This window comes from Scyliorhinus torazame, chromosome 9, assembly GCF_047496885.1.
Source record: "Scyliorhinus torazame isolate Kashiwa2021f chromosome 9, sScyTor2.1, whole genome shotgun sequence".
In the NCBI taxonomy this organism is placed as follows: Eukaryota; Metazoa; Chordata; class Chondrichthyes; order Carcharhiniformes; family Scyliorhinidae; genus Scyliorhinus; species Scyliorhinus torazame.
In genome coordinates this window covers 163,262,456-163,334,544 of record NC_092715.1, presented here as the reverse complement: position 1 = coordinate 163,334,544, position 72,089 = coordinate 163,262,456, and the positions used below count along the sequence as shown (strand labels likewise).

The 72,089-nt window shown below is 48.5% G+C and overlaps 1 long non-coding RNA gene across 1 annotated transcript; it reads left to right on the top strand.

The window, feature by feature from the left end:
• Positions 1-23,966: 23,966 nt before the first annotated feature.
• On the top strand, positions 23,967-64,049 carry LOC140430037 (uncharacterized). Its single transcript, XR_011949291.1, has 3 exons — positions 23,967-24,093; positions 27,437-27,735; positions 63,976-64,049. It is a non-coding gene; the product is annotated as an uncharacterized lncRNA (long non-coding RNA).
• Positions 64,050-72,089: the final 8,040 nt, after the last annotated feature.

Genomic DNA, 72,089 nt, shown 5'->3' with positions numbered 1-72,089 from the left:
CATTGGATCCTCACCTTTTTTACACAGGCCAACCTTGCTGTTGGTGACTGCTCTCTCCTCGGGCAACCCCGGGATTTCCAGGGCCTGTTCTTCATTGGTTTTGGGGACTCGAATCTCCAGGATTCCGCCTCCCATCTCGGCCTTTACTCTTTATTATGGGCTATCTTCCCCGACGGGGCCAAAGCGAGGGCTATTTGAATCACGTGCTTGATGGGTCAGGGGGGATCTATAGTATGCGGAATGTGTGGGCACCGTGCCAGGACAAGAAGCGGTGTGCTGGTGGATGCCAGTGGGTTCTGACGAACAAGCATGAAGTTCTCATGTGGGGAGTGTGAGATGTCAGTCAGTGGATTGTGGGGTGGGGGTGGGGGGGGGGAGTTACGAATTTGAGGGGTGGCAGGGGAACTGATGTCAGGAAGGAGGTGGTAACTTACTCCTGCAGCTCGGTGGAGGCCATTTGTCTTCTTCTTACATTGGACGTCAGTCCTCCTGGTCATGCTGCTCGCACTGACAGCCGCTGAGTCTGATCCTGCTATTGGTTCCACGATCCCCTCGGGGGTACAGGGTGCCCTGGCTCTATCCACAGCATCGAGAAGCCTTGTGAGATCAGCATTCTCAAAGCAAGGAGCAGGTCTGTGCGCTGCCATGTTTGTGAGTTGACTGAAAGAGCTGTGATAAAATGCTAAAATCCTCGTTTATCCATGGCGCTGGAGTGGGCTGGGTGAGGTCCTGATTTAAGTGGCGCAGTTGCTATTGAGCGGGCTCTCGCTTTGCCGGTAATGTGTGCATTGGAAGATGGCTGCCAACGGCGATGTCCAGGCTGAAAGTCTCGGCTCTGAGGTGCAGGTCGTCGGGGCTGACTTCCAAGAATGGCGGGTTTCTTTTATGAAGGTGTCGGAGACACACGAGGAGGTTCTAGTACTTGAGAGAGTACTTTATCTGGTGGAGGCCTGTCCAATTCTGTGGAGATCCTGTTACATGGCTTGTCGTCATCCTGGCGGATTCAGGAGAAGGAGAGGGGGACCAAGAGGGGCACACCACTGAGCCTGCTCCCCGGTAAGAGGTGGTGGAAGAGTTCCCAAATGGGTTTGATGGTTGGCTGCCACATTTCGGTCATCTCGATTTGGAGACTGGGCGGTTTATATTCGATGGAGCACAATGTATCTTGTCTTCAAGTCCGGGGGTCAGTATGGCCTGCTTATCACTGGTCCTGTATTGTCCCTTTCCTGATGCTCGTGGTGAGGGTTTGGAGGTGGCCGTATCGGTCCGGTCTTGTCTGTTATTAGAGCTGACTGAAGTGGAATGGGTGTGTGGATGAGGATGAGGGGTGAGGGTGGCCTTGGGCGTCTGTTGTATGGTGGTGGGTTCTGCAAATTGGTCTGGGTGTCCCCTCCCTGGGGGTTTCTTGTTTCTTCTCTCGTCTGGGTGAGTATGGTGCTGGTTCAGGTTCTGCTCTGGCCTGGTGGAATGGGGGCTCTTGGGGATTAGGGGAGGAGGACCGGCTCTTCCTCCCAGGACACCCAATTGATGGGTGCCTTGATGTTTCTTCTTCCTCTAGATTTGGGTTCCCTCCTGGATAGGGTTGGAGTGTTAACCTTTCTCTGCTTGTGTGAGTGGGAGTGGTGCCTGGCCCTAGATGGCGTTCGATAGATGCAGGCTCGGCGAGCTATAGATTTGGGGTTTGGGTTGTATGAGAAGTCCTGGGGACATAAGCCAATGCTGGGCTAGGCACTGTGGTTGGTATCTTGTTGTCCCCGGGGGACGGATTGCCCTCCTCTGTGGGTACCTTTGGGAATGGGGTTGTCTGGTGGGGCTAGGTTTGAAACCCTGGGGTGAAGTTTAATCCTGGCCATGGTGAGGCTGGCTCAGTTTCGATTTTCAAACTGTTTTGGAGTGGGTCTGCTTTGAACGTCCATTTTACAGTGGTGTTGGCTTTTCTCCTAGGCGGCCCTGGTTGGTCCAGGGTTGCCTGGTGCTCAGCAGTGGTGGGTCAGCCCTCCTTCCCAGTGGGTCCTTTCGATGGGTGTCTTGCTGGCCCCATTTCTCTCGGGGGTGAGGCCCACCGTTTGACTTGGCTCGGAGTGATTATCCTTGCTCAAGTTTTGGGTTTCGCTGTTATCCTGTCGCTTCCCTTGGAGACATGTTCTCTGCTTGTCGGTTTAGTGATCTATTCCCCTTTGGGTTATGGTCCCTCCATGAATCCTGAGATGAAACAGGACCTGTACTGAGTCCTGAAGTCTTACTATCAGGAGGGTCAGATCTGGGCTTTTCCCTCTTCCTCCTCTTCTGTGGATGACGCTGGATCTGAGAATAACTTGGACTTGTTGCTGTTGGTCTTCTCTTCATTATTTTTGGCTATATGATCGATATTGGTTCTGTTCTGGGCCTGGACAAGGGTTAGATTGCATTTTCATGGCTTTTTCATGGATGCAGTTGGGTCTGATGGCCAAGAGAAAGATGGCTTGTCTGTTTGATGATGCATGTGGTGGTGCTGAAGCTGAGGCCTTGGTTTATTGGTATTAACAGCATGTTAAGTTAATTCACTTTGGAGGGCATCCTGAAAAAGTTGAATCCCGTCCTCGCCTCTTGTCTATCAACCTGCACTTCCCACCTCAGTTCATCGGACAGTGGGCGGCATGAAGCATAGTGGTTAGCACTGCTGCCTCACAACGGCAGGGACCCGGGTTTGATTCCGGCTTTGGGTGACGGCCTGTGTGGAGTTTGCATGTTCTCCCCATGTCTGCGTGGGTTTTTCTCTGGGTGCTCCGGTTTTCTCCCACAGTTCAAACAGTGCGGATTAGGTGGATTGGCCATGATAAATTGTTCCTTTGTTCCAAAGATATGTGGATTAGGTGGGCTTGCAGAGTTACTGACGTGGGGTGGGGGAGTGGGCCTGGGTAGGGTGCTCTTTCAGAGGGTCGGTGCTACCTTCTGCACTGTGGATTCTATAGATTCTGTGGTCAAAAACCCTGTTGATTTCCTTTTCCTAACCTGGAGTTACTGAGTCCAATTACTTGAGTTTGTGTCTGTAACAACATCTATACAATTATTGGCTTACATGCACTCAACAGTTAAACATCGAACATTCTCTTGTATATTTTTGACTAAGGTGGCATTTGTTGAATATTTTACATGTCATTTCATAGCTATCCGAAGAGAATGTTGTCGATGTATAACCCATCAGTACGGTAGCATTAGAAATAATTAATAGAACATGACTTACTGAAATACCATTATGATGTTTCAATTAACAAAGGCATTTATTTACTGAAAAAAAAACAATTCAGTCAGAACATTCACTAAGTACCAAACATGTCATGAACGACTTACATTACAACCGCCCCAGTCTTTATACAGCAAGTAATTCTGTTGTGTTTCCAGTGGGTCGTCTAAAAAACATGAACCCTGGCACAAGTTCAACATAACATTGATTTAGAATTCCCTTAATTTCTGAGAAAAGTCAGGCAACATTGCACAGATTCCACGGCAAGTTACAGTCAAAACGATTCTTGAAAGATTGCAGATCATTCTAAATGTGTATGCACAAGTACACTTTCCCCTGCACTGGTATAAGACACACACAACTCATACGTGTAGATTTTTTCTCTCTCGATTCCCCAGAACAGATTTAATCGATTCAAAAGAATGTGAAAAAGGGTGTTCATCTAAAAAGTTAGCCTCTGTTTCCATTTTCTCTGAACATTTGGGAGATTATCGGCCTGAAGTGTTAACTGATTCTGTCTCCATTGATGCTTCTTGACATTCCTTGGTATTTCCAGCCTTTTCCAATTTCATATTTAATGTGGTATGTTTATGAAACTGGCTTGAAATGCATTTAATTTTTTCTCGTGAAATTCCGTGCTAAAGATAACTTTGAAAATAAAATTCCCTGTGCTGATGCTGAATTCTTATATCAATAAAGAAATGTTGAATACGTTGATGTGCCAATTTCGAAAACCAGTTTGATGATGTTGAACCTGTTTTACGGGCGTAAAATGGGCGTCAATGCACCAACACAGTGGGTAAGTGCCGCATTTTACACTGGAAGTTTGGTGCCTGTCAGTTAGGTATGTAAGAAGCATCAATGGCCCTGGGTTGTTGCAGGCTTTAGGCTCAGTTGGTTTTCTGACTGCTTATCTCAGTCTCTAGAATGTTGCTTCTGCTGTTTAAAAAGAATGTAGTCCTGGGTTGTAGCTTCACCAGGTTGGTGCTGCATTTTCAGGTCTGTGTGGTGCTGCCCCTGGCCTGCATGTCTACAATCCTTATTGGAACATGATGTGGAGATGCCGGCGTTGGACTGGGGTGAGCACAGTAAGAAGTCTTACAACACCAGGTTAAAGTCCAACAGCTTTGTTTCAAACACTAGCTTTCGGAGCGCTGCTCCTTCCTCAGGTACCTCTTCATTCACCTGAGGAAGGAGCAGTGCTCCGGAAGCTAGTGTTTGAAACAAACCTGTTGGACTTTAACCTGGTGCTGTAAGACTTCTTACTGTGCTCATTGGAACAAGTTGATCATCCAGTTTGATGGGGATGTTGCACCATGAAATTACAGATTGTAGAGGAATACAAGTCTGTCGCTGCTGATGGCCTAAAGTGTCTTGTGGATGTTCAGTTTTGAACTGCCAGTTCTGACCTTATCATGGAAGGTAAATTTGGAAGGTAAAACACAATGTGAAGATGAGATTTGGTCTCCTCAAGGACTGTACAGTGATATCTCATACCATGGATAGATGTATTTGTGACGGGAAGATTGGCGAGGATGCAGTCAGGTTGGTTATTTTCTTGTGTTGGTTTTTTGGCCATCTGCGTCAAGCCCAATCTGGCAGAAATGTCCTTCAGCACTCAACCAGATGGGTTAGCAGTGGTGCTACCAAGTTATTCTTGGTGATGGACACTGGAGTCCTTCACCCAGAGTACATTCTATGCCCATGCTTCCCTCAGTGCTTCTTCCAAGTGGTGTTAGACATGGAGGAGGACTGATTCATCAGCTGAGGGAGGGTGGTAGGTGGTAACCAGTTAGAGGTTTCCCTCCCATGTTTGACATGGTGCTTCAAGGCTTCATCTGAGGCAGATTCAATGTTGAGACTCCCAAGGCCACACACACAGGACTGTATATTATTGTGTCCAGTGATGGTGAGGAACAATTGCTGAAAGACCTAATTCTGTATATCACCAGAGCAGCTGTTGCTGGCCTAGCCAAACCTATAGGACAGCTATAAGGCAGCATGGTAGCACAAGTGGCTAGCACTGTGGCTTCACAGCACCAGGGTCGCAGGTTCGATTCCCCGCTGGGTCACTGTCTGTACGGAGTCTGCACGTTCTCCCCGTGTCTGCGTGGGTTTCCTCTCTGTGCTCCAGTTTCCACCCACAGTCCAAAGACGTGCAGGTTAGGTGGATTGGCCATGCTCAATTACCCTTAGTGTCCAAAAAAGGTTAGGAGGGATTATTGGGTTACGGGGATAGGGTGGAAGTGAAGGCTTAAGTGGGTCGGTGCAGACTCGATGGGCTGAATGGCCTTCTTCTGCACTGTATGTTCTATGTTCCCAATTTTGGCACCAGTCTTCAGATGTTAGAGAGGAGGACTTAACAGAGTCAGCTTGGCTTGGTCAAAGCATTCCATCCTGTTTTATTCTTTGTATGCAATTTATAGTGGTTTCATACAAATGAACAGTTTGCTTGATCGTTACAGAGGGCAGTTACGCGCCAACCACATTGTTGTAAGATTAGAGTCACAATGTATTGATCACACTGTTTGAAGATGACAGGTTTCCTTCTCTAAAGTACAATAGAAAATCTGTTGAATTTTTGCAACAAGCTGACAATTCCATAGTTACTTTTTTATTCCAGGTTATATATGCTGGAATTTCCCAGTTCCCCTCCCACACTTAATAATAATCTTTATTGTCACAAGTAGGCTTACATTAGCACTTCAATTTACTGTGAAAAGCTCCTGTTCGGGTACACAGGGGGAGAATACAGAATGTCCAAATTACCTAATGCACGTCTTTCGGGTTTTGTGGGAGGATACCGGAGCACCTGGAGGAAACCCACGCAGACACAGGGAGAACATGCAGACTCCTCGCAGACAGTGACCCAAGCAAGGAATCAAACCTGGCACCCTAGCGTTGTGAAGCCATAGTGCTAACCACTATGCTACCATGCTGCCCACTTCCAGGGTGTGTGTGTGTTGGGGGGGGTTAGAGGCAGGCTTGGGCATATCTCCAATATATTTGGCCAGATCTCTGGATTACTAACCCACTTATGTAACCACTATGATGCTGTCCCCTCGAACTCCTTCACCATATCACCCTCCTTCCAATGGATTCCCCTCTTGATTCCACATCTCAGATCGCCAATTTGATTCCCCCCTCTTGGGCACCTTCCTCTCTCAATAACCTCACTTACCCAATCACTCACACCTCCCCCACCTCCTAATCACTATCCTCTTCAGATCCTCTCTCTTTCCCTCTCTCTCTCTTTCGCTCCTGGTCACCCTCTTTAAATCAGTTCCACATCTGCTCACCTCCTCTTTATTTTTCACTTGGGCATTTGTCAAAGTTTCTCTCTCAATTATTTGTATTCAGTCCTATTTTTAACAGGCCTGGCTTGATGCCTCCCAGCAACAGTTTAAGTAGCTGGCCTACCACTGACACATGGCTCCATATTCACATGTTCTTTGTCAGTGAACCTCAGTAAGCATCTCTAGTTGCTGATCTAATGTAAATAGGACTGGGGTGGGCCTCAACCCCACGTGCTCCATTGCAGGGATTGTTCCTGCACCATTAACATAGGCAGGCTGGTGCAAACCAATTTCTTGGCCTATGTTTTTCTGCCTAAGGCAAAAATAGCATCCAGTGCACATCTTTAAGTCAGTCGCGGTTACATATACAATGAGGGGGATTGGCAATGCTAAATTGCCCTCAGTGTCCAAAAATGGTTAGGTGGGGTTACAGGGATAGGATGGAGGTGTGGGGATTGAGGTGTTGGGTGCTCTGAGGTACAGACGAACCAACACGGTTGCGATTGGTACAACCCAGTTTTATTCCATCTAACTATTCATACATCAGACTTGGTACTCAGCACGTTGTGACTGTGTGAGTGTCTTGCTATGAGGTCCTGGTCCTGTGCTGTCTCCAGGTGGACTGCCCAGGAAGTGTCGTGTTTCTTGTCTTATACTGTGTCTGCTCTTGTCTGTGATTGTCTGTCGTGTTATGTGTGCTAATTGGTCCGTTGGTCTGTCTATCATTATGTATGTGTTATGATGTATGTTTGAATATCATGACATCCTCCCTTTTTTACAAGATTATGTGCCTACGTGGTTATAAATATAAATGTGTCCTGAGTGCAGCTAAAGGTGTGTGTGTGTGCGTAATATTTACATCATGTACATGGGGCTTAACTATATATAAGGGGCGATGTCAGGTGTGACATGCTAACGAGGTTGTACCATAACAAAAGAAGAACAACGTGGAAATTTGGAACGATCAAACGAGGCCTGTAACGATAAAACAGTGACATGTTATAAAACAGTGGTTGCAAAAGTTTGACGTGCGAACAGTGTCATAAGTCCAGTCTAGTAGGTGGGCGACGAATTTGGGTTGACTGTTAGGGTGGCACTCCATTCTTCGCCCGGATTGATGGTGTTGACCCGGTTCGCATCAATGACCGCAACCCGGAAGGCGTCTTGGTCACCTGTGTTGTCGGTTTGGATGTCGTGATGTGGAGGCTGAATAGTCCGCATGTTCCTGCGAGGTTGTCGGATATGTGGAAGATCAACAGGTTGAGCCGCTCGACAGTAGGCAGTGTAGTGGCCCATCTTGCCACAGCGTAGGAATTGTCGGGTTTTTGCAGGACATTGCCCTTTTAAATGTGCAGCTCCACAGTTGCCGCACGTCATGACATAATGGCGTTCGTTACGCCACTGCGCATGCGCAGTTCGGTCTTGCGTCGGGCGCGCCTGCGCAGCACATCCCTCAGTATTGCCATAGGTTTTGGCGCGCACAAACGCGGGAGGCCTAAAAAAGCGCGCGAAACGGCCGCCCTCGTCCGGGCCGCGGGCCGGGAGAAACTCGATTGCCTGGACGCGTTCGGCCTCGTGGGCGGCCTGGCTTGCCGAATCGACCGTGTGGGACCCCCTCCGTGCCGATTCGGTCGCCTGAAATTGGGCATAGCGGCTGGTCGCATTCTCATGCAGGACACAGGCTTCAACTGCAGATGCTAAGGTCAGGCCCTTAATTTTTAGAAGCTGCTGGCGTAGGCCACTGGAGGCAACGCCAAAAACGATCTGGTCCCGGATCATGGACTCTGAGGTGGTGTCGTAACCGCAGGACTGCGCGAGTATGCGGAGGTACATCAAGAAGGACTGAAAGAGCTCATCCTTACCTTGCAGGCGCTGCTGAAAGACATGCCTCTCAAAGCTTTCGTTGACCTCAACGTTGAAGTGCTTGTCGAGCTTGAGGAGGACCGTGTCATACTTAGCTTTGTTCTCGCCTTCCGCGAACTCCAAGGAGTTGTATACATCGATGGCATGCTGACCTGCGTTAGTGAGGAGCATGGCAATCTTTGTTTCGTCCGAGGCGCCCTGTTTTTCATTGGCTTGCATAAAGAGTTCGATGTGCTGCTTGAAGACCTTCCAATTTGTGCCCAGGTTCCCAGCGACTTGCAACGGCTGCAGTTTGTTGCGGGTGTCCATGGCTCAGGATGGCAGATTTGCCGGTAGGTATCGATTCACTCCTGGTATCATGAGGTGTTGGGTGCTCTGAGGTACAGACGAACCAACACGGTTGCGATTGGTACAACGCAGTTTTATTCCATCTAACTATTTATACATCAGACTTGGTACTCAGCACGTTGTGATGTGTGAGTGTCTTGCTATGAGGTCCTGGCCCTGTGCTGTCTCCAGATGGACTGCCCAGGAAGTGTCGTGTTTCTTGTCTTATACTGTGTCTGCTCTTGTCTGTGATTGGCTGTCGTGTTATGTGTGCTAATTGGTCCGTTGGTCTGTCTATCATTATGTATGTGTTATGATGTATGTTTGAATATCATGACAGGGATAGGGTGAAGGTAGGGCTTAGGTAGGGTGCTCTTTCCAAGGGCTGCTGCAGACTCGATGGGCCGAATGGCCTCCTTCAGCACTGTAGATTCTATGAGATTCTTTGAGACTCACTTCATATTCAGAGAAATAGCACATTTTCACAGAGGATGTGAAATATTGCTCCAACGTGTCCATCTTCCTCGCACTTCCTCTCATTTTCAAACCTTTCTGGATCCACACTTGGGGAAAGGAAAAATACATCAAAACATCTCACTTAATATGGACATAAAAGGGAAATTCACCTTCGTGACAGCAAAGCTCGAACTTCACACGGGCTGAAACCTTACCATCCATCCAGTTTAAAATTTGTCCAAAGTTTTGACTGTCCTTTTGGTTTCCTATATTTTTTAAATTTCCAGTTCGGAGCAGGAATGCACTGCTTTAATTATTCACAAGTATGTAAAAGGTGCAAGTTACAATTGGAGCTGTTTCTGTTGGAACCAACCACTTCTTAAGAAAGTAAACATTTTTTCAAGTTTCAAATTGCAAAGCATTTTTCACTTGGGTATTTGCCAAAGTTTCTCCCTCAATTATTTGTATCCAGTCCTATTTTTAACAGGCCTGGCTTGATGCCTCCCAGCAACAGTTTAAGTAGAAGGCTAGTTCTCGATCCACCACAAATCCAATTCTTGGCAAATTCAGAATGGCCGAGGGTGGCAACCTCAATATGATGGCAGGTAGCCGGCACTGATTGACCTCGCAGAAGTGACAATCAACCCACCATTTGTACAACCAAACAAGTACTTCTGCCAATCAAAGAATTGAATGTCTTGGAGGAAGGGGACAACCACGCTGATGACTAACTCCAGCACTTACAGATCCAATGCTCCTTCCGTATCCAATTGACTCCTGGCATCTTATCTGTATAAGCATTGCATAAAGAAATCCATTCAGAAGGAATTAGAGAACTACAAAAATTCTCACTAGGTGAGAACTGGGAGTAGAAGTGTAAGAGAGTGCCGTATCTCCATGCAGAGGGGAGAATAACCATTCTAAACTGAAGAATATGGAGCAAAATTCTCCATCCCGCCCCGCCACATTTCTGCCCCGACCCGCCGGCGGGATGCTCCGTTACACCGGCCGGTCAATGGGGTTTCCCATTGTGGGGCAGCCCCACGCCGTCGGGAAACCCCCGGGCGCCGGCAAAACGGAGACTCCCGCCGGTGGAGAATGACGCCCCTGAGGACTCAAACTCAGGGACTGAGTCAGTAAATGATTTTGGATAAACTAATCTCACATCAATGTGGTAGAGATAGAATCATAGAAACCCTACAGCGTAGAAGTAGGCCATTTGGGCCATCGAGTCTGTACCTGCCCCTTTGAACGACCACATTACCTAGGCCCAATCCCCCGTCCTAGTTGTGCAACCCCAAACTAAGGGGCATTTCAGCATGGCCAATCCACCTAACCTGCATATCTTTGGACTATGGGAGGAAACCAAAACATGGGGAGAGCGTGCAAACTCCACACAGCCAGTTACCCGAGGTCAGAATCGAACCTGGGCCCCTGGCACTGTGAGGTAGCAGTGCTAACCACTGTGCCGCCCTAGTTTCCATGCATATGGTTCAGATAATGGCTGAACGGGAGGAGTTCAACATCCACACTGGCACACCTTGCAAGATGTTTTTCACAGTCTTCAGAATATCTGGGAGCCTCTGACAACAATAGGGGGTCAGACATAGCTTCAAAAGATGTTTGTGTCTTTTAAATTGGTGTCTCTCAATAAATCAATAGCTATTTTGAATGCCAGGCTGAAAGCCACACTTGCACAGGCTTCCAAGTCTCCATTGAGTATTATAGATTGTGATGTCACCAAATAGTAGCCTGTGCACAACAGAAGGGGTGGGATACTCCGTCCTGCCAGCCCTGTTCTCAGCTGTCGGGAAACGCATGGGGGTGGGGGTGCTGACAGCAAAGTGAAGGATTCCACCATCGGAAAATCCCGCTGGTGGACTGTAAAGAGTGAATACAGATGTTCATTTGGAAAATAGGGGGAGTGAATGTGATTCATTTCTAACCTTTGTATTAAAGTCTACAGACGATGGTGCATGCCAGATTAGCAACTAAAATAAGGTAATGGTAAAATATGGCTCAATAAGAAACACAGAAACAGAAAATTGAAGCAGGAGTAGGCCATTCGGCCCTTTGAACCATTCAATATGATCATGGCTGATCCTCCAACTCGTAACCTATTTCTGCTTTCCCCCTCACCCTTTGATCCCTTCAGCCCCAAGAATGAACTCCTTCTTGAAAACATACAGGGTGCGATTTAATAGCTGCGTCATGCTTGAGCGAGAGCGCAACGTGGCCGTTAGATCGCGGAAGAGGCTATAATCGGGAAGCGCACTTCGGTTTGGGACTTAACTGGCTTGTCCCCAATGGCGAGAACTGAATACGCCGTGGACATGGTGAAAACCTATAATCACCAATTAAAGCCAATCTCCTGACCATTAATGGATGCAACCCCCTATCTAACAGTCTCCCGTGATCTAACCACCTCCCCGCAAACGGACACGTGAGCACCGATTAGTACACCTTTTTAAAAACATGAAACTGGCAGAATGGCTACTGTAGGGTTCCGAAGAGGTGAGTAGCCATCTTTGATCCTGGCAGTGAGCCCAGGGGCACCGCGGTTGCTGCCCCAGTGCTTGGGGAGGAGGTGGAGCTCCCCGTGGGGGACTGCCTTGGTGGGGGATGGCCTCAATGGGCGGGAGGGGGGTGCTGCACTTGGGCTCGGGGGTGGGTGTCTCAGCGCCTGCGAGTCCGCTATGCCACCCCCTGGTTCATATGTTTGACATTAATGCCCAGCACATTAAGGGTTAATGTAATACTCAAACTGACCACTAGATGGAGCTGGAGAGCAGACCTATAAAAAGGAATGCCTCTTCGGCTTCTGGGAGAGTGTGTGAGGAGAGAGTAGAGAGCTATAGAGAATAGGAGCAGAGCAGGGAACAATTTAAGATAGAGTGCCTGAGACAGGTGTTAGTATAGTGCAGATTGTAGTTTAGTTATAATATTGTTTGTTTTAAGAATAGCGAGCGAACTGTATAATAAGTAATGTAATAAATTTAGCTGTGTTTATTAGACTTAGCTTTTTGCGGTCTTTGTGTACACTATGAAATCCATCCTGAGTAATAGTAGCACAAAGGACACCACAGTGTGTATCCATAACAGGGGAAACTCCAGCTACTGCCGATCTGTCCCACCGACCACCCAAAACTCCTCTGGCCTCTGGCCGCGCAGCTGAACATTTTTCTAACAGGGAATTGGCATTTGTTGTAAAGCGAGCACTTCACAGTTCCCGAGTGGATTCCCGTGGTAGGTGTGCCATGTGGCTGGTAGGAGTTATTGCCAAGCATCCCAATCAGATCATGAGGCCTGGACACGTTGCCTGAACACAGGAGCCCCTCAACACCACAGACGCAGCAGCCAACATCCCAGGGGCTGGGCATCAGCACTGGGACATCCCCGCATCCAGAGGGTGGCTGAGTGCAACGGTGAGGGAACCAGCGTCCGGTCCAGGTAAATTTACCAACGGGTGTCTGGGGTACAGGGTCTGGGGTCCGCTGCCCTGGGGCCCCTGCTGCGGCCATGGGTGCGAGGGCAGGGCTGGTTGGTTGTCCCCCCTGAGGGATGGCAGGAGGTGTGAGGTGTGGAGGGGGGGAGCCATGAGGGGCTGGAGTGTCCCAGGCAGGAGCCAATGCTGGTTGTCAGTCTCTCGCCCTCTCCAATTCCTGACAGATATTCCACGGCATGGAAGATTTCTTAGAGCCCATGGAAGCTGCTCTCACTTTGCTGCTGGCAGGTCAGGCAGCCAGATGCCAGAGAAGGCAGTGGCAGCAGTGGCGACAGAGGCTCGAGGCGGCAGCCCATGTGCAGGGGCCCGCCTCAAACACTGATGATCAGGTCGCCCATCAGGCCAGCGAGGGATCCAGAAGGGGAGGCCCATGGTGGCCCAAGGTGTAACGGCTTCGCTGGTCTTTCAAGCAGATGACGGACAGCATGTGCCGCAGGAGGCTCCGCCTCAACAAAGGGATGGTGCGGCACCTGTGCCATGTCGTTGCGGACTTGGCACCCCGTGAAGGAAGAGGATACCGCTCCTGGTGGCAGTCAAGGTCACCGCAGCCCTGAGCTTTTACGCCTCAGGATCATTCCAGGGCTAGAGCGGGGACCTGTGTGGCATTTCATAAGCTACAGCCCACAGGTGCGTCCGTGAGGTCACAGATGCCTTGTTTGCCTCGGCAGCTATCTTATATAAACTTTGATGTTGATCAAGCCCAACAAGATGCTTGGGCAGCAGGATTCTTCATCGCTGAGGTGCCCCAAGTTCAGGGGGTATGCATGTCCCCTGGCATGTATGTCGACTTTCGTGCACCAGCGCGTCAGGAAGATCCCGTCATCAACAGGAAGGGGTTTCATTCACTGAACAGTCAACTTGTGTATGCCCACCATCCCGGGATCATGCACGTGTGTACACGCTTCCCAGGGAGTGTGCATGCCAGCTACATCCCGGGGCAGTCGGAGGTCTCTGGCCTCTTTGAGGGCCATCCCAGGATGGCCGGATGGCTCTTGGGGGATGAGGGGTACCCGCTTAGATCCTGGCTAATGACGCCAATATGGAGAGCGGTGACAGACGCAGAGTGTCGATACAACGAGGCCCCTGTGGCCACCCGGGCTGTCAATGAGCGGTGCATCGGATTGCTCAGAACATAGTTCTCATGCCTCGACCGCTCTGGTGGTGCCCTACCAGAGGGCGAGAGACTGGTGAGAGACTGGTACAGCAGTGGGGCAACGTGCTGGAAGTGGAGGAACATGCGGCCACCTCTGAAGAGGATGACGAGGAAGGGCTGGAGGACAGGTCTGCGGAGAACCCGCAGGACCAGCCAGAGGATGGAGCATAGGTGGCAGCGCCCAGTCTCCGGCATGCCCGGAGGGCGAGGAAGAATTCATCCTCCCTCGGTTCTTATATGACGTGGCTTGATCCATCATCTCACCCCTTCCCCCACTTCCCACCCACCGTTCTACTACATCCATTCCCCCATCTGGCCCATGTCACCTCCCCACCCATTCCCCCCTCTCCTCCGGAGCCCACCATTCCCACCCCATAGGGAGGCTCCCGGTTGGAACCAAGGACACCGTCCTCCTGGTCGGTGCCTGTCGGGCCATGGGGGGGGGGTCACCTCGGGAGGGAGGGGTGGCTGGATTGAGCTCCGGATGCCCCTGCGTCATCTGGCTTTGCCAGCCGTTGTGGCTTCCCCATATCTGCAGCATGTCAGTGTCCTCAGCGATGCTCCTCAGTGACTGGGGCATGCTCTGGTGTGTACCGCCAATGCCCACCTGAAACTGGGGCACATTCCCCAGCGACCGAGACATGCCTTGGAGTGCCACGGCAATGCCCATCTGAGACTGGGGCATGCTCCGCAGCGCTTCAGAATAGTGCACCTGGGACTAGATGCGTCCCCCAGTGACTCGAACATGCTGCCAGGCCCTCAGCTATGGCCGTCACTGACTGAGCGACGCCTTGGACATCTCCACTCATGCTGCCAATGTTGTGCACTAGCCTCCCCGCTGCGGTCACCACCCTAGCGATGTTGGCCTTGGTGCCACGCATCGCCAGCACCATCTCCTGCGCCCGTAGCTTTTGGGACTCCCCCAATCGGCTATGGACCTGTTGGAGTGTCGCTGACATCCCCCTCTGAATCTCACGTCCACACCGTATCGACTGCATCAGTTCCGGGTAAACCTGATCCTGGGATTCTGGAATGTCAAAAGGTCTCCAGTACAGCATGTCCTTCAACAACTTACACATAGCACAGTCCTTTCACCCATGGCACAAACATGTCAGTGGCCATGACATCCTTCAAGAGGCTAAAACGCTATTGCACACATGGATGTACCCTTGCCAGGATGGCAGCAGTTTAACAAAGATGCTCTAACACGAAAAACATGTCAATTGTTAGTGTTTGACCGTCTCAAGAGGGAGCTACTTCCAGATAGCACCATCTCTCCATATGCCAGCTCTCAAACGTGAAGAATGCAGAGGCTGCATCTTGATCTTGATCCCTGAGTTGCCCCAACATCAGGATGCAGTGATCTGGTAATTGACAGCTCCTCGTTTTTCAATAATTAATGAGCTGAAATGCAGAAAATTGGGCAGATTAATTGGCCCTGCCATTCAACGGCAATCATGCCAGCTTTCCTGCCTGCCACTGCACTTAGTCTCCAGAATGGAAAATTCAGTCCCCTGTCCCTAATTTCCATCTCTATAACTCCCAATAACTCCCCCAATTGAGGGACTGTCAGATGCGGAGAGACTAAATCGGTTCTGATTATATTCATTGGAGTTTAGAAGAGTGAAAGGGGATTTCATAGAAACCTGTAAAATTCAACAGGATTAGACAGGGTAGATTCAGAAAGAATGTTCCCAATGGTGAGGGAGTCCAGAAGTAGGGGTCATGGTTTGAGGATAAGGGGTAAACCTTTTGGGACTGAGGTGAGGAGAAATTTCTTCACCCAGAGAGCAGCGAATCTGTGGAATTCGCTACCACAGAAAGTAGTTGAGGCCAAAACATTGTGTAATTTCAAGAAGGAACTAGGTATAGCTCTTGGGGCTAAAGGGATCAAGGGATATGGGGGAAGGCGGGATCAGGGTATGGAACTTGATGACCAGCCGCGATTATAATGAATGGTGGAGCAGGCTCGAAGGACCGAATGGCCTCCTCCTGCTTCTATTTTCTATGTTTCTATGTAATAACCCTGAGGAAATTCAAGGCTAAAATGTTTGAATTGAATGGGCTGAATTTTCCTGGCTGCTTCCTGATTCTGTCGTCGACTGCAATTGCAGGTTGAGAACAGGATGTTGGGTTGGATCTCCCCAGAGGTGGCCAATTGCGAAGCAGTCTTCCTGAGCCCCATCTAATTAATGACAAGGGAGGATCGCAAAAGCGGGAGGCCCAACAGGAGGGCCCACATTGATACCCTGCCAGAAACTCCACTGGGAAAGTGGAGGGTTGTTGATGAAGGTAGGAGAACATGAAGGATGCTTCAAGATCGAGGCACTCTATGCAACATTGTGAAAAATTAAAAATTGTGCATGGCCACAACAGTCATGCCCTCATTTTGGAAGTGTACACAGCAGATTCATGCTGGCCTGATTGAGAGAAAGCACGATTGCCTCTGTTATGTTCTTTGTTGTAGCCACAAAGAGAAAGGTGGCACACATCGAGTTTATATAACATCGTGCAAGGGGTTTAGTTACAAGATACTGCTCAAACTCCACAAAAGCCTGCAAAATGCTCTGATGACATTATTGTGTAACACATGACATTACACCAGCCAATGGTGTTACACTGATACATAAACCCCTCCCTCTTTACAACTTTAGTGCCCTCAGCATTTTTACTTAATCAAACATTTTAACACAGATCTAACACATTATGCCATAACTAGGTTATGTTACGGACAAATAGGAACATAGGAACAGGAGTAGGCTATTCAGCCCCTTGAGCCTGTCCTGCCATTTAATGAGATCCTGGCTGATCTATGGCCTAACTCCATATACCTGCTTTAGGCCCATATCCCTTAATATCTTTGCTCAACAAAAGTTTATCTGAGATTTAAAATTAACAACTGTTCTAGCTTCAGCTGTTTGTGGGAGTGAGCTCCAAACCTCCACCAATGTTTCAGTGAAGAAGTTCTTCCTAACATCTCTCCTGAACGGTGTAGCCCTAATTTTTAGACTATGCCCCCTAGTTTTAGAATCTCCAACCAGTGGAAATAGTTTATCTTTATCTAACCTGTCTTTCTCTGTTACTATCTTGAATACTTCAGTCAGATCACCCATTAACCTTCTAAATTCTAGCGAAAACAGGCCTAACATGTACATTAGGAAGAAAGTCTCTTGGCTAGACAGTCTCTCTGTCTCGTTTTGGCAGAACACGATGTTCAGGAACTTGGCTCTTTGAGGTACTAGAAGTGCCTTCCTGTACACGAGTCGGTGTTAAAGCTGGCAAAATCAACTCAGGAACTATCTCTGGTTGTGCGGATGATTCATTTGCAATAGATTCCGTAAATTCAGCAGGTCTATTCCTCAAGTCAGGCATGTCACTGTCCATACTCCCTGTGGTGAAAACATCCGGCACAGATCCTGTACTCTCACTACGTGCAAACAATAATTGGTCAGTGTGCCGATGCCAAATTCATTCATTGTCTGATTGTACAGTGTATGGAATCGAACCCGTGACGACTTCCGATGATGGTGACGTGCTGAGCGGACACACATCGGGTGGCTCTTCTCCAAACCAGGACTAAAAAAAGGCACTTTTAGTCGAATTTTGCCCAAATTTCGAAGGAAAAAAATCCCTCAACAGCAAAAAGGAGGACAACTAAGAAAAGATGCCAGCAAATGGGAGCTCCAGGGTCCAAAGGGGCAGCTGTGGGAAAAGCCACGAGCAGCAGGCGGACGGGATAGTGGACCCACGTGGCGAAGGGGCCTGTGCCACCCGGGAGAGAGAACAGCCATCGACCCGAGCACAGCCTCCCCCCCCCACCACCTGGAGATGAATGGAAGAGCTTCCTGATGAAGGAGCTGACCGCCATGAAGGAGGCAACCAGGATAGAAATCCAGGTGGCGGTCAGGGTGGTGGTGGCAGAGGCGATGGCCACCATGCAGAAGACAATCGATGGGCTGGGGAAGAAAGTAGCGACTCCGGAGAGGATGATCCACGACCTGGAAAAGGCCTCGACGGATCAGAGCGATAGAATCATCGCCCTGGAAGCAGAAATAAAAAGGTTGGTGGTGGTCCAGGGGAATTTAAGGGGGAAAGTCGAGGACCAAGAGAACAGGTGCTGACGACAAAATATCCGGATCGTGGACCTGCCGGAAGGTATCGAGGGCAAAGATCCGACGGACCACGCCGCCCAAATGCTGGGCAACATAGTTGGGAGAGACATCTTCCTCAAACCCCCCAGAGCTCGACAGAGCACACAGGTCGTTCTGACAGAAACCTAAGGCCGGGGAGCAGGCGAGGGCCGATTATCGCAAAGCTCCACCGATATCAGGACCATGAGAGGATCATGCGGTGGACACGCTCGACAAAAGCAAGTATCTGGGAAGGACATATAATCTGAATTTATCAGGACACTGGGGCAGGTCTAGCAAAACGCAGGGTTGGGTTTAACCAGGCGAAATTGGCCCTGTACAAGAACGGGGTTTGTTTCGTTATGCTGTTCCCAGCTAGGCTCTGGGTCATGTACCAAAAAAAGGAGCATTACTATAACTCCCCGGAGGAAGAAAATTAATTCTTCAGAACCAATGGCCTGGACAGGAGACAGGCACGGCAACAATGACAGTTGTACAGGGGAAGACTGTGAAAGAGCAAAAGACTCATTGGACAGTGAGCGTGTTTGTGTGGGACTGTGCTGCGTCGTTCCGATTATAAAGGGAAGACTGGGTCTTATAAAGAAGCGAGAACAGGGGAAGGCAGGTGAGTGTTTAAACAGGGAAAACGGGCTCGTGTATTCTCGCCCTCTTGACATGAATGCTAACATTGCATTTGCCTTCCTAACTGCTGACTGAACCTGCATGCTAACCTGAAGAGAATCTTGAACAAGGACTCCCAAGTCCTTTTACGCTTCTGATTTCCTAAGCATTTCCCCATTTAAAAAATAGTCTATGAATCCATTCCTCATTCCAAAGTGCATAACCTCACACTTTTCCACATTGTATTCCTTCTGCCACTTCTTTGCCCACTCTCCTAGCCTGTCCAAGTACTTCCTACCTCCCTATATGTTCCCCATATCAGTAACTTCATTGTAGTGTTAATGTAAACCTAAGTGTGATACTAATAAATATTATTATTATTATCCCTTTAACCTGTTTTTTATCAGAAATATTTCTGTCTCCCTCTGGAAACCATTTAATGATTCGGACTCCACCTCACTTTGAGGCAGCGGGTTCCACAAATTCACCACCCTTTGCGAGAAATAGTGCCTCCCCATCTCAGTTTTCAATCTACTGCCTCTATCAGATTTAAGTGGTAATAATTGGTTTCTCATCACCCCACAGCGGAATCCTGATTTCGCCAATGGGAGCGGACCGGTTAGACGGCAAACCAATCGGTTCCTGGGACATTTGGCCTCTGCAACAATCTAACGGCCCCGTCGCACTCTCACTCAAGCATGACATGCTGTGAAATTGCGCTCGATATTCGATGACATAATCATTTGCTGACAAAATTAATGCCTAACATTGTAATCGACTAGCAGCGAGCAAAGGGATCCCCTTATGCAGCCCAAAAATTGTTGTTGAGAGCGATGGATGGTTGGTCAATAGAGTATATTGACGGCCACATAAATAATGGTGGAAGCTTTGAATACCAAAAATAATGCTGAGAACTTCTTTCTCAAGTTGAGCCTAGTTAGTTCAGCGCTAGTCAACATCTTGGAAGCAAATGCTATTGTTCGCTCTTCATGAATCACAGAAAGTCAGTATGCAGGTACAGCATGTGGTAACAAAGGCAAATGTAATTTTAGCATTTATTAAAGAAGGACTTGAGTATAAAAGTAGAGAAGTGTTGTTGCAATTGTATAGGGTGTTGGTGAGACCACATCTGGAGTATTCTGTCCAGTTTTGGTCTCCTTACTTGAGGAAGGATATGGTGACATTGGAGGCAGTACAGAGGAGGTTCACCAGATTGTTTCCGGGGATGAAGAGGTTGACATATGAGGAGAGATTAAACAGTTTGGGCTTATACTCGCTGGCGTTTAGAAGAATGAGAGGGGATCTGATCGAGGTATATAAAATGCTAAAAGGGATTGATAAAGTAAAATAGACCAAATGTTCCCCCTTGTGGGGCAATCTAGAATGAGAGGTCACAGATATAGGTTGAGAGACGGTAGATGTAAAACTAAGATGAGGAGGAACTACTTCTCACTGAGGGTGGAGTTTTTGTGGACATAGTGGTATTATCACTGGACTACTAAACCAAAGACTGCGAGTCATGCTCTGGGGACCCGGGTTCAAATCCCACCATGGCAGATGGTAAAATTTGAATTAAATAAATATCTGGAATTAACAGTCTAAAGGTTGAGGGCAGCACGGTAGCATAGTGGTTAGCACAATTGCTTCACAGCTCCAGGGTCCCAGGTTCGATTCCAGCTTGGGTCACTTGTGCGGAGTCTGCACAGCCTCCCCGTGTGAGCGTGGGTTTCCTCTGGGTGCTCCGGTTTCCTCCCACAGTCCAAAGATGTGCAGGTTCGGTGGATTGGCCATGATAAATTGCCCTTAGTGTCCAAAAATTGCCCTTAGTGTTGGGTGGGGTTGCTGGGTTACGGGGATGGGGTGGAGGTGTTGACCTTGGGTAGGGTGCTCTTTCCAAGAGCCGGTGTGGACTCGATGGGCCGAATGGCCTCCTTCTGCACTGTAAATTCTATAATAATCTATCAATGATAATCGCTGCCCCATAGTGCGGTGGAGCCTGAATCATTAAATGGTTTCAAGAGGGGGTAGATATATTTCTGATATTAAAAAATGGGTTAAAGGGATATGGGGAACAGGCAGGGAGGTGGATTTGAGACCAGGAAGAGATCAGCCATGATCTGATTGAATGGCAGAGCAAGCTCGAAGGGTTGCATTGCACTTCTCCTAAATCCTATGTTCCTATGTTGTTCCTTTGTTCACCTGACGCCATTAAAAGTAAGACAACTGCTCCAACCCCATAGGGTGATGCGTCACAAGCAAGCTGCAGCATCAGTTTTGGGTTATAATGGACGTATAACTCAGATTCCCGTAATTCTCTTTGACATATTGCTAAGTATCCTCACAATCTTTTGTCCAGAGCCAAGCTTGTTTGGTACAAAGCACCGTGTCTAAAGGCTTCAGCCATGTTGCTAAGTGTTGTATGAATTTTCCACAGTAGTTTAATAATCCAAGAAACGACCTTAACTGAATCACATTCTGCGATCGTGGAGCTTCCCGGATCTCCGACATCTTAGGTTCTTTTTGAAGACCGTCATGATTGATGATGTGTCCAAATAGTGAATAGAAAATTAAAAAAATTCACACTTCTCTTTCTTGACGCTGGAATTATGCAGTTGCAGCCTTCTCAGGTAGCCAAAAACTTAGCAAAATTGATCTCTCGCAACCCCATTGACCAGCCGGCGTGGCAGAGTATCCTGCCGGTGGGGTGAAACAGAAATGTGGCACGCGGCAGGGTGCAGAACCCAGCCCAATAGCTCCATTTATTTGCAGATAGGCTTGGGAGGGATACATTTTGCTAAGTTTTTGGCTACCTGAGAGGCCTGCAAAAAAACTTTGATAAGTGGTAGAGGGTATTGATCAGCACATAGGACAGGATTGATAGTTGTTTTCAAATCCCCGCATATTCGTACTGAACAATCCTTCTTTTAGACGGGGACGATTGGGGTTGTCCAATCGCTGGTAAAAGACTCGTAACTTCAGTAACCTCTCAAGTTCTTCTCCCACTTTACATCGAATAGCATTGGGTACGGTACACACTTTCAAACACATAGGCACACTGTCTGCCTTTATCTTGAGGTTTACTTTGACCCCAATCATGGATCCAAGTGACTCCTCAAATACCTTTGCATACTTCCTCAGAAGTGGTTGACGATCGTTTGTAGAATCAACAAGTTGGCTCATGATGGCCCCGTTTAGCTTAATCTTCCTTAACCGAGATCTCCCAAGGGTGGCATGTGGCGCAGCAGTTATCACTGGGACTGCGGCGCTGAGGACCCGGGTTTGAATCTCGGCCCTGGGTCACTGTCCGTGTGGAGTTTGCACATTCTCCTCATGTCTGTGTGGGTTTCACCCCCACAACCCAAAGATGTGCAGGTTAGGTGGATTGGCCACGCTAAATTGCCTTGTAACCATCTAAGATGGCCATCTGCAAAGGACCATGGGAATTATGGTCAACCCAGGACTCAGACAGATACACAGCCTATGTGTATCTGAAACACAGGTAACCAGACCTGACCGAAACCCCTGCTCGTTTGCATTTAAATGGCCAATTTTCCCTGGACAATAGGACTCCAATCAAGCAACCGGTACAGCCACAGACTGGTCGGCGCCACTCCCTTTACTCACAAAAGCACAACTGCCAAGGTCAATGACCGCTAAGGACCCGCCCAGCTACCAAGGCACTCGCCCCTTTATTGGCCGAAATCGAAGAGAGTGATCAGAGCCCTGTCGAACTATTGGGTCCAAGGTTAAGGACCGCCCCAAAGAGCGCATAATTCCAGAGGGATAAAAGAGAGCGTAGCCATGTGTTCTGTCTCTTTTGGATCTGGCCTGTGCCAGCCCAATTGCAACAGGAACAGCCAGCTACATTCAAGACCAACAATCGCTACCTGACGGATGAGCCCAGCAGAGATAGAGCTGCTTTCTTCGAACCAGCCAAGTGAAATCTAGATAAAGGTCTTTATCCATTTGCATAATGCCGGTCGCCCTGAAGTTAAGTATAGATTATTGTAGCTGATAGGTGTAGTTTAACTCGTAGTAGATATTACGTTTGCATGTTGAGATAACTCTTGTGTATGTAAATAAACCATCTTTTGAACTGACCAACTGGTTGTGTGGTCCTTTGATCGATATAAGGGAAAGACTTAATTGGAGAAAAAATAATTTGATACTCTAAATTTATTTTAAAAAAACAAGATCTCCCAAACAATGCAGGAAAGTTTCTTTGAACAATGTGAAGAGGCAACTCCACTTTCTGCTTGTTAACTTCCACAGTCACCTTGATGAAAGAAGCTGTTCAGCGAAACAACCTCTTTGGCATGTGTCCTCAAGTCCACATCAGATGCTTGTACTGGCAGATACTTCAATTTCTGATGGTATATCAATTCAGTGATTCTGCAGCGCCCCTATCCACTTCCATCTTAATAGTGTTCCCATTTAATTTTTATAGTCCTAAAACCGTTGCTGGTCTCCTTGTACTGCTAGAATGCCGTGCTTAAGTTCCTTAAACTGACTTGACACTTTGGTTCTTGATGAGTCTTCACTTGGATCACTTGACTGGTAAACGCGCCCTGTAGATTTTGCAGTATTTTTCTTGGTGCACTTCTTTTGTGCTGATGAAGGTTGGTGTGACTAACATGCCTTGGCAATGTGACCAACTTTGCCACAATTTTTGCATTTGTTCTCCTTGCTCCAACAACCTCCAGCCAGATATCCCACTTGGTTGCAGCAATGACATGGTAGGTTCTTGGTGGACCTGCTTCTTACAGATTCCATCTTATAGATTTTGGCTCCAACTCCAATCAGCAAAGCTTTTCTCGCAACCAGTTCCATAGATGTTGCGATTTCTACAGCAGATTTTAAGGTTAATGCACCTTCAATTTCATTTGGATAACTTTATTCCTGAGGCCACAAACTAATCGGTTGCAAAGTGTATCATCCAAAGTCTGGCCAAATTCACAGTACTTTCTCAGCTTTCACAGTGATGCAACAAACTCTGAAATGTTTTCCTCTTCCTCCTGTGCTCGATGGTGAAAGCAGAATTTTCAGCTATTAATAGTGGACGGGGAGAGAAATATTCTTTCAAACACTCATTAACTCATCATTTGATCTGTCACCAGGTTTAGCTGGGTGCACTAAATCTGTAACAACATGAATGTTTTCCTCCCAACTGAGCTGAGAAAGTTTGCAGGTCTGCTGGTGTCTGGTTGGCTTTAAGGAATGACTGGAACCTTTCCTCATAAGGGTTCCATGTCTCCTCCTCCTCATCATCAAATGTGTCTATTGCATCATTTCTTCCTGCCATTATTAGATTGCAACCCTCTGTTCTGTGTTACTTAGTCTACAGCTTGTCTACTCTGTTGTTTATTTTCTCTCTGTTTAAAGCTCGCAGCGCACAGGCAGACTAGCTGTTCCTGAGACTCACTATCGATTCTCGGCACTAGGTTGCAGAGTCGGCAACGCCATGGGTTCACATTCCCACAGCCACGGGCGAGGTCTCCGCAGCTTTACCTACTCCAACGGTAAGTGTACTGAAATCCTCCGTTTGAAGAACGCCCCCAGTAATTCGCAGCTGTCCGATAGCTTTTGTTTTGAAAACCTTTCACTTGCACCAACGACTGTTGCGATCGACTGGATGATTCGCCGGTGCCCTGCTACACACTGTATAATGTCCTGATATTTACCTGAGAGAAGTTTTTCCTGCCACCATGATGATTTCGCCTTGGACGCGACGATATTTCTCCCAACATCGCTCTCGATGGTTTATGGGTCTGGATCTCCGTCAATGATTCTGTGTTCTGTCTCACAGAATCGCCAATGAAAGTTGTTTTCTCCCATTATTTCTTTTACAGCCCAGATCTCGTCACCAGTTTCTCTTTTGTTATTGATGCTCGATCAATAACTCCCGAAGAGAGATTGTAGGACAATTGAAGGCTTTATTGAACTAGATGCTTCCCCCAGCATCGTAGGTACAGCATGCAGCAGCTAGGGAAACACAGACTCTTATACTTCGCCTTTCTGGGCGGAGCCAGCAGATAGGCTCCACCAATGATCTTACAGTATCAGGTACCTCCAACACCAATGATCTTACAGTATCAGGTACCTCCAACCTAGGTACCGTAATACCCCTAATACAGACTACCACAGTTATGTTCTTTGTTGCTGCCGCAAAGAGAAAAAAATCAGAGTTCGTACAACACAGTTTTAGGGTTTTATTTACAAGATGCTGCTTGAACAGGGTACAATGGTGAACGCCACAAAAAGCTCTGATGACATCATTGCTTAACATGTGACATTGCAGCAGCCAATGGTGTTACTCTGATACATAACAGTTTCCCATCCTGCTGCAAGGAGGCTGTGTCCGGTTACGTGCCAGACTTCACCCTTAGTAGAAGATCCTGGCAGCAATACCATCAACTTTCTACAAGTGGACCGTGAATTGCCTAATTGGCTCCCCGGTGTTGCCGAGCAGTTAACCTCTGCTATGTTGACCCGCTGTCATGATATTGGAGAAAAAACCCATTGAGATGTAAACAGAATGATTGGACTTTAAAAAACACCTGCGTTTTATATTTTAAAATTGATAAAACCTTGAAGATGACTGAGAATGTACAGCTAGCCACTGACAGTGATGGCTGGGGTATGTTCCTCTGACAAACAATGGAGACCCCCCTGTGTTTCCAGCCAAGGTGTTTTTAAAAGCATCCAAAAACTCATTATCAACTCCGGCAAAGACAAAGGGTCTCTGGCAAGATCGTTGGGAGGTGGATAGCTGACCCAACCAGCTATTTTCCAACTTTGGTGCTGGTCACACCTCCTAAATCTCATCTTTGGCCCCCGGAAAACTCAGCTTAATATGTCGCTCTCTGGTTAAATGGCCTACTGATATTCATTGCGTGGGATTTTGTACTCTGTGCACAGAGGGCTGGTTGGGGGAAGAAAATCAGCACGTAGCTCTCCAACTTCATAGGCGAGTTTTCTCTTCAGATTCGCTGGCACAGGAAATTTGTGGGGCGCGATTTATGTCATCATACTGGCAGGGCGGGACCTGATAGGACGCCTGCTCCACAGAGGCTCCCTGATCTACGGGGAAGAAAATACTCCTCTCCGCCCACAAATAAGGGAAACCCCCCTCCCCACACAGGCACTAGGGCAATCCCCAAGCACATAAGGGGAACCCCTCCCCAGTGGAGCACCCCCGAGAGACCTCCCCTGGCACTAGAACTGCCAGGTTGAAACTGCCCCTGACAGTGTCAATGTGCTGGGGCAGTGCCAGCGTACTGCCTGGGCATGTCCCTTTCACCGTGGGGCCTACTCGTTTTTTTAAAATTTAGAGTACTCAATTCATTTTTTCCAATTAAGGGGCAATTTAGCATGGCCAATTCACCTACCCTGCACATCTTTGGGTTGTGGGAGTGAAACCCACGCAAACATGGGCCTGGGGCTTATTCTTGTCTTTGCCTCCCCGGCGGGTTCCCCGTGACTGTCTCACATTTTAAATTATCTGTTGTAAACCTCGCCGACGTGATGTCATATCAACGAGGGGGGAATTCATTATCTGGAGGGAAACATATGGCAGGGAAGCCCTTTAAGCTCAAGTAAATTTATTTAAATAAATTCAAATTAGATTACTGCATAAAGTAAGGGGCATGGAAAGTCAGGGAACAAGGTCCCGCTGCTGGGATTCCCATTCACGAGGTCTCACGGGATTTTTCACTGACGTCACTATTTTCGTTCGTGGCGAATGCCAACAGAAAATTTGCCCTTCTGGTTTGACTCCCAAATGAGGAAATGGCCACTTGCATCAGCTACTGTAGGATGACTAACTCCATTAGGCCAAGCCCCCAACAGGAACCTCAGCTTTGGGTGAGGAGGCAAAATAAAGAGGCAAAAAATAATAGCGAATCCCACCCGTAAAATAGCAAGAGAGAGCTATTTAAAAGAACAGGGGCTGGATTCTCCGATCCCCAACATCAAAATCACGTTCAGCGACGAGGCGGAAAATTCCCGAGGCGATGAAATCGGGGGCGGCACCGCTTTCGCGATACTCCACCCCCTGAAAGGCAGTGTACTCACAGAGTAAGCCGCACGCCATATCCACGGCCTTTGTACATTGGCTGAGGCCCGCTCCCTGATGCTCCGAGCCGACCGGCCGAGTTCCGACAGCGTGGGACACATGTGGCCTCACCCATCGAGAACTCAGCGTGGCGGCTGTGGACTCATATTCGGGGCTGGGGGCACTGTGGTCGGGCGGTCTGGGGAGCGCTTGCTGGCCAAAGGGGGGGGACTATTTCACGGGCCGGGTCCGTGAGTGGCATCCGCCATGAAGCACGCCGCTGCCGCTGCAGGCCGCCGGCGTGCACATGCACAGCCACGAACAAATTCTCCAGGACATACCGGCAGCTAGAGCCGGCTGCTCTACGCTGCCTGGCTGCTACCCCCCCCCCCCCCCCCCATGGAACAGGGAATCGATGGCCGGTTCACGACGATTTTTCCGTTGTGAAACGCCATCGTTTTCATGCCGGCGTGAGGACATAGTCTCCAAAATGGAGAATCCAGTTCCAGACCGAATTTAAAATAGTCTAATTTATTATTTCTCTTCCTGTGAATAAGTGGTTGGCCTCCACTTGGCAACAGTCCCACAGGGATTATGTGGAGAAGCGCAGACACAGACCTGCCTGCCATCACTCTCAGACCCAGAGCCTATGAACAAGACCTTATGCAATTGTGTCTCTCAGCAAAATGTTAGTTACACTGTTATAAATAACAGACAGCTCATAATACCAGTGGAACAAAGACCTATTGTGCTCCTAAAAAAAATAAGTTTAGAATGTATTAATGTGATCTTCTTTCTTCCTCCCTCAGCATTTTGAATACTATGGAACTGCATAATAAAGCTGGACTGCTGCTGGTGTTTGCACAGCGAGCTGAATAGGCCCCTTAAATGGCAACAGATTGGCTTCAGACTGAATACTCACTGACTGTTAGATGAAATTTTATGACCTGCTACCACAAGGGACAATCCTTAAATAAGCAAAATTTGCTAAATTGGTTGGGAGAAAGCTGGAACATTTATCAAGTACAATGCCACTTTTCAAGATTCATTTATTCACAGGTCAACATTAGACATCTACAGATGGCCAGATGCTGTTTCCTTAATGAGGGTAATTCTGCTGCATTTACCTTTCACATAACTGTTAGTGTTTTCTAAATGTAAAACAAACAAGTGCTAAACATGTGTAGAGGACAGTCATTTAGATATGGGAATACATTCTTGAACAAATTGGCTCCGGATAAATGTTTTTAAAAGGGTGCATAATAAGAGGACTTGTAATTATGAAAAACTGAGTTCTAGAAATGGGTGTCACGGATTTAAGCCATTATTTCACTCTAAATCAACCAAGCAGATCATTCTGTTAAGGAAACTTGTGTATTTTATTGCTGTACATGTCTGGGTTCCTTTGTATAATATGTCATGTCCAACAAAACGCATTTTGATTAATGGGAAAAAGTAGTTTAAATGCCATCTATTCAAATTGAGAATAAGTCTAGATATTAAATTAAATGAAGCTGACACAATTGCATTAATTTGAACCAAATTGACTCGAAGCATTAGCAATGAACAGGAAGGGCTGGACTTTTGCTCCTGCGCTGGGTAGCAGGAGTCAGGAAATTACCTGGCTTGCTGCATCCACTTCAGGTGGGATGCGGGTGGGAGATAGATTCAGGTCTGCCACCCCTGAACAAAGATAGGGGGCAGCCACAGCTGCTACCAAAACTGTTTAAAAGGCCAACCTCAGTTGTTTTCTTAAACATTAGGCCTTCAGGCCTGCCCCCTCACACTCTATCACCCCTCCACTGATTCCCCATGCAGATATCATGTCAACACATCCTCAAGGACCCTTCATTGCTCTATGACAACCCTTGCCCCACTCACCCCCAAAGGCTCCTTATATCAACATGCCAATTCAGTGCTAACTCATGACACTTACCCTGCATCCTTTGCCTTTATACCTTCCATATTAACTCACCAAATATGCACTATGGGCAGACCGCAGGAGCAATACTGAGATTAAACAAAAGAAAGTTCTAAATATCTATTCCAGAGTTCTCTATTTAAAAATCTCATTCACAAAAGAATATTCAGAACATTTAAATTCCATCAAGTACTTAATCCTATATCAAATCAAACAGACTTTTATTAATAACCCATACCAAAGACAGTTAATCATTCAATAATCTCTTTGAACTGTCAATCAAGCTGTGATCTTACAACCCCCACTGTGTTAATGATATGTTGTGCAAAGCAGTCAAACATTAATAATGCTATAATTATAGCTTTAGGGTTATGTCAACAAACAGCTATTGAAACTGCTAGAACAGATTTTTGTCAACCCTCACAGACACAGCAGGCAGTTATTTTTCAATTATCAAAGGACCGTCCATTTAAATAACTTGATATCTTGATAATTCTGCAGACCTTATCTGCCTTTCAACGGCATTTATGATTTATTTAAAGATTTGTAACTCCACACTGTGGGATTATAACTTTACTGCAGTGAAAATAGGTTCTGCTTGAACTCAGTACTGAATCCAAATATAGAAACATAGAAACGTAGAAAATAGATGCAGGGGTAGGCCATTCGGCCCTTTGAGCCTGTACCACCATTCAATACGATCATTCAATATCCCACTCTGCTCTCTCTCCTTCCCCTTTGATCACTTTATCCTTTTATCCCACAAACTGGCCCCAACAGCTTTTTGTGGTAGAGAATTCCATAAGTTCACAACTCTGTGAGAGAAGAAGTTCTTCCTCCTCTCAGTCCTGAATGGCTAACTCCTTATTCTTAGCCTGTGACCCCTAGTTATGGACATCCCCAACATCAGGAACATTCTTCCCGCATCTAGCCTGTCCGGTCCCATCAGGATTCTATATGATTCTGTGCGATTCCCTCTCATTCTTCTAAACTCCAGTGAGTACAAGCCCAGTCGACCCAGTCTTTTTTCATATGTCAGTCCTGCCATCACAGGAATTAGTCTGGTGAACCTTCGCTGGACACTCTCAACAGCAAGAACGTCTTTCCTCAAACAACCATGTTCAGTTTGGTTTTGACTTGGCCCCATTCCTCCCTGGGGGAAAATGGGATATGTCAAATATTAGGGTGGACTTCCAGGCTCAGGGCCCACCTTCCATTTTGGAAGGTCCCCAAAGTGTCCATAAGTCCATGAATATCCAGGCTAAAATGTTTACCTGACAGTCGCATTTGAATCATCATTTTATTTAATTTAAAAAGTATTTTGGCTAAGTGCTTTCTCTTATCAATGTGATGAGTTTATTTTTGTGACCTTTATGTGAAGGATGCCAGTGATTATGGACTGAACATATTTTGGCTCTCAAACCCTAACTTCCAAATAACAGTCTGAACTAAAGAATGGAAAATACCACGATCATCACAGGAAACTTGTTTTTACTTGTATAAGTAGCAGAGGTTTTCTGAAGTCAAGAAATAAGGAGAAGTGTAGAAGGAGGATGATCCTTTGAGATTTCCTGACAATACCCCTGAGATCCAGGGATCACAGATGAAAATATATATCCCGGAAAATCTTTTATTGGGATTATGCCTCCAAAGAACCTCCATTATTGACCACTACAAAATTTTCAGGGTCAGGGGAGGCTACCTCAGTGGCCTGTAAATGGAGGGAGATCACATCAATAGAGTACCCACTATATAAAATGTAATATCGATTCTTGGATGGGTGGAAATCAACGGAGACAGTATTGCCTCCCCCCTTCCCCCCCATCCCACCACCACCTTTCACCAGCAACAAACAACATAGAATTATGCCAGAAAGCTCTTTATTATTTATTACATAAACAACATTTTCTTTGGGGTTGCAGTCAGCATCTGAAGTTCTGGGGTTTTTGGATTCCTGCCCTGTTGAGGAGATATTTTTGGTCCAACCAAAAGCACCTCTGCCAACCACATGCTAAGTCTCAATGAAGGCCTGATGTTCAGGGTCCGTCCTCTGATTGTGCTCACTTATATGTCAATTGTTAACTGTGATGTGGGTAGGTGTTACTGAAGAAACGCTGGCGCTATGATGGGGCCTGGTATATTGGGGCCCAGACCTACTTACCAGCTGTAAGGTGTAGGTCCTGCCAAAGTTAAAACTGGAGTACACCAGAATGACCACAGATTTTCAAATCCAATATCCTGGGCTGGATTCTCCGCCGGCGGGATGCTCCGTTTTGCCAGCAGCCCGGGCATTTCCCGACGACGTGTGGCTGCCCCACAATGGGAAACGCCATTGACCAGCCGGTGTAACGGAGCATTCTGCCGGAGGGGTGAAATAGAAATGTGGCACATCAGTGCGGAGAATCCAGCCCCCTATTCAACTTCGGAAGAGAACTCCCTATTCAAACAATATGAGTGTGCCAACTCCCAGATCACCCAGTCTTTGCCTTTTGAAGGTCATTGCCAATTTGAGTTAACTTAATAGCAGCTGTGCACAGTGATTCTTGGCCCACCAAATCCTGGCTAGTCCTCATTGGGCATTCAGAAATGCTCTTCAAAGAGTGAAGACACCCTTTGTGGTAGGCTTAGAGATTTGTACATTGCAGGGGTGTAATATGAATCTAAAACTATCACCTTTGTGATTGCATTATTTTACAAGCTGATATTATCAAGTAAATTGAAGAACTTCACTCCATTGGGGAAAGGGCTTCACACCACTTAAACAAACTGGAAAAACTGATTTTTGGAATGTATTTAAGAGACTGTTTGAACTGTGTAGAGAGTTGCTGTCTCTCTTGTTCCGAAAATTGAAATATTTACCGATCATCTGGTGCCGATTCGTTCAACGGATAAGTAAGTTTATTCAGCAAATAACTGAGCCACCCAGACCAGAAAGGCTTGGGATTTGAACTGTTACCTGAGTTAGCTGATTGCATTGTGTTGGGAAAGAAATGCCAGAATTGACCTGAAAGCATTCGGCTTGGAAGAGGAAAAAACAGAGAAAAGTAGCTATTAGCTGAGACCAATTAAATTTCCTTTGATCTGTGCAGTTTTCTGTGTTGTTCATTATATTTTATATTTGACTATACTTTGGGGATATTGAGATGTTCTGAGTAATCCTGTGCACTCTTTTTGATCTTTCAAAACTTTGTTCAATTTATGTGACAGTATGATTCAAACCTGCTTGTTTCCTTTCAGATTACATGGGCAGATTTTTTTCCCCAGAGACAAAGAAATGTATCTTTAAAGATTATTTGAGAATATTTACTTGATAATATCAGCTTGTAAAATAATGCAAGGTTAGAGCAGTCTAACCTTTCTGCAATCATAGATTGTTTTTTAAATTTTATTAGCATCACCATTAGCACTGTTCGTAATGCTATCTTGATACTCTCAGTAGCTCTTCCCAGCTGTCAGTATTAGTTATGTCAGTAAACATATTTTGGTGTTACCATTGCCTGGTGCTAATGCAATGGGAATGAGTTGGATGAACGCAATATAAAAATGGCTGTTATGGGGCCTGGTTGCACAGACACCATTAGCCCTCTGGCGCCTCACCTAAGTGGCCACTATTCATAAGCCTCGGCAATGGCTCTCGGCTGATTTTTAAAATTCTTGTGGCAGCCCAAGCATTTTCATTGTCCATCCCTAATTTCCCTTGAGAAAATGGTGGTGAGATAGTTGAACTACTGCAGTATATGTGGTGTAGGTACACACATAGTGATGTTCGGGAGTGATTTTTCCCCATCGAAAGGGAAGGAATAATGATATAGTTCCAAATCAGGATGGGCTGAGGACTGGAGGGGAAGTTGCAGGTGGTGGTGTTCCCGTGCATCTTCTGCGCTTGCCCTTCTAGCTGGTAGAGGTTTAGAAGCAAAGGGCACATGCACTGTGGTCTTTGGCACTCTCCGTGGCACACTGCCCCTCTCAGGGCAGAGGCCTCACCAGTGACACTATCAGCTAGCCCACTCCTTCAGACCACCAGCTGTGACCAAGCCCTGCCTGCCCACTGCGCCCCTGTTCCCATCCATTCTGCCCCTGGTCAGGTTGCACAACATGTGTGCCACACCCAGGATCCACATCACACTGCCCTTAAGTCCCCAGCAGGAACCCACCCCCAACTGGAGGACCAGCCCGCACCCAAGCCTCTAAGTATGGGGTATGTGGTGGAACACAGTGACGCTCTCCACCACACAACCAGGTGCCACCCTGTTGGCAGGATAATACCCGACCCACCCAGTGAGGACACCCACAGTGGACCCCACTGTGGAGCCAAGACAGGGGCCGTGGAGCCTATCACTGATATGGGTTGCGCCAGCCACCGGTACCCCTTTTGACAGGGATGGGTGGTGAGGATAGAGGCTCCATGGTGCACTCACTGATGGGGTTAGGGTTGCAGTGTGGTAGGCACCACATCAGGGAGGATGGCTAAGGGGTGGAGGTGGGTTGGGGGGGGAGCATGTGAAGGCTGGAGCTGAAGTGTAACTCAGGATCGCCGTATAGCCTGTTGGTATTGGATGGGCGAGGGAATAATAATCTTCATTAGTGTCACAAGTAGGCTTTCATTAACACTGCAATGAAGCTACTGTGAAAATCCCTTAGTCGCCAGACTGAAGAAGAATTTAGAATGTCCAATGCACCTAACAAGCATGTCTTTCGGGTCTTGTGGGAGGGAACCGGAGCACCCGGAGGAAACCCATGCAGATGCAGGGAGAACGTGCAGACTCCGCACAGACAGTGACCCAAGCTGGGAATCGAACCCAGGTCCCTGGCGCTGTGAAGCAACAGTGCTAACCACTGTGCTACCGTGCTGCCCCTATACTCATCTTGCTAACATTTCTTTTCCATCCCTAGGGAGAATGAATTTCAGAATACAGCCAGGAATGCTTGCTATCTACCTGGCCGCAGCTGCCCTTGCAAATACATGGAGGTTGCAGGCACAGGCTATGCTCGGGGAGGATCCTGCATTACAGGAGCCTGCCCCAGAAAAGCAGGGGCCAGCTGGTGAGACTGGAGAGCCTTCCGTCCAACAGAGCAAGACGGAGGTGCGTAGGAGGCACTGCATCAGGCCACATTTATATAGTCGCGGCCTGACCTTCGAGGACCTGCCAGACTGAGCGTGTCATCAAAGACTTTGGCTAACCAGGGAGACTGTGCAACATCTGTGCCAGATGATGGTGCACTTGGAACTGTGGAGTTATGGAGGAGAACACCCACACCAGTTGATCATCAAGGTGACGGTCGCCAAGAAAGCTTTTGCTTCGGGGTCTTTCCAGGTGCCGAGCGGTGACCTCTCTGGGATATCTCAGACATCGGCACACATGCACATCTGTGCCTGGCCCTATATGCCAGACAGAAGGATACAGAAACTTCAATCTGGTCCAAGCCCACCAAGATGCCCAGACAGTGGGTTTCACCACAATCATTGGCATCCCCCAGGTACAGGGGGTGATAGATGGGCACATGTCCCTCTACGCTCACTGGCTCATCAGGGAGTGCCCTTCATCAACAGGAAGGGTTTCCACTCCCTGAAAGTGCAGTTGTTGTGTGACCACCAGCTGCACATCATGCACGCCTGCGGCCGATATCTGCACAGTGTGCACAACCCCTATATCCTGGTGCTCTCGTCGGTTCCCGACATCTTCGAGGTGCTCCCTCGGGTGAGAGGTTGGCTCTTGAATGACAAGGGATACCCAATCAGGTCTTGGCTAATGACACCTGCCTGGAGACCACAGACCAACCCAAAGAACCACTACAATGACGCCCATGTAGCAACGAGGAGTAACATTGAGCAGTGTAATAGATTATCATAGATTATCATAGAATTTACAGTGCAGAAGGAGGCCATTCGGCCCATCGAGTCTGCACTGGCTCTTGGAAAGAGCACCCTACCCAAGGTCAACACCTCCACCCTATCCCCATAACCCAGTAACCCCACCCAACACTAAGGGCAATTTTGGACACTAAGGGCAATTTATCATGGCCAATCCGCCTAACCTGCATATCTTTGGACTGTGGGAGGAAACCGGAGCACCCGGAGGAAACCCACGCACACACGGGGAGGATGTGCAGACTCCGCACAGACAGTGACCCGAGCCGGAATCGAACCTGGGACCCTGGAGCTGTGAAGCAATTGTGCTATCCACAATGCTACCGTGCTGCCCTCAGGATAATGGTATCCTGAAGATGCGGGTCAGATGCCTGGACCGCTCTGGTGGGGCTGTCCTCTCTAGGAGGGTCATGCACATCGTGGTGGCCTGCTGGGGGGGGGGGGGTGGGGGGGGGGTGGGGGTGTGGGGGGTGGAAGCTGTGGAAGCAGGGGTGCAGCCATGGAGATGGTGAGCAATGATGGGTACTCACTGGATAAGCTGACCTACAAGGGGCCCTCACACTCCTGGCCCTGTTCCCTGCTGCCTCTGAGGGTGACCCCAAGTGAGAAGTCAGATTCTCCTGGGGGCCCTAAATGTACCATTCTCCAACCTGCACCACCAATCTCCTATACTCCCACATCCCTCACACCCTTCAGACAGAGGATTGAGGCAGGTTGTAATTTTGGTGCAAATGTGTTTCATTGGGTCTATGGACTTTACTGTGCCCTGACCTCTAGCTCTAACCAATGTGCCAACTTAACTGGTGGCTAATTTTATTATTTTGCATGCTCCACTGCTCCTTCTATGTGTTTCCCCAGACAGCACACCAGACATGGGGTGGCCTGCTGCATTTCTTGCCCTGTGCCTGAGGTGCTTTTGGCTGCCGTCCTCTGGAGAACCTGGACCTGGATGGGCCTGGACAACTTGCATTTCTTGCCCTGTGACGAGGTGCCATCCTGTTCTGCCCGCTCCTCATTAGATGTGCCAGTGTCAGGTGGGGAAATTCAGAAGCGCTGAGATGTTCCAGCACCTCCCCGTGGGAGACACCGGCACGGGCCCCATCAATTCCTCCTCTCTCGGAGTGCTCGATGGCCCCTGGGCTACTCCTTGAGGCCCCCTCTCAACCAGGGTCTCGAAACCCTCCGCTACAGAGCAGAAAGACTATGACACATCTCTCAACAAGTGCAACATGTTCCTCTGTGACTGGCCCAGGTCAGCCAGCACCCGGCCAATGCTCTCGACATCTTCAGCCATGAACCGTTGTGACTGGGCCAATCTTTCCAGAAGCGCAATACCTTTATGGACTACAGCTATTTCCTGGGATCATAGAATTTACAGTGCAGCCCTCTGACTGCCCACTCCCTCAAGAGTTCCTACCTCCACCTGATGTGCTACTGTATGAATGATGTGCGCACTGAATGGTGACCCAGGAGCCTCTTCACTAAAATGACCCACTGAGTGATAGTCTCTGGGATGGTGGAGGGTGCAGGTGAGTGCAGTGCCGAGAAGTCAGTGTCGTCCCCGGACTGGTCCTCTGGGGCATGGCTGGGTGTGGGTACTCTGGACGGGCTGGTCTCGTTTGAAGATGATCCTGTAAGACAAAAGACAAGACACATGGTGAGATCTTGGGAAGGAGTGGTCTTGGGGAGAGGGGTTACTCACTTGCTATAGGGACATCACTATGTATTAGGGGCTTACTTGATTGACCCATATCGACCACCGCTTAGGAGATAGCCCTCTCTCCCACCTCCCTGGTGTCGCGCACAAAGACTCTGTGAGACAAATAGAGTGAAGTCGATGAGGCTTTATTAAGCGTGTCTGTTCCCCCGCAGCTCGATAGTAAACTGGCCTGCGGGGGAAGACTCCGGCTTCTTATACTCCGCCTTCAGGGCGGAGCTTGAGGTCAACGGCCAACCAGGACCCGGGATCTGTCAGCCAATGACATTAGGGCTTCCAGTCCCACATGACCCCCAATACATACTACCACATTCACCCCTTGTCAAAAATGAACCCAGCGAGGTGATGCTTCATATGGTGGTAAGAGTTTACAGGGCTGGTCCTGGGAGGACGAAACATTCACAAGGCAATACAGTATTGGACAATTTCGTCCTGTTGCAACTATTTACAGAGGGTATAGGAAGAAAAGCAAAATGTTCTTGTGAACAGTCCATATTTGTTTTACATCGACGCCACGAGTCGGTCGGGCGGTCTGGTCGTCCGTGTCGATCGCCTCGGCCCCGGCGGTGGTGGTGGTGCTTGTACCAGTGTTGTCGCCTCCAGGAGCCGTACGGTTTCAGCTCGGGCTTGATTCTTGGTCGGTGCTGAGGGGAGGGGAACCGATCCTACTGGGAAGAGGGCGGTCGCGGGGTGCGACGGTGGCAGGAAGGGGGGGAGTTGGGTTGATGGTGTCGGGGGGGTGTGCGTGTTGCCGGCGGGCGCCAGATCCCGCAGGGAGACCGTGTCCTGTCGGCCGTCGGGGTACTCCACGTAGGCGTACTGGGGGTTCGCGTGGAGGAGGTGAACCCTTTCGACCAACGGGTCCGCCTTATGTGCCCGCACATGCTTTCGGAGCAGGCTGGGTCCTGGGGCCGCCAGCCAGGTTGGCAGCGACGTACCAGAGGAGGACCTCCTAGGGAAGACAAGGAGACGCTCATGAGACGTTTGATTACTGCTCGTACATAATAACGACCGGATGGAATGGAGAGCGTCCGGGAGGACCTCCTGCCACCGTGAAACTGGGAGGTCCCTGGACCGTAGGGCCAGTAGGACGGCCTTCCAGACCGTGCCGTTCTCCCTTTCTACTTGCCCGTTCCCCCGGGGGTTGTAGCTGGTCGTCCTGCTTGAGGCTATGCCCTTGCTGAGCAGGAACTGGCGCAGCTCGTCACTCATGAAAGAGGACCCCCTGTCGCTGTGGACGTATGCGGGGTAACCGAACAGTGTGAAGATGCTGTTCAGGGCTTTAATGACTGTGGCCGCGGTCATGTCAGAACAGGGAATGGCAAAAGGGAAGCGGGAGTATTCGTCCACTACATTAAGAAAATATGCGTTGCGGTCGGTGGAGGGGAGGGGCCCTTTGAAATCGAGACTGAAGCGTTCAAAGGGACTGGAAGCCTTAATCAGGTGCGCTCCATCTGGCCTGAAAAAATGCGGCTTGCATTCCGCGCAGATGTGGCAGTCCCTTGTGACTGTACGGACCTCCTCTAAGGAGTATGGGAGATTGCGGGACTTGATGAAGTGGTAAAACCGAGAGACAAAGAACAACAAAGAACAAAGAAATGTACAGCACAGGAACAGGCCCTTCGGCCCTCCAAGCCCGTGCCGACCATACTGCCCGACTAAACTACAATCTTCTACACTTCCTGGGTCCGTATCCTTCTATTCCCATCCTATTCATATATTTGTCAAGATGCCCCTTAAATGTCCCTATCGTCCCTGCCTCCACTACCTCCTCCGGTAGTGAGTTCCAGGCACCCACTACCCTCTGCGTAAAAAACTTGCCTCGTACATCTACTCTAAACTTTGCCCCTCTCACCTTAAACCTATGCCCCCTAGTAATTGACCCCTCTACCCTGGGGAAAAGCCTCTGACTATCCACTCTGTCTATGCCCCTCATAATTTTGTATACCTCTATCAGGTCGCCCCTCAACCTCCTTCGTTCCAGTGAGAACAAACCGAGTTTATTCAATCGCTCCTCATAGCTTATGCCCTCCATACCAGGCAACATTCTGGTAAATCTCTTCTGCACCCTCTCTAAAGCCTCCACATCCTTCTGGTAGTGTGGCGACCAGAATTGAACACTATACTCCAAGTGTGGCCTAACTAAGGTTCTATACAGCTGCAACATGACTTGCCAATTCTTATACTCAATGCCCCGGCCAATGAAGGCAAGCATGCCGTATGCCTTCTTGACTACCTTCTCCACCTGTGAAGCCCCTTTCAGTGATCTGTGGACCTGTACTCCTAGATCTCTTTGACTTTCAATACTCTTGAGGGTTCTACCATTCACTGTATATTCCCTACCTGCATTAGCCCTTCCAAAATGCATTACCTCACATTTGTCCAGGTTAAACTCCATCTGCCATCTCTCCGCCCAAGTCTCCAGACAATCTAAATCCTGCTGTATCCTCAGACAGTCCTCATCACTTTCCGCAATTCCACCAACCTTTGTGTCGTCTGCAAACTTACTAATCAGACCAGTTACATTTTCCTCCAAATCATTTATATATACTACAAAGAGCAAAGGTCCCAGCACTGATCCCTGTGGAACACCACTGGTCACAGCCCTCCAATTAGAAAAGCATCCCTCCATTGCTACCCTCTGCCTTCTATGGCCTAGCCAGTTCTGTATCCACCTTGCCAGTTCACCCCTGATCCCGTGTGACTTCACCTTTTGTACTAGTCTACCATGAGGGACCTTGTCAAAGGCCTTACTGAAGTCCATATAGACAACATCTACTGCCCTACCTGCATCAATCATCTTAGTGACCTCCTCGAAAAACTCTATCAAGTTAGTGAGACACGACCTCCCCTTCACAAAACCGTGCTGCCTCTCACTAATACGTCCATTTGCTTCCAAATGGGAGTAGATCCTGTCTCGAAGAATTCTCTCCAGTAATTTCCCTACCACTGAAGTAAGGCTCACCGGCCTGTAGTTCCCGGGATTATCCCTGCCACCCTTCTTAAACAGAGGAACAACATTGGCTATTCTCCAGTCCTCCGGGACATCCCCTGAAGACAGCGAGGATCCAAAGATTTCTGTCAAGGCCTCAGCAATTTCCTCTCCAGCCTCCTTCAGTATTCTGGGGTAGATCCCATCCGGCCCTGGGGACTTATCTACCTTAATATTTTTTAAGACACCCAACACCTCGTCTTTTTGGATCACAATGTGACCCAGGCTATCTACACCCCCTTCTCCAGACTCAACATCTACCAATTCCTTCTCTTTGGTGAATACTGATGCAAAGTATTCATTTAGTACCTCGCCCATTTCCTCTGGCTCCACACATAGATTCCCTTGCCTATCCTTCAGTGGGCCAACCCTTTCCCTGGCTACCCTCTTGCTTTTTATGTAAGTGTAAAAAGCCTTGGGATTTTCCTTAACCCTATTTGCCAATGACTTTTCATGACCCCTTCTAGCCCTCCTGACTCCTTGCTTAAGTTCCTTCCTACTTTCCTTATATGCCACACAGGCTTCGTCTGTTCCCAGCCTTTTAGCCCTGACAAATGCCTCCTTTTTCTTTTTGACGAGGCCTACAATATCACTCGTCATCCAAGGTTCCCGAAAATTGCCGTATTTATCTTTCTTCCTCACAGGAACATGCCTGTCCTGTATTCCTTTCAACTGACACTTGAAAGCCTCCCACATGTCAGATGTTGATTTGCCCTCAAACATCCGCCCCCAATCTATGTTCTTCAGTTCCCGCCTAATATTGTTATAATTAGCCTTCCCCCAATTTAGCACATTCATCCTCGGACCACTCTTATCCTTGTCCACCAGTACTTTAAAACTTACTGAATTGTGGTCACTGTTACCGAAATGCTCCCCTACTGAAACATCTACCACCTGGCCGGGCTCATTCCCCAATACCAGGTCCAGTACCGCCCCTTCCCTAGTTGGACTGTTTACATATTGTTTTAAGAAGCCCTCCTGGATGCTCCTTACAAACTCTGCCCCGTCTAAGCCCCTGGCACTAAGTGAGTCCCAGTCAATATTGGGGAAGTTGAAGTCTCCCATCACCACAACCCTGTTGTTTTTACTCTTTTCCAAAATCTGTCTACCTATCTGCTCCTCTATCTCCCGCTGGCTGTTGGGAGGCCTGTAGTATACCCCCAACATTGTGACTGCACCCTTCTTATTCCTGATCTCTACCCATATAGCCTCACTGCCCTCTGAGGTGTCCTCTCGCTGTATAGCTGTGATACTCTCCTGAACAAGTAGCGCAACTCCGCCTCCCCTTTTACATCCCCCTCTATCCCGCCTGAAACATCTAAATCCTGGAACGTTTAGCTGCCAATCCTGACCCCCGGGTGGCAGAGGTCCTCGTGGAGGGTTTGGAGGCGGTTAATTTGTGCGTTGGCACATGTGCCGCGGGATAGGGCATCGGACGGCTCGTTCAGCTTTCCGGGACGATACAAAATCTCATAGTTGAAGGTGGAGAGCTCGATCCTCCACCTTAAGATTTTGTCGTTTTTGATTTTGCCCCGCTGTGCACTATCGAACATGAAGGCTACCGACCGTTGCTCCGTGAGGAGAGTGAATCTCCTGCCGGCCAGGTAATGCCTCCAATGTCGCACAGCTTCCACTATGGCTTGGGCTTCCTTTTCTACTGAAGAGTGGCGGATTTCTGAGGCGTGGAGGGTCCAGGAGAAAAAGGCCACGGGTCTGCCCGCTTGGTTAAGGGTGGCCGCTAGAGCTACGTCGGAGGCGTCGCTTTCGACCTGGAAGGGGAGGGACTCGTCGATGGCGCGCATCGTGGCCTTTGTGATATCCACTTTGATGCGGCTGAAGGCCTGGCAAGTCTCTGTCGACAGAGGGAAGGTCGTGGTCTGTATTAGGGGGCGGGCCTTGTCTGCGTACTGGGGGACCCACTGGGCGTAGTACGAAAAGAACCCCAAGCAGCGTTTCAGGGCTTTTGGGCAGTGCGGGAGGGGAAATTCCATGAGTGCGCGCATACGTTCGGGGTCGGGGCCTATTATCCCATTGCGCACTACGTAGCCCAGAATGGCTAGCCGGTCAGTGCTAAAAACGCACTTGTCCTCGTTGTACGTGAGGTTCAGGGCTTTGGCGGTCTGGAGGAATTTTTGGAGGTTGGCGTCATGGTCCTGCTGATCGTGGCCGCAGATGGTTACATTGTCGAGATACGGGAATGTGGCCCGCAACCCATGTTGATCAACCATTCGGTCCATCTCCCGTTGGAAGACCGAGACGCCGTTTGTGACGCCAAAAGGGACCCGTAGGAAATGGTATAATCGCCCGTCTGCCTCGAAGGCTGTGTACTTGCGGTCACTTGGGCGGATGGGGAGCTGATGGTAGGCGGACTTGAGGTCCACGGTGGAGAAGACTTTATATTGGGCAATCCGATTGACCATGTCGGATATGCGGGGGAGAGGGTACGCGCCTAGTTGTGTGTACCTGTTGATGGTCTGGCTATAGTCAATGACCATCCTTTGTTTCTCCCCTGTCTTCACTACTACCACCTGCGCTCTCCAGGGACTATTGCTGGCCTGGATTATGCCCTCCTTTAGTAGCCGCTGGACTTCGGACCGAATGAAGGTCCGGTCCTGGGCGCTGTACCATCTGCTCCTAGTGGCGACGGGTTTGCAATCCGGGGTGAGGTTCGCAAACAAGGACGGGGGTTGCACCTTGAGGGTTGCGAGGCCGCAGATAGTGAGTTGGGGTATGGGGCCGCCGAATTTGAACGTAAGGCTCTGTAGATTGCATTGGAAACCTAATCCCAGCAAGGTGGGGGCACAGAGTTAGGGAAGGACGTTTAGTTTGTAGTTTTTGAACTCCCTCCCCTGCACCGTTAGGGTAACTATGCAGAATCCCTGGATCTGTACGGAGTGGAATCCTGCAGCTAGGCAAATCTTTTGTGCGCTGGGATAGGTGGTCAAGGAACAGCGTCTTACCGTGTCGGGGTGTATGAAGCTTTCCGTGCTCCCAGAGTCGACTAGGCATGGCGTCTCATGGCCGTTTATTAGTACCGTTGTCGTGGTCGTCTGGAGTGTCCGGGGCCGAGCTTGATCGAGCGTAATCGAAGCGAGCCGTGGTTGTAGTAGTGGAGTGGGGTCCGTTGTTGCCGTCCAAGATGGCGTCGGGGATGAACAAAATGGCCGCCCCCATACATCGCACGTGGCTGGGGGGTCACAAGATGGCGGCGGGGTGGACAAAATGGCCGCCCCCATGCGTCGTACAGGTCTGGGGCGGTCCAAGATGGCAGCGCCCCTCCTCCCCTCGTGGTGGCCGGGACCCAAAATGGCGGCGTCTGCGGGTCACACATGGTGTGCTGGGGGGGCTGGGGGGCGCTAGGACCGCGAGCGCTAGGACCGCGAGCGCTAGGACCACGCGGAGCTCCTTCACCGGGGACAGCGGTGGTCGGGGCCCAAGTAGGTGGCGCCGGCGGGTCAGGCGTGGGGCGCGGGGTGGGGGTTAGGGTGGCGTTAGGGACGCGGAAAACTCCCTCCTCTCCGTGGAGAGTGTTGGCCGGGACCCAAAGCGGTGGCGCCGGCGGCGGGTCATACATGGGCTGCGGGGAGGGGGGTTGGGGAGCGTAGGCGGCGTGCAGGGCTCCCAGTTCTCCCGGGACCGCGGTGGTCGGGACCCAGAGCGGCTGCGCCTGCGGGTCGTACATGGCGTGCTGGGGGGGTTGGGGCGCGTAAACTGCTTTCAGGGCTCCCTGTGCTCCCGGGACGGCGGCGACCTCGCGGGACCGGCACACAACCGCATAATGGCCCTTTTTCCCGCAGCTTTTGCAGATAGCTGCGCGGGCCGGGCAGCGCTGTCGGGGGTGTTTCGCCTGGCCGCAGAAATAACAGCGGGCGCCCCCGGTGTGACTCTGCGTTTGGACCGCGCAAGCCTGTGGGGTGTCCGTGGGGGGGGTAGGGGGTTTTGCATGACGGGTACGTACGGGGCCCAATGGGTTGCCGCGCGGTCGGGGCCGTAGGCGCGGGTATTACGCGCGGCCACGTCTAGGGAGGCTGCTAGGGCCCGTGCCTCTGAGAGTCCTAGCGACTCTTTTTCTAGAAGTCTTTGGCGGATTTGGGAGGATTGCATACCTGCCACAAAAGCATCGCACATTAACATGTCCGTGTGTTCGTTTGCGTTCACCGACGGGCAGCTGCAGGCTCGTCCCAAAATCAGCAGCGCGGCGTAGAACTCGTCCATCGATTCTCCGGGAGCTTGCCGTCTCGTCGCGAGCTGGTAGCGAGCGTAGATTTAGTTAACAGGGCGGACATAGAGACTTTTCAGTGCTGCGAACGCCATCTGGAAATCGTCCGAGTCTTCGATGAGGGAGAAAATCTCCGTGCTCACCCTCGAGTGCAGGACCTGCAGTTTTTGGTCTTCTGAGACTCGGCCGGTGGTTGTTCTGAGGTAGGCCTCGAAGCAAGTCTGCCAGTGCTTGAAGGCTGCTGCCGCGTTCACTGCGTGGGGGCTGATCCTCAGGCATTCCGGAATGATCCTGAGCTCCATAGTCCTTTTTTTTTAGGCACGCTTAATAAATTGTAGCGCACAAAGACTCCGTGAGACGAATAGAGTGAAGTCGATGAGGCTTTATTAAGCGTGTCAGTTCCCCCGCAGCTCGATAGTAAACTGGCCTGTGGGGGAAGACTCCGGCTTCTTATACTCTGCCTTCAGGGCGGAGCTTGAGGTCAACGACCAACCAGGACCCGGGATCTGTCAGCCAATGACATTAGGGCTTCCAGTCCCACATGACCCCCAATACATACTACCACACCTGGCTAACTCCAAAGCCCTCTGCTTGGCTGTTGTCAGGATCCGTATGTCCGGCAGTCCCCTTCTCACGCTCCCGCCAGTTATGGGAAATCTTCTTCTTGGGGACAGATAATGAGCATTTTGAGACACTTGGGCGCGAGTTACATGAGGGGGTCTGTAGCTGATGGCATGTGCGTGCAAGTCACCTGGCCAAAATGGATGATGCAGGTGTTGGGGTTTGGGGCAGGGTGGGATGTAGGGTGGTGCCAGCAGATGGGTTTTGATTGAATTCTTGAGGGGTGGAGGGTCGATGCCAGGGGCACAGAGGTGGTGACTCACCCAAGCTAACCTAAGAAGGTTGTTCATCTTTTTGCGGCACTGCGTGCCAGTCCGCCTGGTGAGTATTTATTTCCCTACCTGTCTACTGTTGAAGTGTGTTCACTTGACAGAAGATTCCAAACATTGAAAAACATGTCTGCACAGCTAAACATGGAGGACTTTTGTTCAAGCACTGGTAATGAGAGAGTTAAGTATAAGATTAAAATGGCTGCAAAAATGTTCTGTTCTTCAAAGTTTATCATGAAAAGCATCTACCCCAAGTTAGCACAGTCATGCTTTAACTTCTCTATTTTAATGATACTTCCTGAGAGGGCCCGTTGAATGGGAAGGAGCACTGCTGCCTACAACTTAATTGCTTGATCATTTGTATATAGCTAATAAATACTGTGATGTGGTTGCTTCAAAAACTCTCAAATTTACAGATTACACTGTGTAAACATTTCCCTGACTCTGGGAACCTGAATCCTTGTCTAGTACTAACAGAAATCCTATTAAAATATTCCTTTTGTGCACGTTCCCAATTACTTGCTGTATCTGTATCTGCATGCTAACCTTTTGTGCCCCATGCATGAGGACACCCAGATCCTTCTGAACCATACAGGTCTGTAGTATTTCTCCATTTAAATAATGTTCTGCTTTTCTATTCTTCCTGAAAAAGAGGACAACCTCACATTTTCATACATCGTTCTTCATCTGTTAAATGTTTTTGCCCACGAGATTAATCCATCTATGTCCCCTTGTAGGCTATTTGGGCAGGATTCTTCCACCCCATCCGCAGCAAGATCGCTATGGGCGGGACACAGACCACGTAAAGGTCCATTGACCTCGGGTGGGAATTTCCGGTTGTTGGGCGGGAGGAGCCGGAGAATCCACACTTTGTATCCTGCTCATGTCTTGCCTTCCTACCTATCTTTCTATCAGCAGCAGATTTTCTGTTTCCTTAATAATGATTCAAATATTTTCCCAATTTTAGGCTAACTGGCCGATAGTTTATTGCTTTCTGTCTCCCTCCTTTCTTGAATAGTGGTGTCATGTTATCAGTATTCCAATCTGCTAAGACTTTTCCAGAATCCAGGGAATTTTGGAAGATTATAATCAATGCATCCACTATCACTACAGCCATTTCTTTTAAGGCCCTAATGTAATGTTCTTATCGGATAGCCTGATTTATATTACAAGAACACTTGCAGCTAAAGCTATAAATGATTTATTAACATTGACTGTGGGTCAACTATATACAAAACAACAGATGAATAACAGTATGAACATGCACAAGCAACCTCTCTCCCAGCTCCCTAGTCAGTTTGAAGTCACCTAACTCTAACATGCACTTATACACTAATGAGACTCCTAGTGGTCAATCAGTGAATTACAACACAACCATGATATCTCTACATCCCCTTTTCCTTGAAGGAATAAATTAATACATTAGCATCAGGGGCTGTTTAGCACAGGGCTAAATCGCTGGCTTTGAAAGCAGACCAAGGCAGGCCAGCAGCACGGTTCAATTCCCGTAACAGCCTCCCCGAACAGGTGCCGGAATGTGGCGACTAGGGGCTTTTCACAGTAACTTCATTTGAAGCCTACTTGTGACAATAAGTGATTTTTCATTTCAGTATATTTACATGTGATATCAGTAGCCTGAAAGTTTAACAGTATTAATTTTTTCCCTTTAAAAATTTTAAAGCTGGTTTAACAAATATATATATATGTATATTCATACAAGAACAGCAAGCATAGTATGTACAAATAGTCCAAATCTACAAATTGAGTCGATCAGGTTTTCGTTGATCTTCTCAAAGTTTGACCTTGCTGCTCAGAACTTGTAGATCCAATGTTCTCCCTGACATTCTCATGCTCAGGAACTGCTGAACTATCTGACACTGCAGCTGACGTTGATTCTGATGTAGATTCATCATCCATCACATTGTTGTGAAAGTCTTCTCTGGTTTTCAAGAGCGCGTGACAATTTCTTCTTAAAACCAACCCTTCCTCTGTCTGTACATTGTAGGAATGATGTGCTACTTCTTCAAGTACAATGGCTTTTCCCGACCAATTGCCTCAATCTTCTATTCTCACAATGTCATCACTACTCAGAGGTGGTAACATTCTCGACACTCTATCATGGAACTGCTTTTGTTTTGCTTTAATGTTTTGCATTTCCTGCAGTACCACCGCATTCTCCTCCTCCTTTTCCAAGTATGGAAGTGTGGTACGCAACCCTCTATTCATGAGTAACTCTGCTGGCGATCTACATGTGACAATGGTAACACTTTGTAACGTGATTTCATGAGATATGGATCAGATTGGCTGTCCATTGCTTTCTGTAATGATTGTTTTACAATATGTACACTTATTTCGTTGCGATCTTTGGGATCCATGCCTATTCGATCATCACCATTTTTGTTTCACAAATACCATGAAATTTACCCCATTGGTAGATTCTTCTTTCTTCTTGATAACTTGTGGTTTCGTTTCTGATACAGGTGGTTGGTTAGAAATGAGAGTGACATGCAGATCTACATCTTCAGCAATTTCACTACTAATATTTTGTATCGGTGCTTTAGATAATGCATTTTCTTTAAATTGTATCTTGTTGCCGAATGGTAGTGCATTAAAATCAGTGAACACATCGCTGTATTTGCTGATAATGTTCTCAGAATCGTTGGAGTGTTGATCCAATCCGTTTTGGATGCTGTATACCAACTGCACTGGACCTAATTCTTCACAGGACTGATCACCTAATAATGAAATCAAGCCCTCGGATACATTACAGAATGGGACGGAATAAATTGTGTTCTTCACCACCCTCAGGTTACAAGCACCATAACATTTAATGCTTGAACCATTGTAATCTCTCAGAGATATGTGGGCAGCATGGTAGTACAGTGGTTAGCACAGTTGCTTCACAGCTCTAGGGGCCCAGGTTCAATTCCCGGCTTGGATCACTGTCTGTGTGGAGTCTGCACGTTCTCCCCGTGTATGCGTGGATTTCCTCCGGGTGCTCCGGTTTCCTCCCACAAGTCCCGAAAGACATGCTGTTAGGTAATTTGGACATTCTGAATTCTCCCTCTCTGTACCCCAGCAGGCGCCAAAATGTGGCGACGAGGGGCTTTTCATAGTAACATTATTACAGTGTTAATGTGAGCCTACTTGTGACAATAAAAAGATTATTATTATAATTATTTTGTGATTTCTTCTAATCGGCTGTATTTTTAGATTTTTTAAATCAGTCATGCCGATTAAATTGGCTTTAGCATCAGTGTCTAACTTTAATTGGACCACTGTACCGTTCACTTCAAGTGGAGAAGCCATTTGTCCTCACCAACCACATTTATTTTAAATGGAGCACCAGTTTGCATTTTTTTAAGTGCTGGAGAATGTTTTGGTGTCCCCAAAAAACTATTCTTCTCTGTTATTACTCCAACAAGAAATGAAGCTTCATCACTGAAGACTGTGTCTCCGCTGTGCTGACTGATCTGGGGTTGAGTTTAGAGTAACAATTCTGAGCAAAGCAATTTTTTTCCTTTGCATCTAGAACAAAACTTGTCAAACGCTGAACACTGCCTTAGTTTGTGCCTTTGACCACATCTTATACACAGAATTACTTTGTCCTAATCTTTAACCTGTTTGTTAGTGTGGGAAGAGCTACAGGAACTTGCCCACCTTTTTTTGGAAGTTTTTTTGGAAAAAGGGCAGCAACCAAAGTGTTGCTCCAAGAAGACGCTGCCATTACTGAGAAACATTTCAGAATGCTGTGCTGCTACCTCGTGAGCCTGACAAATCTTAACTGTTTGTTCCAAAGACAGCTCCGACTCCCTCAGCAACCGTTCCCTCAGCTCATTTTCATTCACACCAAACACAATCTGGTCCCGAATCATGGAAGATTCCACCGCAGAAAAATTACAGGTTTTAGCTTTTAACTTTAAATCAGTGACAAAATGATCTATGGACTCTCCTGTCTTCTGTAAACACAATCTAAACATACAGCGTTCATAAATGTCACTCTTTCTGGGGGTGCAATATTCATCAAATCTTCAAATTACTTCACTAAAATTTTTACTATCTTCATCGTTTGCCAATCTAAATATAGCTAAAGCAATTGCTTCAGGCCCTGCCGCTGTTAGGAGCATCGCTACCTTACATGAATCTGATTGGTCTCCTAAATTTACTGCAGTAAGAAACAGATTAAATTGCTGTTTAAACAATCGGCAGTTTTACATGAAATCTGAGACTGATTGGTGGCTTAAACAACTTCATGTTGTTATTTCTTGCAGTCTGAAAAATCTTCAAATCTCTGTGGACCTCATGGCAGGTTGTTCTCAGAGTTTAATGCCATCGAGCCCTGGTACCATGTAATATTTCTTGGGTTGGATGGCTTGATTTATATTACAAGAACACTTGTAGCTAAAGCTATAAATGATTTATTAACATTAACTGTGGGTCAACTATCTACAAAACAACAGATCAATAACAGTATGAACATGCACAAGCAACCTCTCTTCCAGCTCCCTCGTCAGTCTGAGGTCACCTGACTCCTAACATTCACTTATATTCATGAGACTCCTAGTGGTCAATCGGTGAATTACAACACAACCATGATATCACTACATCTAGGATTCAGGCCATCAGGTCCAGGGGACTTATGAGCCATATGTCATGTCAGTTTTCCAAGTACTTTTTCTCTAATAATAATGATTGTTTTAAGTTCCTCCCTCTAATTTGCCCCTTGATTTTCTCCTATTACCATTGGGATGCCTTTTGTGCCTTGTACCATGAAGACAGATATAATATTCTTCAAAGCCTCTGCCATTTTCCTGGTTCACACCATTAATTCCCTGGTCTCATCATCGCGTTAGCTGCTCTTTTATTTTTTTATTTGCATGTGGAAGAGTAGAAGATCTTACTGTCTGTTTTATATGTTTGCTAGTTTGCTTTCATGCTCCAACTTCTCCTTTTTTTGTTTTAATTATTCTTTGCTAGTTTCGAAGATTTTCCCAATCTTCTGAACTACCACTAATCTTCACAGCACTATGTGCTACTTTTTCAATTTGACACCATCCCTATATTACTTAGAGCGCGATTCTGTTGTCATGTTGCACTCAAGAGAGAGCACAACATAGTTGGAGAATCCCGGGAGAGGCCTCCAGCAGACCCCACGACATCCTCCACGTCTTTCCATGATTCACCAAAGTCCTGCGAGACGCGGAGTCGGAATTCTGCCCAACAGGGGAGGGACTAAACGGTGCTCGCGGACGCAGGTAGTAAACCTACTTACAATCTACCTGCGTGGGATCCACCGGCCTCCATCAATTCTCCGACCTCCCCAGGGAGGCTGCAGCTACGTGCTGATCAGTGCTGGTCCACACCGCCAGGCGGAATGGCACCCGCGGGGTCTCCCGGGCAATCAGAGGTGGTCAGGGTAAGTGCAAGGTGGCGCCTGGCCCTACCCCTGGAACACAGGTGTCTTGGCACTGTCCAGCTGGCACCTTGGCACTGCCACCCTGGCACTGTCAAGTACCCGGGTTGCACTGCCAAGATGACAAGAGCACTGCCTAGGTGCCAGGATGGCAGTGCCCAGGGTCAGGGAGCGAGGGGGGCCAGGCCCATGAAATGAAGGTTGGGGGGGGGGGGGTTGAAGGATGTGGGAGTACAGGGCAGGTAAGTAGGGGCCTCTGGGAGGTTGGGGGGTGAGAGACGGGTGGAGGTCCTGGAAGGAAGGGGGTAAGGAGGTTTGGGGGACCTGAATAGTTGGGACCTCTAGGGACCCCATAGCCGGGTGTCCATATTTGGGTGTGTGGGGTAGTGCCCATGTGTGTTGAGGGTAACATTTCCCATGTGTGGGGGGTGTGGGAGACCCACAAGCTCACTTAGAGATCCGGGCACCTTTTCAAAATGGCTGCCCAATCTCTGTGTTCAGCTCCCCATGCTAAAAAAAATTCCAAGGGCTAGATTTGTCCGCCCTGTCTGCCGCAAGAATGCCACGGGTGAGAGGCGGACAATAAAGAACTCCATTGACCTCGGGTGGGATTCTCTAGTCACCGGTCGAACGCAGCCGGAGAATCCCAGCCCATGTATAGGGCTAAACCGGTGAGAAACTCCCCAGGGCCAAAAAAGTGACACAGTGTCATTGAATAGCGATGGGGAACTCGCTGGCAGAGCCAGTGGGAAACTCCCTGAAAAACCCGCCACAAATTAATTTCACATTTTTGGGGGAGAATCGCGCCCTTGGAATTATTTTTCAATGGAATATATTTTTGATGAAAGTTATGAAATATCTCATTAAATATCTATCATGGCTTCTCTACAGTCTTACCTTTGAACCTATATTCCCACTCCGCTGTAGCCAATACTGTCTTCATCCATTTGTAATTGCCTCTATTTTAGTTTACGGCACTGAATCCAGACACAAGGGGCGGGTTTCTCCGTCCCGCCATGCCAGATTTCTGGTTCAGCACGCCGTCGGGATTCTCCGTTTCGCCGGCTGGTCAATGGGGTTTCCCATTGTGGGGCAGCCCCACGCTGTTGGGAAAGCCCCGGGCAGCCGGCAAAACGGAGCATCCTGATGGCGTAGAATTCAGCCCAAGTTTCTCATTCTCAAACTGAATGTTGTGGTACTGAAAACAGGCTAAGGATATACACATAGGCCAGGAACAGAAATTTTTCCCCATGAGCCCCCGGCTGCATTGATACTGGCCATCTGCAAGAGCACTCAACTCAACACAAACTCATTATTGCTATATGGACTTTGTGATTAGCCACTCACATTTATACAGAAGAACAAGACCATGCTATGAATATGTTGCAAATTTCCAGACACAGGTGATCAACTTTGCAACAGGACGAAGGACAGACAAAAGAAGCCATCAGACTGAATGTCGTTGCCTGCCACGACATTAGTAATCCTGACAGGAGCCACCAAATGCATGGAGCTGCAGGGCGTCTGCCAACATGAGATTGGTCTGAACCTCACTGCTCACCACAGATGGATGGGCAGCTAGCAGAGTCACCAGGTGCCTCATCCATCTCTTACACTGACTGTTACCTGCTGTGGTCATTGCCAGTGTGTGCGCTTGCAGGTCTGAATGCAAATCCAGAGACCCCTGACTGAGTTCCTGGAGCTGCCCACCCCATGAGATTTGTCACTCTCCCTGGAGGAAGCTGTGTTTTCTGAGCTCTGTGTCAATGCAATAGTCATGCTCTGCATGGACTCCTCCAACACTGCGACCATTGCCCACAGACCCTCAGAGAGCTCTGCCAGATCTTCACACACATCCCACTGGACATCCAGCATCATCTACCTGCTGGACGACTCCAGAGGCTCATCATCTGCCTCAGGCTCAGTATCGTCCTTGCCGCCAGCAATCTTCTGATTGCTGTAGCCCTGGCAGATCTCTGCCTCAGCCTGCTCCTCAGGCAAGTTTGATGTGCCTTCATTACTGTGCATCTGCTCTGAATCGCATATGTCCACCAATGTATCTCATTTGAGATCCCTGCCTCTCAATGACCAGAAGACCTGGTTCCACATTCACAGACAGTGCTTGCTCCTCCACCTGACTTAGGAGAAGAAGGTTTGGGATCCCCCCACGCATCTGCCCTTGTTCCTGCACACTGTGACTCCTCTTTCCCTGTGAGAAAAGTGCTTTCATTAGTCCCCCTTCTGTACATGCCAGAATATACCAACCTCCCCACCCTGCAAACATGCAGTTTAGGTTGCCCTTTACTTTGTCATACCTCAGCCTGACATACATGCCAGCCATGGTCTATAAAGGTACAGGATTTTGTGCCACATCACACTCTGAACTTCACACCCATGGGCACAAACAAGTGTGCCACCCACATCTATCCAAGGTTCTAACTGGATTCAGTACTCACTCTGGCCAAGCGCAGAAGATCATCAAACCTTTTCTCACACTGGATTCTGGCTTTGTGTACAATATCATACCCATTGCCCAGCCTTGCTGCCTCCACCCAGGCCTTCTTCGTCACGTGAGAAGGCCTCCTCCTTCTGTCCTGCAGCAGCCAAAGATCACGTCAAGCACTGACTGCCGCCACCAAAACCTCAGCACTCATTGGAAAAGCGAGGGGCAGACTGACTCCAGGCATTTCTGTCCTGCCTGGCATGGGCTCTGGGCACCGATGACATTCTGGAGATAATAACAGCAAAGTATCTGAGGCAATGTGTCGAAAAATCAATACTCAGAGCAGTTCCCCGAGGTTTTTGAGCACTGACTTTCAACCTTCAGGGAGCTCCATTTAAATACCACACATCTCTGAGGCACAGAACACAAGAATTAGAGAAGTGAATGGGAATAGCTTAAATTTACCACCTCCGGTACCTTTTCTTTCTTTGCTGGAAGATCCACCAATGCCACGGGATTGAGCGATTTTTGGGTTCAAAACCTACTTGCTTATTACGGAGATGGACAGTCCAGATGTAGCAGTTATGCAGAAGAAGGTAATGCTGTCCATTATCACGGAGCAGAAGGCCAGTGAGTATTCAGGCAGCTCACAGGAATAGTTACCTAATAGGGACCAGGAAGTAGAGACAAATGGGTCATTTTTGGATTGGAAAGCTGTAACAAGTGGAGTGCCACAAGGATCAGGCTGGGGCATCAAGTGTTTACAATCTATATCAATGATTTGGATGAAGGAACCAAACATATGGGGCACGATTCTCCGACCCCCCACCGGGTCGGAGAATCGCCGGGGCTGGCGTGAGTCCCGCCCCTGCCGTGTCCCGAATTCTCCGCCACCAGAGATTCTGTGGGGGCGGGAATTGCGCCGCGCCAGTTGGCGGGAATCACGCTGGTCGACGGGCCCACCCCGGCGATTCTCCAGCCCGCGATGGGCCGAAGTCTCGCCCACAGTGGCCTGGCCCGCGATCGGGGCCCATCGATCCGTGGGCGGGCCTTTGCCGTGGGGGCATTCTTTTTCTTCCACCTTCGCCATGGTCTTCACTATGGCGGAGGCGGAAGAGACCCCCTTCCCCAGCGCATGCGCGGGGATGCCGTGAGCTGCCGCTGATGCTCCCGCGCATGCGTCGCCCGGCGAAGACCTTTCGGCGCCGGCTGGCGTGGCGCCAAAGGCCTTTCCCGCCAGCCAGCGGAGCGGAAACCACTCCGGCGCGGGCCTAGCCCCTCAAGGTGAGGGCTTGGTCCCTAAAGGTGCGGAGAATTCTGCACCTTTGGGGCGGCCCGACGCCGGAGTGGTTCCCGCCACTCCATTACGCCGGAACCCCCCACCCCGCCGGGTAGGGGAGAATCCTGCCCATAGTATCTACATTTGCTGACGACATCAAGATAGGTAGGAAAACAAGTTGTCAAGAGGAGGTAGAGAGTCTGCAAAGAGATAAAGGGTCCAATCGAATGGCCACATTGTGTCCGGCTAGGGACACATAAGAGGTTTTGCGAGATTGGCAACTCTTGGGACGCCACACGAGATCTAACAAAATCTCGCGAGATCTTGCGATCTGAATATCACCCTCACTGGGCGGGATCCAGATTTGCATATTTAAGTGAGCAGTTAGGCACTTAAATACGTCTGCGTCGGATTCTCTGAAGGCCTGGGATTGAACACCCGGACCTGGGAGACCTGGCCATGGTGCCGTTTAGCACTGGTCCACACAAAGGAAAGGCCGTATTTGACAAACGAGTGTGTCAGTGCAGGAAATGAAGTTAAGTGGGCCTAGATCAATAAAAGAGCCCTGTTTAATAGCAGGGTCATTCTCAGCTCTGCAGGTGCCGAGAAACATCCTGGGCGGGGTTCTCCGTCCCACCAGCCCCATTTTTCAGTGCAGCGTGCCCCTGCCGTCAGCGGGATTCTCCATTTCCGCAGCCAGCCAATGGGGTTTCCCATTGTAGCCACCCCACGCCGTTGGGAAATCCGCAGGTTTGGGTGCACTGCTGGCATAGCGGATAATCCCACTGACGGAGAATCCCGCAGCCGCTATTCGTGGCCGAAATGGGACTGTCTTTTTCCCCATTAAATTGTCCCCATAAACAGGTTAAGTGAATGAACACAACTTTGGCAGATGGAGCATAATGTGGGAAAATAGGAACATTTCCACTTTGGCAGGAAGAATAGAAAAGCAGTATATTATTTAAACTGAGAGAGATTGCAGAGGTCAGTGGTAGAGAGGGATCTGGGTGTCCTAGTACATAAATCACAAAGTGTTAGTATGCAGGTACAGCAAGTGATTAGGAAGGCAAGTAGCAGTAGGTGTTTATTGTTATGGGAATAGAATATAACAGTAGGGAAGTTTTACCGCAGCGGTACAGGGCCTTGATGAGACAACATCTCGAATACTGTGTACAGTTTTGGTCTCTTTATTTGGAAAACAATTAAAGAGTGTTGGAAGCAGTTCAGGAAGGTTCACTCAACTCATTCCTGGGATGAGGGGCTTATCTTATGAAGAATGTTGGGCCTACACCCATTGGGGTTGAGAAGAATGAGATGTGATTTCTTGAAACATACAAGATTCTGATGGATTGTCTCTCTCTTCATCTCCTTTCTCACTTTTTCAGGCAGGAGTCCTCTCCCCGTTCAACAGATCCTTTTACCCGCCTCCAGCATTCTGCCTCCACTTGGATCCCTCCCTCGGGCCACTCCCTGCTCTTGATCTTTTCATTCAGAACTGTCAGCATGACATTGGTCGTCTCAATTTATCTGCTCCTCACCGACTCTAAGCTATCACCTTCTGAAATGGCTGCACTCCACACACTCAGGTCCACCCCTGACTTTGTCATCAAACCTGCCGACAAGATGGTGTACTGACCTCTACCTTGCAGAGGCTGAACGCCAACTCTCAGACATTTCCTCCGACTTCCCCTGGACCATGACTCCACCATCGAACAACAAGTCATTGTTTCCAGGGCTGTCACTGACCTTATCTCCTCTGGAGATCTTCCCTCCACAGCTTCCAACCTCAATCATCCAAACCTGGACAGCCTGCCTCTATCTCTTCCCCAAAATCCGCAAACAGGACTGTCCTGGTAATCCCGGTGTCAGCCTGTTCCTGCCCCACCAAACTCATTTCTTCCGATCTTGACTCCATACTCGCTCCTCTTATCCAGCCTCTTCTCACCTACATGTGTGATTCCTCTGATGTCCTACATCATATCAACAACTTCCAGTTCCCTGGCTCTAACCACCTCCTGGATGTTGAATCTCTCTATAACACCATTCCTCATCAGGATGGTCTCAGGGTTCTCCGCTTCCTCCTCAAACAGAGGCCTGCACAAACCCCATCCACCAACACTTGCCTCCGTCTGGGTGAACCTGTCCTCTCACTCAACAATTTCTCCTTTAACATATCTCATTCCCTCCAAACCAAAGGTGTGGCTATGGATACCCGCATGGATCCCAGTTTTTCCTGTCTCTTTATGGGGTATGTGGAACATTTCCAGTTCCAATCCTACTCCAGCCCCATCCCACAATTCTTTTATTGGTACATCGATGACTGTTTTGATGCCACTTCATGTTCCCGTTGGACCTGGAAAAATGTATGAATTTTGCTTCCAATTTCCACCCTTCTATCACCTTCACATGGTCCATCTCCAACACTTCCCTTCCCTTCCTTGATCTTTCTCATTCAATTTCTGGGGATAGACTGTCCACTAATATCCATTACAAATCCACTGATTCCCACAGTTACCTTGACTGCAGCTCTTCACACCCTACATCCTGGAAGGACTCCATCCCAGTCTCCCAGTTCTTTTTGCTCTGTTCTAATGCTGCCACTTTCCAAAACGGTGCTGCTGACATCTCTTCATTCTTCCTTAATCGTGATTTCCCACCCCTGTGGTTGACAGGGCTCTCAAATGTGCCTGACCCATTTCCCGCACCTCTGCCCTCACCCCCTCTCCTTCCTCCCAGGACCAGGATAGTGTCCCCCTTGTCCTCACTTTTCACCCCACCAGCCTCAGCATTCAAAGAATCATCCTCCACCAGTTCTGCCAACTTCAGCATGATCCCATCAGCATCAGCATTTCGGAGGGACCGTTCCCTCTGGATACCCTGGTCTACTCCTTAATCACCCCCAACACTCACCCACTTCCCATGGCACCTTCCCATGCAACCGCAGAAGGTAATACCTCCTCCCTGATCGCCATCTCAGGCCTTAAACACTCTTTTCAAGTGAGGCAGTGCTTCATGTGCACCTACTTCAATCTGGTCTATTTCATTTGCTGCTCCCGATGCGGTCTAGTCTACTTTGGAGAGACTAAACGCAGACTGGGTGACAGCTTTGCAGAACACCTTTGGTCCATCGGCAAGCAGGACCCAGACCTTCCTGTCACTTGCCATTTCAACTCACCGTCCTGCTCTCATATCCACATGTCCATCCTTGGCCTGCTGCAATGTTCCAGTGCAAATTGGAGGAACAGCACCTCACCTTCCATTTCGGCACTTTACAGCCTTCTGGACTTAGCACTGAGTTCAAAAACTCCAGACTGTGAACTCTCTCCTCTATCTTCACCCCAATTTTATTTCTATCAATTTATTTTCATTTCTTCCATTGATCTGTTTTCCCCTCACAATTGATCCCCCTCCCCCCTGCTCCATTTGATCAACTGCTCCTAGTTGCTCTTTGACACACTGCTCACCTTATTTCTGCCATTCAAAATTCTAATCTCTTTACGGCCACGGTCAGCACCCTTCTTAGGCTTTATCACCCCCATTTACACTTCTTTTGCCTTCTGTCCCCGACATCTTTGTCAATCTCCCCCTATTGTGGGCCCCCTAATCAGCCCCAATGTCCCCCCCACCCCCCCCCCACTCACAACAATGTAATCTGTCCCCATTTCAAGTTCTTTCTAACTTTGACAAAGAGTCATTCAGACTTGAAACGTTGGCTCCTTTTTCTCTCCACAGATGCTGTCAGATCTGCTGAGATTGACCAGTATTTTCTGGTTTTGTTTCTGATTCCAGCATCCGCATTAATTTCCTTATATCTTAAGATCCTGAGTAGATCTGATAGAGTACATCCTGGAAGGCTGTTTCCCCTTGTGCAAGAGATTAGAACTAGGGGACACAGGTTAAGAATCAGAGATCTACCATTTAAGATGGAGACGAGGAGAATCTTTTCCACTCAGAGCGATGTTAGGTGGAATTCTCTTCCCCAGGAAGAAGTGGAGGCTGGTCATTTAATTTATTCAAAGCAGAGTTAAATACATTTTTAATAGTGAGGTAAATGACAAAGAGTAGTCCAAAGAGTATAGAAGAAAGATGTTTATTCAGCAGTATTTACCCAGGACCCAGTTACACATCTCAAGGTCCTCTTGCCTTTCTGTCAGCTGTTGCAGCAGCTGACCTGTTATACTAGCGCTGGGTATCTCACAGCCGATCAGCCCTGGGGAACAATCAACCCCAGCTGCATGAGTTCCATGCAGGGTTATAACACCCCTCCCTGTTGTGTTATGCTGCTTCGGATAACACAGGCTGCTACTTGATGCAGTCTTAACTAAAGGATGCTCCAGACTCTGAAATGAGTTCAACATGTTTATTGAACTATTAACACAGTTCTCAAATGAGTTCAACTCTCTGCTAATCTAACTGTAGTAACTCAGTCTAACTGTACCAGCTTGCTCTAAGCCACGTGCTGGGGTGTGATGCTGCAGATCAACCCTGTCTAACCCTCTAGATGTCTGTCTGTGGAAAGAGGCTGGGTGTGAGTGCCTCATCCCTTTTATAGTGAATATGGCATGCCCCCTTGTGGAGCTGCCACCTCTGAGTGTCCTGACTGCCCATTGGTTGTGTCCTATTCTGAGTTTCATTGGTTGCATGTTTGCATATCGTGACATCACCCCTTTTAAAAAATTTTAAAAATATATATATACATCTGAATGTGCCTGTCTAATATGACTGACTGAGGAATACAGAACAGAACAAACAAAACAAATGCTCAGAAGTCCAGTCTCTGAGGCTTGCGTCTGATCCTCGTCGACCGCCGGAGAGGTGGTGTAGGGGATGACGGTGTCTTGACAGGCGGGTGGGAGGCACGACTGGTGGCCTCGTGGTTCGAGGTGTCTGGAGGTGGCAATTCCACATGTGGAAATGGAGGGGAAAGTGGTTGTGGGCAAGCAAATTTTCGCAGTGCCCTTCGATTCCTTCGCACAATGGAGCCATCAGCCATACGTATGACATAGGATCTGGGCACGGCCTGTCGAACAACGACAGCCGGAGCTGACTACCCACCATCCGGTATCTTGATCCTGACCGTGTCTGCCGGGGATAGCATGTCCAGATCGGTGGCATGTGCGTCATATCCCTGCTTCTGGCTGTCACGAAGCTGCTGCATCTTCTGCAGCACCGGGAGGTGATCAAGGTTGGGCAGGTGTATGGCTGGAAGCGTCGTCCGCAGGTCCCTGTTCATCAGCAGTTGAGCTGGCGACATGCCAGTGGACAAGGGAGTCACCCGGTACGCAAGTAGTGCAAAGTGTATGTCGGAAGCGGAGTCCGAGGCCTTGCGGATGAGCAGCTTAACGATGTGCACCCCTTTTTCAACTTTGCCATTGGACTGCGGATAGTGCGGACTGGAGGTGACCTGCCTGAAATTGTAGCTCTTGGCAAACATGGACCATTCTCGACTGTGGAAGCACGGGCCATTGTCGCTCATGACAGTGTTCGGGATGCCATGCCGTGAGAATGTCTCTTTACACGCTTTGATGACGGTCCGTGAGGTGAGGTCTAGCCGCTTCAGCAGCTCAGGATAGTTCGAAAAGTAATCGATGATTAAGATATAGTCGCGACCATTCGCGTGGAATAGGTCAATGCCAACCTTGGACCACGGAGAGGTCTCTAGGTCACGTGGTTGGAGCGTTTCCTTGCTCTGCGCTGGTTGGAACCTCTGACAGGTTTCCCAATTCAGGACCATGTCCGTGATGTCCTAGTTGATGCCGGGCCAGTAGACAGCTTGCTGGGCCCTGCGTCTGCACTTTTCTATGCCCAGGTGTCCCTCATGAATCTGCCGCAGCACCATGCTCTGGAGACGTAGCGGGATGACTTTCCTGTCCAGCTTGAGCAGGATGCCGTCGATCAGCGTCAGGTCATCTTTGACGTTGTAGAATTGAGGGCATTGCCCTTTCTGCCAGCCATTGCTGAAGTTGTGGTTGACTCGCTGCAACAGGGGGCCTTTGGCCGTCTCTTCTCGGATGAGAACAATCTTCTCATCTGTTGCCAGGAGAGTGCTTGCACACAGTTGAACCTGCAATTCAATATGCTGGATGATCTCCAGTGTTCACTGGGTGAGTTGACGGAGCGGGACAATGCATCGGCGATGATATACACCTTGCCAGGTGTATACACAAAATTGAAATCATACCTCCGGAGTTTGAGCAGAATTCTCTGCAAACGAGGCGTCATGTCGTTCAGGTCCTTTTGAATGTATTGGACCAGAGGTCTATGATCCGTCTCAACAGTAAATGTTGGCAAGCCGTCTCTTTGAAGCAGCAACGCCCCAATGCCATCCTGACTCGCATCTGTGGATATCTTTGTCTCTCGGTCTGGGTCAAAGAATGCAAGGGCGGGTGCAGTGGTGAGCTTGGCTTTCGGCTCCAGCCACTCTGTTCGGTGCTCCGCCTTCCACTCAAAGGCACTTGATTTTTTCACCAGGTCGCGTAGGGCCATGGTGTGTGTGGCCAAATGCGGGATGAACTTGCCAAGGAAATTGATCATTCCCAGGAAACGCAGTCCTGCCTTCTTGTCGTCGGGGACTTTCATTGCCTCGATGGCTTTAATTTTGTCTGTGTCCGGGCGCACACCATGTCGCAAAGTCTGATCGCGCAGGAACTTCAGCGTGGATGTCCCAAAACAGCACTTGGACCTGTTTAGCTTGAGGCCATGTTCATGTATGCGTCGGAATACTTTCTTGAGTCGTGACACATGTTCCTCTGGGGTTGTGGACCAGATTATGATATCGTCAACGTAGACACGAACCCCTTCTATTCCCTCCATCATCTGTTCCATGATGCGATGGAAAATCGCTGATGCCGAGATGGTGCCAAATGGCATTTGGTTGTAGCAGAACGTGCCACAAGGTGTGTTGAAGGTGCAAAGCCTTCTGCTGGATTCTTCAAGTTGGATTTGCCAAAATCCTTGGGATGCCTCCAATTTTGTGAAGAAGCGCGCGTGTGCCATCTCACTCGTGATTTCTTCCCACTTCGGGATGGAGTAATGTTCCTGCATAATGTTTTTCTTTAAACCCTTGGGGTCAATGCAGATGTGTAGGTCCCCCGAAGGCTTCTTTACGCACACCATCGAGCTGACCCAGTCGGTTGGTTCAGTGACCTTGGAGATGATGCCTTTTTGTTGTAGACTCGTGAGCTCTGCCTTCAGGCGCTCTCTCAGTGGAGCAGGGACACATCGTGGTGCGTGGACCACTGGCTTGGCATCAGGCCGCAGTAGAATCTTGTACTCATACAGCAGCGTGCCCATCCCGCTAAATACATCTGGGTACTGGGTTAGGATGTCGTCGATGCTGGCCTGAAGATCCGAATGGGACGGCGTCGTGGTGTTGACCCTTTGAATGAGGTCCAGCTGCTTGCAGACGTGCGCACCTAGCAGGGATGCCCTGTCTGGTTTAACAATCTCGAAGCGTAAGCTTGCTTGGGTGTGTCGGCTGGACACCTGCAGATGGCCGGACCCTAGTGCCTTGATTGCGTTTTCATTGTAGTCCAGGAGTTTGCAGGCAGCTGGAAGGATTCTGGGAGGCTTCTTGATTCTCTTGAAGTCCACTGTCGGAATTGGGAGCGCTGGCTCCTGACTAGTGCTGTAGATCTGCACAGGGCTGCATAGTGGTTTGGTTTCCCCGCGTTTGCCTCTTGCAGGGCAGTTTTTTAAAAAATGGGCGGTGCCCCAGTTCGCACACGTCATGACGCTCAGTGCGTCGTTGCGCATGCACGGTGCGGTTCACGGACATCTGCACCTGCGCAGTGTGGTTTTCGGCCATTTTATGTTCCCGATCGCATTGCACATGCGTCGGGCCCTGGGAAGAGCACGCAAAATGGCCGCTTTCGTCAATGTGGAGGCGCTGCATCCAGGCGATGGCCTCAACACTCTCCACCTCGTGGGAGGCTTGTTTTTCACTTTCTGCCGTTTTGTACTGTGAATAGCGATTTTTAGAGTGCTCATGCACAGCACACGTTTCAATCGCGGGTCATGTGCTTGATTTTCAACAATTGCTCTCGCAGAGGATCAGAGTGGACACCAAAAACGATTTGGTCTCTGATCATGGAGTCAGTGATATCACCGAAGTTGCAGGATTGTGCTAGCAGTCTAAGGTCAGTTAGATAAGAGGTGAAGGATTCGTCTTTACCTTGCATCCTCTGCTTGAAGATATAACGCTCGAAGATTTTGTTGGTGTCCACCTTGCAGTGGACTAAACTACACCACATATACCCCCAAAATGCTCACCTCAGCGTACAGAAAGAAAAGAAAAATTAACTGCGCCCACCGAACACCCAGGGAGCTGTCACTCCAGAATTTATATGGTACCAATTTAATCAGGCACATCACACACAAAGAATATAGAGTCCACACACCCCGGAAGTGTCTGTAGGCACAAAACATGCAGCTTTGCAGCAATATCAATAGCCATGTAAAACACTGCTGTAGTCCATCTCGTAGTCCCAACCATCATGGCAGTTTTCAAAACCAACGGCATACTCACAACCCCTAATGACAGTCCAAAGTGCAGCAGCCAACTCCAATAAGGACTCCCCAGTAAGCCATTCTGCCATCGCAAAAAGGCCACAAATGGAAAAGTGACAAAAACATTGCGCGATATCACCAGAACTCACCCTGATGACGTCCCCTCCGGTACTGCCAGATATACCAGACCCCTGAACCCGCCCAGCACACGCACTCTGAAAGCTGACATCAATCCCTGGGCCAGCGCTCGCCTGCCATTTCAATACAGGTTTAAAAAAAAACGACCTCGCAGCATCAAATGTCCGAACCTCATCCCACACGCTTAAAAAAAAAATCAGGGTGTTTGCATGGGTTTCACCCCCACAACCCAAAGATGTGCAGGGTAGGTGGATTGGCCACGCTAAATTGCCCCTTAATTGGAAAAATGAATTGGTGCTCTAAATTTATTTTTAAAAATATCAGGGAAGGTAGCCGACAGTTCCAATTCATCCTCATCGCCAACGAAGTAAACGGCAAAGGGGAGTCCTAAAAGTTCATGTGAAAGACGTCTATTCACCATAACACCAGTATTTACACAGGACCCAGTTGCACATCTCAGGGCCCTCACCTTTTTGAAGAATAAAGGAATAAAGGGTTATGGTGTTCGTGCGGGAAAGTGGAGCTAAGTCCACAAAAGATCAGCCATGATCTTGATCAGCCATGATTCTTAAGGGCAGCACAGTAGCACAGTGGGTAGCACAGTTGCTTCACAACTCCAAGGTCCCAGGTTCGATTCCCAGCTTGGGTCACTGTCTGTGCGGAGTCTGCACATTCTCCCCGCACCTGCGTTGTTTTCCTCCGGGTGCTCCGGTTTCCTCCCACAGTCCAAAGATGTGCTGGTTAGGTGGATTGGCCAATGCTAAAAATTGCCCTTAGTGTTCAAAAAGATTGGGTGGGGTTACTGGGTTACGGTTAGGGTGGATGATGCTCTTTCCAAGGGCCGGTGCAGACTCGATGGGCCGAATGGCCTCCTTCTGCACTGTAAGTTCTATGATCTCATTGAATGGCGGAGCAGGCCCGAAGGGCCAGATGGTCTACTCCTGCTCCTAGTTCTTATGTTCTTATGGACCGATCCTGTTCCCGCTTTCTAAATGCTCAGTTATTTCATCCTTAATAATTGACTCCAGCATTTTCCCCACCACCGATATCAAGCTAACCAGTCTATAATTCCCTGTTTTCTCTCTCCCTCCTTTTTTAAAAAGTGGGGCTACATAAGCTACCCTCCAATCCATTGAAATTCTTCCAGATCGAGAGAATGCTGGAAAATACAAAAGTAAGGAGGTTATACTTCAATTGTACAGGGTAATGTACAAGTGAGACCACATCTGGAGCATTGTGTACAGTTTTCGTCTCCTTATTTAAGAAAAGATGTAAGTGCTTTAGAAGCAGTTCAGAGAAGACTTACTAATACCAGAAATGGGCAGGGTTGTCTTATGAGGAAAGGTCGGACAGGTTAAGTTTGTATCCATTGGAGTTTAGAAAAGTAAGAGGTGACTTGATTGAAACCTTTATAATCCTGAGGGGTCTTGACAGAGTAAAAGGAGAGAGGATGTTTTCTCTTGTGGGAGAGTCTAGATCTACGGGGTCACGGTTTAAAAATAAGGGATCATTTATTTAAGACAGATGAGGAGAATTATTTTCTCGCAGGGGGTCACAAATCTTTGGAACCTCAAAAGGCAGTGGAAGCAGAGTCTTTAAATATTTTTAAGGCAGAGCTAGGTAGATACTTGCTTAACCACGTGAGTGAAAGATTACGTGGGTAGGTAGGAATGTGGAATGGAGGTTACAATAAGATCAACCATGAACATCTTGAAAGGCGGAGCAGGCTCAAGGTGCTAAATGGCTTACGTCTATATGTATTCCAGTTTGGGAAATGATTACAGCTCCAGTATGTTCCAAAAACATTATCCTAGAAGGCTGCTAATGTTTCGGATATGGATGACTGTTTGTAAAAACTAGAGAGCAACTGTGACAAAGAGTCATCCAGACTTGAAACGTTAGCTCCGTTCTCTCTCCACAGATGCTGAGATGGTCCAGCATTTTCTGTTTTTGTTTCAGATTCCAGCATCTGCAGTAATTTGCTTTTATCCTGGAAGGTTCATGTTCTACATTGCCAAAGGCAGAAACCTTATGTGGTAAACCTTTTCAATCGGCTTGGCTTCCAACTTGAAGACCCTGCCACAGTACACATTAACATGGTCGATGACATAGACTATACACAAAGGTATCCTTTGTTATTTACAGGATTTGGGGTGATTAAGCGATGCTGTCATGCTCCTGGCATTGACATGTTAATTCTGCCAGTTTCACAAAATTTGACTTAATTTCCATTTGCAATCCATGCCAAAGTGTCACAGGAGCTTAAAGAACTAGAAACAGATGGTACTATTGAGCGAATTGGCTAATCACGATGGATATCGAACCTAGTCATTGCATGATGCAAAAAATGGCAAACTTAGAATGTGCTGATCTTAATGTGGTTAACAAAGCCATCAGTATAAACAAGTTTCCACTTACTATGATGAAAGAACTATTGGCATAATTTCATGACTCCACAGTCTTCTCAAAGCCTGACATGCGACAGGGCTATCTTCAGATACAACCAACAGAGCAAAGCCGATATTGTACAGCTTTTGTTATTCATGGAGGTGTGTTTCAGTGCCACCTTACGGACTAAATTCAGCACCTAGCGCATTCCAGAAGATCGTATTTTCAATCCTTTCTAATGTTGAAGTGGTAGTCAATCTACATAATTATGTTATTGTCCATGGAGGGGACAAAACAGAATGCAATCAGCAATTATCAGTGGTGCTCACTTGACTCATGCAACACTCAACAAATGCACACCTGCAGCATCCAGGATTGACTATCTAGGTACAGTGACAGAAGCTAGAGTAAAGCCTACACACAACAACATCAATACCATTCATATGCTTCTGACTCCACCTAAAATGAAAACGTTGGCATCATTCCTCAGTGCTCAGTGTTACTGTTATCACTAAATCTTTCCTAAGTGCACAGAGGCTGTCAAGCCTCTTCAAAAGCTACTGCAGTAGGATGCAATGGGAATGGACAGTCACGCAGCAAACAATGTTTGACATGTTAAAGGTGAAGATAGCATCTCTGCCAGTCCTCCGACAATTCAACCCACATGCGGAAACTTATGTCACAACAGATATGTTCAGAAATGTAATTGGAACTATACACTCAGTACATTGAAGGAAGCGAACGATCAATTGCACCATGCACTTTGTTAGGGACTAAACCCAGGTGCTCTGCTGGACAGCAAGAGCACGGACCTAGTCTATAGTTGTGAACATAGGGTATGTATTTCAGTGGTAGAAAGTTCACTGTCAATTATGAAACGCTGATTACATTGTTAGCTACAACAGGATCTGATCATTGACTTCTACACATCTACAGATGGTCAGATCATCTTCATCAATACAACTTAAGGAAGGAAATTTCCATCCTTACCTGCTCTAGCCTACATGTGACTCCAGACCCATAGCAATGACTCTTAATTGTCCACTGAAATGGCTTAGCATGCGTTTCAGTTGTGTCAATTAGGGTTGGGCAATACATACTAGATTTGGCATCAATACCCACATCCCATTAGATAATAATTATTTTTAAAAAGCTAGTAACCTAAAAACCAAGAGACTGAGAAATAGAGGAACTGATCACAGGATTTGCAAATAACTTGCATTGCTTGATGACAACTGTATCGGACGTGGAACTCAAGCGGTTAGCCCAAACTCTTTACAGTAGCATGTATTGCATTATGCCCATAAAGACGTTGAGGTGTTGTTAAGATGAAACAACGATCGTGTGAAGCAGCTTCCAGAAACCAGCTGCAGCCTTGATTCATTCATCTCCCTTGATTGATGAGTGCCTCAAAGTGGTGAAACCCCAATGTTTACAAACATGAATCATATCAAAGAGCGGTAAGTGCATTGCAATCACATGCACTTAGTGACTGGAATGCACTTACCTCTCTTTGATGTGGTTGATATTTGTAAACATTGGTGCTTTCACCACTTAGAGTCACTCATCCACGAAGGGAGATTAAGGAATCAAACTAGCTCCAGCTAGCTTGTGGAAGCGGTCAGTCACAGCCCAATATTAGAGATGTATGAATGGCGTACAACTGATGGATCTGCAGGGTTCAGTTACAGCTATATATTTTCTTCACTGCCCCTGTCTGGACTGCTCTCTAGCTTCCAGGTATGGGTCTCTGTTCTAGGGGCTGGTCTGTGGGCGGAGTCCCTATAGTCAGGGTGTCCCTTTCTACAGGGGGGTATCTCTTTAGTCAGGGTGTCCCTTTAGTTAGGGGATCTCAGTGTGGGGTCCATCATGTTAGGGGGTCCCTATGGGGGTTCCTTCAGTTAGGGGGTCCCGGGGGTCTTCCTATTCATGAAGACCCTGAAGAAGGGGGGTCTCATTATTCATGGGGTCCATGGGTGGGTCTCCCTATTCATGGGGGTCTGTGGGGGGGGCTCTCCCTATTCACAGGGTCCTTGGGGTGGTATCCTTGTTAAGGGGAGCCTGGGGAGTCTCCCTATTAAAGGGGAACTTGGGAGGGGTTAGTGTGGGTTGGTGGGGGGGTGGGGGGTGGGGGGGGGCAGTTGGTAGAGTAAGTGTGGGCACATAGTGCAATATGGGAGGAGGGAGGGTGGTCCTCGGGTGGACGTTGGGGGCAACTCCCCTGAGGGGTTATGCCCTTGTCCCACTGTGAGGTCCATCACGTTAGGGCCACACTGGTAAATACCAGGAGTAATCCGTGCCCACATGATTCCTGGCCCAGTGGACCGGAGAAATACGAAGGGGCAGAGAATAGGGTGACGGGCCCACTAAATAGATGCAAATGGTTCATTAAGACCCATTTGCATTCATTTACATCCTCCCACTGGCGCACCATTGTGAATCTCGATCCCGCCACCAGTGGGGGATCAGTGCATTGCATTCAGATTGGCACCCAGCACCGATCCCCATTTTCCCCAACACCTGATTCTCTATCCCATTGGGAAACATGCCTCTGACGTCGAGGGATGGAGGGCTGGTTTCTCCGTTTCAGGGACTGTGTCCCCACGCCGTCGTAAAAACTGTGGCCTTTCATGCCAGAAAAACTGGCGTGAAAAGGCCACATATTCATAGCCCTGCAGGGGGCTAGCACGGACCTGTCGGGAAGCTCGCAGCTTTAGCTGCAGATACGGGCCCCCGCACTTCCCGGTCGGAGACCGCGCATGTATACGCGCCGGTCTCCAGCGGCCGCATGGTGCTCCATAGCGGACTCAGACTGCGGAGCTGGACCTCCCAAATAGTGCCCCCACTCGGCCGCGCGCCCGACCCGGACTGCCCGTCCAAAAATACCCCGGGCCCATCTGAGGCACCCCCTGCTCTCCGATCACCCCCCCCCCCCCCACCCCCGACCATGGCAGCCGCGGACTGAGTCCGCAGCCGCCATGCGAGTATCCCGACTGGCAGGACCATATTAGATCCCGGCCGTCGGGACTTCGGCCAGTCAGGGGCAGAGAATAGCGGGGCAGGCCTCCTGCCTCAGGTAGGGGGTACGCTGCTTTTCGGGGGCCGTAAAATTGTGGAACCGGCACCAGTCCCGATTCCATGCGCAGAAATGGATTCTGCACCCCGGCGCCGGACGCAATTTTGGCGTCGGGGTGCGGAGAATCCCAGCCCGGAGAATCCAACCCATTAAGTCTTCCAACCAGGATGAAACATTGGGTGGCTTGGGGGACTTCCAGGTAAATAAAATCCACCTGCGGTCTAGTAATGAAACAATTGCAATGACCTCTGCCTGAATCTTACTGAAACAGACCAGTGCAGAAGAGACTCCAGATATAGCTATTAAAGGACAAGGCTGTAGATAAATATCTAGAACTTTGGAAAGAGTGTTAAAGAAGGATGGCCAAAAACCAGCCAGCTTTGGGCATGACCAGAACATGTGGGTATGGTCTGCAGGGGCAAGAGAACACTTATTTCATTTGTTGCTTGTGTTGGAGAAAACTTACGAATACTGATACCAGTTTTTTCTTCTTTACAGGAATTCTCCAAAACTCCATGATGGAATTTGAATTCAGGTTCTCTGGATGATGAGCTGATTTTCGGGATTAGTAGTCTAAATATAACCACTGCAATACCAGTCAGTAATAATAGGTGATTATTGCCTGTATAATTCCTGCAAATTGAAGTCAGACAGGTTGGCCTCAAGTGTTGGATCACAGCTGGAACTCTAACCTCTGGCATAGCATGTGTGCCCTATTTCAGGGGCAGCCATGGCTCGTTGGCTGGAGTCTCACCTCTGAGTCAGGAGTTTGTAGGTTCAAGTTAATGTGGTAAACACCACTGGTAACACATTGCATGTATTACGGTACTGCCACTGTATTACAGGTACCACAGTAAAAGTGTATGCTCTCCTGCGCTGCTCCCATTCTGGTTCCAGCTGCAGGAGGCACAACATCATGTGCCATAAAGCCTCGCTTGTTTCACCATTCACGTCTCGTGGTAATTGACGGTACATCAGTTACACTTCAGGGATTGAGCACAAAAATGAATGCTGCCATCTAATGTAATACTGAGAGAGTGCTGCACTGTTGGAGAAGCTGCGTTTTGGATGAATCATGAATCTAAAGCTCAGTTTGTCCTCTAAGATGTGTGTAAAAGATCCTAAGGCACTGTTTTGAAGGAGTGCAGGAAAGTTATCCCTAGTGGCCTTGTTAATATGTATCTCTCAACCAACATCACAAAAGACAGATTTATCTGATCACCATCAAATTGCTGTTTGTGGGAATGAACTGAATGCAGATTGGCCACTGCATTTCCTACAACAGTGCCTGTCGTTCAAAAGTATTACATTGGCTGTAAAGTGCTTTGGAATATCCTGAGATTGTGAAAGGTGTTAAATAAATTTCTTTTTTAACCACAATTTCTCACACTGATTGTAACACTTTGCTTTAGTTTTCAAAACTCACCACCCAGTTACCCACAGCAGCAGTGAGCTATACCTTGGAGATGAGGCGCTGGTGGGGGAGGGGAAATGCTCACCACATTAGGAAGTTCCACGAGTGGTGATTTATTGTGGTAAAGAATGCTGGAATTTACAACAACAGTTGTGGTATCTCTCAGGCCATGACTTGGTGACAGTCTCCTGCTCACATCCCTCGACCTGCCTCCGCCCTGATCATTGTTGTTTTTCTCTCTGGTTTCTGCACCAACACAGCCACCGATGTTGTGTACTAAGTATTGCTTTCTCTAATTCGGCGATTAATGTCTGCATTCGGCACCTTTCAGAAACATTGCATAACTCTGCCAGTAAATGCGCAATGAGAAGAACTTTTGTGCGATTTATCACAGATTGTTGAGTTGCTAAAAGAAACATTGAAAATAGGAGCAGGGGAGGCCATGTCGTCCTTTGAGCCTGCTCCGCCATTCATTATGATCATGGCTGATCATCCAACTCAATAACCTAACCCTGCTTTCCCCCCAAATCCTTTGATCCCCTGCGCCCCAAGAAAGTCACTTGCCCTTGTTAAAGAAACAATGGGGCCTGATTGCTGTTAATCAAAATTAAATAATGCAATATTTGGACAATTAAGATGCAGCATTTTCAAATGGTCAGTCAGCTTATCTCTCAAGCAATCTTACCGTATTAAAAAAACAGATGATCTGGTCATTTGTCTCTGGAATGTTATTAGGACTGGGTGTGTACAATTTGAGATAGCAATTCAAACCTACCTAATTGGCTGTGGCATGTACTTTAGAACACCCAGAAAATGTGAAATATGCTATATCAATGCATTTTTTTCTTTTTGATTTTCTATTAAATTGACAAAATATATATTTATAACCAAAGATGTGTGTTCCAGTACACTGTCTCAAATCCGGCTATCCAAAATTAGGAGCTGTCTGAAAACTGGACATTTTTAAAATGTGCCTTACATCAATTTTAATTCTTAAAAAAAACTTACCTGGGCAATTGAGTCAGGACCTGCATGGACATGGTGTGGCACCTGACTAGTTATTCCCTTCGTTGCGTGCACGTCAGTCTATTTCCACATTCCGAGTGACCTTTGACCACACCGGAGAGGGCTTGATCGAACTGCCATGGCCTGACCCCAACCCATACTAAAATCCAGCAGGTTCTGAAATCCGGCACATGCTCGGTCCCAAGGTTGCCGGTTTTAAGACACTGTCCATGCATAAGACCATTCAAACTACACCGGTCCCTAGTTTACATTCCTTTTAGTGCTGACTAAGTTGATCTCAACCAGGACAACATTTAGATGCTGCAGTTAGCCTAGTGTCTCACAGGAAAGTGGAGAAAAATTAATCACAGTTTCTGCACTTGGTTACGGTTTGGGGATCTCCTGCTCGAATGTAATTATCATGGATATTACTTCAGGGCAAAAATGGTCTAAATTGTGACTCATTCACTATTGAATAGCCTATTGGTATTCACACTTCACATGTGCATGGGATCAATGGCTACTGGGTAACAATACTGGAGCACTGCCTGTGGATGGTATCCAGAGACATGAGCAGTGTCTGTGAATGGTATCACTGGACTGGAGCAGTGTCTGTGAAGGGTATCCCTGGACTGGAGCAGTGCCTGTGAAGGGTATCCCTGGACTGGAGCACAGTCTGTGAATGGTATCCCTGGACTGGAGCACTGCCTGTGAAGTGTATCCCTGGCCTGGAGCACCGTCTGTGAAGGGTATCACTGGACTGGAGCACTGTCTATGAAGGGTATCCCTGGACTGGAGCACTGTCTGTGACGAGTATCCCTGGACTGGAGCACTGTCTGTGAAGGGAATCCCTGGACTGGAGCACTGTCTGTGAAGGGTATCCCTGGACTGGAGCAGTGTCTATGAAGGGTATCCCTGGACTGGAGCACTGTCTGTGACGGGTATCCCTGGACTGGAGCACTGTCTGTGACAGGTATCCCTGGACTGGAGCACTGTCTGTGAAGGGTATCACTGGACTGGAGCACTGTCTATGAAGGGTATCCCTGGACTGGAGCACTGTCTGTGACGGGTATCCCTGGACTGGATAACTGTCTGTGACGGGTATCCCTGGACTGCAGCACTGTCTGTGAAGGGTATCACTGGACTGGAGCACTGTCTGTGAAGGGTATCACTGGACTGGAGCACTGTCTGTGAAGGGTATCCCTGGCCTGGAGCACCGTCTGTGAAGGGTATCACTGGACTGGAGCACTGTCTGTGAAGGGTATCACTGACTGGAGCACAGTCTGTGACGGGTATCCCTGGACTGGAACACTGTCTGTGAAGGGTATCACTGGACTGGAGCACTGTCTGTGAATGGTATCCCTGGACTGGAGCACAGTCTGTGACGGGTATCCCTGGACTGGTGCACTGTCTGTGAAGGGTATCCCTGGACTGGAGCAGTGTCTATGAAGGGTATCCCTGGACTGGAGCACTGTCTGTGACGGGTATCCCTGGACTGGAGCACTGTCTGTGACGGGTATCCCTGGACTGGAGCACTGTCTGTGAAGGGTATCACTGGACTGGAGCACTGTCTATGAAGGGTATCCCTGGACTGGAGCACTGTCTGTGACGGATATCCCTGGACTGGATAACTGTCTGTGACGGGTATCCCTGGACTGCAGCACTGTCTGTGAAGGGTATCACTGGACTGGAGCACTGTCTGTGACGGGTATCCCTGGACTGGAGCACTGTCTGTGACGGGTATCCCTGGACTGGAGCACTGTCTGTGAAGGGTATCACTGGACTGGAGCACTGTCTATGAAGGGTATCCCTGGACTGGAGCACTGTCTGTGACGGATATCCCTGGACTGGATAACTGTCTGTGACGGGTATCCCTGGACTGCAGCACTGTCTGTGAAGGGTATCACTGGACTGGAGCACTGTCTGTGAAGGGTACCACTGGACTGGAGCACTGTCTGTGAAGGGTATTCCTGGCCTGGAGCACCGTCTGTGAAGGGTATCACTGGACTGGAGCACTGTCTGTGAAGGGTATCACTGACTGGAGCACAGTCTGTGATGGGTATCCCTGGACTGGAACACTGTCTGTGAAGGGTCTCACTGGACTGGAGCACTGTCTGTGAATGGTATCCCTGGACTGGAGCACAGTCTGTGACGGGTATCCCTGGACTGGAACACTGTCTGTGAAGGGTA